Here is a 72,089-nt window from a genome sequence, read left to right on the forward strand (position 1 = left end):
CTGGTTGGGGCGGTGAAATGTCTAGAGCCGCCCCTGTGCCTAGCCAAAGGGAGGTGTTATGATAACATGGAAAGCAAAGATACAATAACCACATACACTACGACTCTTACAATAGCAATGCAGACTGAAGGAGTCAACAGGCAATTTTACAACTGTGAAAATTCATAAAGCAGTTTGGTTAATCAAGGTGTTGAAATTAAATCAAGCAGGTTGTGAGAGTGGTTCTTAGAGAGCTAATAGGCAGACAGAGAGATACTAGTGTGTGAGTTAAAGAGACAGCTCTCAGACGATTAAAGGTAATACCGTACACCAAAAAAAGAGGAGTACTTGTGGCATCTTCAAGACTAACAAATTTATTTTGGAATAAGCTTTTATGGGCTAAAACCCACTTCATCAGATGCATGCAGTGGAAAATACAGTAGGAAGATATATAGAGAGAGAGAGAGAACATGAAAAAATTGGGCTTCCCATCCCAGCTCTAACGAGACTAATCAATTAAGGTGGGCTATTATCATCAGGAGAAAAAAAAACTTTTGAAGTGATAATCAGGATGGCCCATTTCAAACAGTTGACAAGAAGGTGTGAGTAACAGTGGTGCCACAAGGAGTTCTCATTTTTTTTCCGCTGATACAGACTACCATGGCTACCACTCTGAAACTTGTCACCATACACCGATAGTTTTCAACCTTTTTTTTCATTTGTGGACGCCTACAAAATTTCAAATGTCAATGTGGACTCCTTTGGAAATCTTAGATATAGTCTGCTGACTCCCAGGGGTCCGTGGACCACCCGTTGAAAACCACTGCAATACAGCAATGGGTAAACGTTCTAATGTTCAAATACAGAAAGAGAAATGTAACAAAGTTCACTGCTTTTGGTATTTAAAACAGACAAAGGAAAGGAGTGACTATTAATGAGGATAGATTTGGGAAGTGTAACGTGTTAACACAGAAAGGTAACTGTGCAGTTAGAAACATGCAATGCAATTAAAGCCAGTGTAAAAGTATTCTAAAGTTCATAACACACACCAATATAGATTGAGGTGAGGTTTTGAAATTAGAAGATAGCTTGTCGCCTCTCACACTGACTATAATGTTACAAGGGAGAGCTGAGGATGCTTATCTCACCAGCAGGTACTTCTCACTCTCACATGCAAAGACAGCACAGCAGCAGGGGGTATATGTGTAAAATACAGGGCAAAGCAGAACAATGATATAAGGAAGCTGGTAGTTCTTAGTAACTATGGTAGTTCTGAGGAACTGAGGGTATGGCTACACTTGCAGCTGTACAGCACTGTGAGTTAAACCTGCCTTCATACAGCTGAGTAGGGAAAGTGGTGCAGTCTGTCCACACTGACAGCTGACAGAGCACTGTCGTGGCCACATTTGCGGCACTTGCAGCGGCATTGGGAGCAGTGCATTATGGGCAGCTATCCCACAGCTATCCCACATAGCACCTCTTCCCATTCTGGAGCTGTGGGCGTGGGTGCGGGGCATTCTGGGTCCTGTTCCAACACCCCGTGATGCATCACTTCGCATCCCAGAAATTCCTGTGTTTCTGTTGACATTTTGCACCATCTTTCAATGGTTTCTGTGCAGCGCGATCTGTGTTCCTTTTCAGTCTGCGGGAAATGGAGCCCGAACTGCTGAGGAGTATGCTGAGAAGTTTCGTCAGCACATCACGTTTGTCAGTCAAGCTATTCCTTAAGATCCAAACTGACAGTGAGGACTCCAACAATTAGGTCGACTCGTATAATGCATACGACACGAGATTGCTTGTGGCATTCCTGGACATGCTCAGCACCATGGAACGCCACTTTTGGGCTCGGGAAACAAGCACTGAGTGGTGGGATCACATCGTCCTGCAAGTCTGGGATGACGAGCAGTGGCTGCAGAACTTTCGGATGAGAAAAGCCACTTTCATGGACTGTGTGAGGAGCTCGCACCCCCCGTGCGGCACAAGCACACGAGATTGAGAGCTGCCCTGCCAGTGGAGAAGCGACTGGCTATTGCAATCTGGAAGCTGGCAACTCCAAACAGCTACCGATCAGTCGCAAACCAGTTTGGAGTGGGAAAATCAACCGTTGGAATCGTGTTAATGCAAGTTTGCAAGGCCATTAATCGTATCCTGCTGAGAAGAAATGTGACTCTGGGTAATGTGCATGACATTGTGGCTGGCTTTGCACAAATGGGTTTCCCTAACTGTGTAGAAGCGATAGATGGGATGCATATTCCTATTCTGGCACTACCCCACCTAGCATCTGAGTACATTAATCAGAAGGGCTATTTACCTATGGTTCTCCAGGCCCTTGTGGATCATTGTGGGCATTTCATTGACATTAACATAGACTGGCCTGGAAAGGTGCATGATGCACGAATCTTTGGAACACTGCCCTGTTCAGGAATCTGCAGGCTGGGACTTTTTTCCCAGAGTGGAAGATCACCGTAGGGGAAGTCGAAATGCCCATTGTGATCCTTGGAAACCCCGCTTACTCGTTAATGCCGTGGCTCATGAAACCCTACACACGGAGCCTTGACAACAGCAAAGAATGGTTCAACTACAGGCTGAGCCAGTGCCAAATGACTGTGGAGTGTGCTTTTGGCCATTTAAAGGGCTGCTGGAGATTTCTGTATGGGAAGCTGGACTTGGCCGAACACAGCATCCCCATGGTTATATCCATGTGCTGTATCCTCCATAATATTTGTAAAGGGAAGGGTGAAAGCTTCACTTAGGCATGGACCTCTGAGGTTCAACACCTGGATGCTGAATTTGCACAGCCAGAGAGCAGAGCTATCAGAGGGGTCCAGCACAGGGCTACAAGAATTAGGGATGCCTTGAGGGAGCAATTTGAGGCTGAAAACCAGCAGTAATGTCTGATGCCCTGCACGGGAGTGAAGTGCAGTGGTTCCAATGTTAGTAGGAATCTGTATTTGCTAAGCTGACTTTCAGTGGCTGTTTCTTTCCTGGGCTAAGGTATCTTTCAAAGCCAAAAAATCCATTTATTGGAAAGAAACACAACTGCTTGGGAATCAGAAAGGGCAAGGGGGTGGAGTGGCGAACGGTACAATCACAGATTTGCGTATGTACTGTCTGGAGTGCTGTGCAATGAGTGCTGCATTCAGGATGGCTGTAGTGTGGCCCGGCCGCGCTTTGTCCCTCAGTGGGGCTATGTCCCACCGCCTCGCTACCAATAGTCTCCCGCCCAGCCCTCGGTCAGGGTGGGGCAGCAAACACAGTCAGTATGCTCAGGCCCTCAGGCAGGGCTGAGCAGCAATAGCAAGTTTTGGCCTCCTCAGGCCAGGGAAAGGGGGAGTCTGCCACCCCTGCAAGGGCGGCAGGGGGATCGCAGGCCCTCCCACTCCACTGCATCCCAGCCTGGGGCCCTAGCAGCGGCAAAGACTCGCTGCTGTAAGTGGGGATCCTGGCCACAACACACTGACATTGGTTCTGGCAGTGCTGCAGCCAGACAGGCGTCGGCTGCCCCCGGGCTACTTCCACTCTCCCCCTCGTCAGGTACCTGAGTCGTCAAGGCATCTCAAACACCATCGGCTCCTTTGGGTAAGGATGTGAGGGTGGGTTCAGCAGCTCCTCGGGGTAGTGGGCGCGAGGCAGGCTCGGCCAGTCGTCCTCGGGGTAGCGGGCGCGAGACAGGCTCGGCCAGTCGTCGTCGGGATAGTGAGTGCGAGGCAGGCTCGGCTAGCTGGGTGTGAGCTCCAGCTGGCAGCAGCCGCAGACGTCTGGTCCCGGCGGTGGCTGGGCTCCTACTGAGCTCTGCTGGTCTGCTTTTATACTTCCGGGTCTGCGCCGTGACCTCTGCGCCGTGACCCAGTGGCTCCGCCCACAGCAGGGTTGGGAAAGGGCTGTCCATCAGCGGGGCTGTGGGGGATCCCACCGCCTCTCTACACAGACTATACTGCATGGTTATGGGGGTTGAGTGCAGAGGGTAAGGGTCGTAGTATTCATGGCTGGGTGGTGAAGATACATGTGTTGGAGGCAGCTAGTGGCAGTAAGAACCCGGATGTTGGGGAAAGTGGGTTGGAGGTGACATGGGGGCACAATGGAAAGAGTTTTGGGACAAGGACTGCTACACAATAACATAATTTTCCCGTCTCAAAGCAAGCGCACATAACCCATGGGAGCCCCAGAAATGGTGAGTAAGCACAGGGTCGATGGGGACTGATTGTTTCACGGCTGTACTGTCCTCTGGATTTCTGTGCCTTGGGGAGAGCCAATAGCTGCAGGGGGCACCTGCACTGAACACTGTCCCAACATTTTCCTCATGAGTTTGTCCTGGAAGATATCTCGCTGCTGAGGGTGACCTGGGAAGCAAGGGAGGCTCTTCTACTGCAAGGCGGCTTCTGCCCTGGCCCATATGCAGCTTGCTTATGTGCAGCAATGATCCCCCCACCTCTTGTGGCACAGTGACACAGACACATTAGCCTGACTGGGGCAAGGACCACGGTGGCTCTCCCAAAAAATCTGCACAAGCGCATTGCCAACATTCTGGATGAGACTTTCGAAGAGATCACCGAGGCCAATTACCATGATGTGATAGACCACATCAGTGTGATATTCCGCATCTAGGCATGCATGCAGCCCTATGCCTCCTCTCCCAAAGAGCCCACACTGAAAAAATTCTGTCCCAAAAAAGAGCCGCTTACCAGGAACCTGCTCTTCTCTTTGTCCTCCACCAAGTACTGTCCACTGCGACTGGCTACCTTCCTCCTGGCTCAAGAAGAGCTCCTGGCTGCATGCCTCCAGGGATTCCAGGGTGTCTCCCTCTGCCCCAGCACCCTCACTCCCACTTTCCTCCTCCTCCTCCTCCCCCCCCAACTCTGAAATGTCCATGGTGGTGCTCGGAGTGGAGGTGAGGTCACCCACAACTATTGCGTCCAGCTCTTTGTAGAATCAGCAGGTCGCAGGGGGAGCACTTGAGTGGCCATTTGCCTTGCGGGCATTGCGGTAGGCATTCCACAGCTCCTTCACTTTAATCCTGCACTGTAATGTGTCCTGGTCAAGGCCCCTTTCCATCATGTCTCTTGATATCTGCCTGAATGTATCATAATTCCTATATCTGGAGCACAGCTGGGATTGGACAGTTTCTTCCCCCCAAACACTGATGAGGTCCAGCAACTCGCCATTGCTCCATACTGGGGATCACTTGGTGCATGGAGACATGGTCACCTGGAAAGATTCACTGATTGCATTCCACTCCTGGCTGAGCAAACAGGAAAGGGATTTTTAAAATTCCTGGGGAATATAAAGGGCGGGTCTGATGGTTGGTCACCTGAGGCCAGGGCAGTAGAGTTCAAATTAATGACCAGAGTGGCTAGAACAGGCATTGTGGGATACTGCCAAGTACTTCTGGAGGCCAATCAGAGCACATTGGGCAGCCACACTGGCACCACAGCGCAGCAGCAGCGGCACAATAAACTTTATTCCTCTTGGGGAAGTGGAGTACCAGCAGTGCTGAGGCCGTGGAGAAACAGCGCTATACGTGCCTTGCAAGTGTGGACGGGGAGTGAGGTACAGCGCTGAAGGCGGCTTTATTGCGCTGTAAGTCGCAAGTGTAGCCAAGGCCTGAGCTGAAACAAGATTACAAAGTTAGGCATCAAACAATGAATTTTCACAAAGATAACACAATAAATCCAGCTGAGTTTAAGACTACATCCACACTGCATGCCACTTTCACCAGTGTGTACAGTAGGTGTAGTTACAGGGCACAGTGAAAAAGCAGGTTGCAGCCACAATGTGATGTGCAGTTACTCCTTTCTCTGCTAGCACTGCCTTTCCCTGCTGCTGGGGTCTTGCACTGTGATGGTGAAAGGCTCCAGGACAGCTTCTCACTGCTGGAGCCTTTTTCCACTGAAGTGAGTTGCTGGAGCCTTTTGCTGCCTCACCTAAAAATAGCATTATAGATGTGGGGGAGGCACTGATTGGTCAAGGAGAGACAACATAGGATATATACAATAAGGTTCTGGCATGTTTTTACTCTGCTTGCCTAAGGTGTGCCTCACTAGCTTCACTCTATTTCTACGTGTGTTGGGGTGTGCAGTGTATGTAGTCTACATGCTGCCAAAAGGACTGTGCAGTGTAGACATACATTTAGTCATGTACTGAAACCAAAGATTTTAAGGTTAGTTCTTTTAGGCCAGTGGTGGGCAACCTGCAGCCTGCGGGCCGCACGCAGCCTATTAGGGTAATCCATTGGTGGGCCACGAGACAGTGGTTACATTGACTGTCCACAGGCAAGGCTACCCACAGATCCCAGTGGCCATGGATCACCATTCCCAGACAATGGGAGCTTCAGGAAGTGGCGCGGGCTGCAGGGACGTATTGGCTGTTGCTTCTCGCAGCTCCCATTCGCCAGGAATGGCTAGCTGTGGACACTGGGAGCTGCGAGTGGCTGTGCCTGCAGACGGTCAGCATAAACACTGTCTTGCAGCCCGCCAGCAGATTACCCTGACAGGCTATGTGCGGCCTCCAGGTCGCAGGGTGCTCAACACTGTTTTAAACAGTGAGCCATATAATTTAGTAAGCCAAGTGAAGTGAGCTCACACAAGATATGAACAATAATTCTGACAGTTGCAGTTTGAAAATATGATATTTAAATCAGCACCAAATCAGTTTGTTGCAGTCTGTTGCAATCCTAGAATTTAGTCCAGTTATGGTTTTTAGGAGAACTGTCCCCAATCTTTGGTTAAAGGTTCTATTTCTTTCCTACGTCTAGTATAATATTTCTTGGGATTTATTTGGACTCAAGATATCTTAAATAGTTTCTCTAGAAGTTAAGTTTCTTAATCTGAAATTTTAATTCAAAGATTCAGAACTATGGTTTGGATTTATGGAGCAACTGTTATGTCTTCCAAAATCTAGAAGGCCTGAAATGATAGAAAAAGCTTTTGTATCATGGCCACTCATGCTCCAATCCCATGTAGTTCTGCAATTTTTAGAGTAAAAAAAAGAGTTTTCAAATTTCAATTTACCACCGTCTCTGCAACTCTTTCCCTGTAAATAACCAGGCGGTATCCAAGGAACTTCTGTGGTCTGAAGCATCCCTCTCACAATATACTGAAGTTCAATATGGAAATGTAACATTTTATGTCCTCAAAATTCCACAAGGATTTTTTTCTGTGCTCCAGCACTAAACTATTTGAAATAACCACCCTCTGTGTCTTGTCCTATTCCAGGTCCCTCGACCTCTGCAGCTTGCAGTACTTCTACAGCTCACCCACACTGCAGCAGAAGCCGTGACCAATGTACCTTTGTGGACTGTTCTTAAAGGAAGCGTTTCCATGATGATCTTGTGTTTGAAGTTCTGGATAAGGTCAACAAGCAGGTCCATTACCAAATGCAGAGGGACTTACAGCTAGAGGAAAGGCCTGGGGAGAGGCAAGAGTAAAGGCTAAGGCTGGCTGCACAGCTTGAGGACAGGGTTTCAGAACCAGATCAGGCATTTGATTCACAGTTCCTGAAACAAGAATAGTGGCTAAGGGAGGATGATAGAGCTCAGCAGAAAGAACAGTTTGAGTGGCTTATATCACTAATGGTCGCCAAAGTACCAGTTCCTGCTGCATCACCCACACCATGGCCTGAGTTCCATGTGCATAGGATGACCAGATAGCAAGGGTGAAAAATCGGGACAGGAGGTGGTGGAGTAATAGGCACCTATATAAGAAAAAGCCCCAAATATCAGGACTGTCCCTGTAAAATCGGGACATCTGGTCACCCTGCCTGTGCAGTACCCTAGGATTCAGTCCAGAAATAGCTTTGAAAACTCCATGGCTGGGTAACCCATGCAACTGGGCCCCAGAAGAGGCTGGGCGGGTCAACTTTGCCTCATGCTGCCCTCCAGATTGACCCCTTCCCTATGGATGCCTCCACATCCCTCCACCTGCACCAAATGTGTGGCAAAGTGCAAAGGAGAACAGGTGAAAGTGCGCTTTATTTTCATTTATGGTTCTGTTGTTACTGGTGTGGCGAGCCTGGCAATGGGTTAATCTTGTACTTCTCTAATATATGTTTATAAATCAAGCTTTTTATTTTATCAAGTTCATTGGTATCACTGCATCACATCATACAATGTGTATTTAAAATAATAAAGGTGAACACATGATCCGGTACCATTAGAAATCAGTATCCAAACACCGTACCTCAGCACAGGTAGCTACATTGATCCATACTGTGAATCAACCCAACCCACCAATTGATAAGTGATCATGTCATTCATGAGAACATTGCATAGCACTGAAAACCACCATAATCAATGAAACCAACAAGCACGCTGATAAAGGTATCAATCACCCTTTTGGGGGGGAGCATGCAAGTCATAAAGTAGAAGCACAAAGCCTCCCTGTGTTCTGCTGCCTGGGTGCATCCAGCTCCAGCTGTGGTAGAGGCACATTCTGGCTGAATATATTGATTCAGTGGCCCCTTGCTGTCATACATCCATTCAGGGGGAAATGGCTCACCTCTGCCTTCACAATGATTCTGAAGAGCACAGCAAGCCACAGTAACGCAAACAGCACTGATGACTCTGGCATCCAAATGAGTCTATAGACATCTCCAGTAGTATTCCAGTCTGCCAATCAGAGCTGGCCTCACCATGAGGCGAACTGAGGCGGCCGTCTCGGGTGCCAGACTGGTGGGGAGGGCGGTGCCACTAGGACCCAGAATGTACCTTGCACTGCATGGGCCACAGAAAGTGAAACACTTCATGTTCCCCAAAGACAATGAAAATAGAACTTTCTATCCAACACATTACTGGCCTGAAATCCCCAATGGTGACAAAGTGGAGAGGCAGGGCCATCCCTAGCTATTTTGGTTCCCTATGCAGCCCCCCATGGGGGGGGCTGTGTGGGGCCCCAGGCCTCTGTGGGGGAACTGGGGGGGCAGTCCCAGGCCTCTGTGGGGGACAGGGGGGAGGGGGACTGGCCACTTCTGCAGGAAGTGGAGTGACCCGGCCCCAGCCTGCTCTGCTCCCCTGGCTCCCAGGCTTGGGGGGAGGGGGGAACCGCCCCCCAGGACTCGTCGGCAGTACGGCTGGGAGCTAGGAGAGCAGAGCAGGCTGGAGCCAGGTTACTCTACTTACCGGTAAGTACACTGCTTCTGGAGTACACAGGAGTACTCAGGGGAGTGGGGGTGGGGCTGGGGCAGGGAAGAGGCAGGGTGGACCAGAGGCGGGGTCCTGAGGAAGAGCCAGAGCAGGGGCTGGAGCAGCATGCAGCTGCACAGGGCATCAGGAAATTTGGTTCTCCAAATTTCCTGGTGCCCTACACAGCTGCATACTTTGCATATGGGTAAGGACGGCCCTGTGGAAAGGCCATGGCTTATGTGCTCAAAAACCCAGAATCCTGCCTACTGTTTTTTTGCAAACTTTTCCAGTCTAATGTTCCAGCCACACTGGGTTCTGCAGGAACAAAGGACTGGAAAAATCTGGCTAGAAATCTGGCATACCATGAGAAGGAGGCAAATCACCAGAGAGCATTCCATCGGTGGAAAGAGCTTAAGATGAGACTAAGGTTAAAGGCCACCATAGATGATCAGCATCAAGAGAAGATTACATCAGAGTCCCTTTACTGGCAATATGTTCTGAAAAGGCTCATTACTATTGTGAGAATGCTTGCTACCCAAAACCTAGCACTGCATGGGACTTCAGATCAGCTGTACGTGCCAAACAATGGAAACGTCCTTAAAACTGTGGAGCTGATGGCTGACTTTGATGCTGTACTCCAGGAGCATCTAAGAAAATCACCACCCAAGAAATGTACACACACCACAATCTTCGAAAAACAATTCAGAATGAGATCATATAGCTACTGGCAACAAAAGTCAAACAGAAGATTGTGGCAGATCTGAAGTCATCAAGATATTACTCAGTTATTCTGGACGGCACACCTGACATCAGCCTACGGAACAAATGACTTTAATGGTGCGTTTTGTAACAACAAGAGAACCTAGTGAAAATGTCCCTGCAATGGTGACTGTCAGAGAGCATTTTCTAGAACAGGGGTCGGCAACCTTTCAGAAGTGGTGCGCCAGGTCTTCACTTATTCACTCTAATTTAAGGTTTTGCGTGCAGTAAAACATTTTAACATTTTTAGAAGATCTCTTTCTATAAATCTATAGAGAGAGGAAGAACAGAGGAGTGCAGACACAGATCCGAGAGTTAAACCCTCGAGCTTTTTTTGTCCCATGCAGTTCTCATTCATTGAACTTGGTGGTCAGTGATGCAGCATCAGCTTCTAGTGAGGCTGCTGAATTTTTTAATGTAATTCAAAGCATCTATGTATTTTTCTCTGCATCAACTCATCGATGGCAAATTTTGAAGCAACATCTGGGAACATCCTCTCTGACACTGAAACCACTGAGTGCCACACGATGGGAAAGTCAGTGGAGGGAATAAAGCCTATCAAACACCAAATTGGGAAGATAGATGCCATAGTTGCCATTATGGAGGATAATGCTATGACAGGAACTGTTTTGGGAGAACAGTGGCAGAGGGAAATGGAATCACCAGAAACATACATAACTTCAAATTTCTGTGTGGCTTAGTGTTTGTGGCATGACATACTGTTTGAAATAAATGTTGTAAGCAAGAGACTCCAAGGTGTTGACCTTGATATATCTGGTGCAATGGAACAACTGGACAAAGCAAAGTCAGACCGATAGCCTTACTGGTCAAATGAGGGATTTCAAAATGTTCTGAGGAATGCACAGAAGTTGGCAGAGGAACTTCACACTGAAGCTATTTTCCCACCCATTCAAGAATACAAGAATCACCAAAGAAGTCGATATTTTGATTACAAGGCACTGGATAATCCCATAAAAGACCTCAAACAACAACTCAAAGTTGAATTCTTTAACCAGGGACTAGATTGTGCAATACAGTCAGTTGAAGAACATTTCATGAGGCTCAAAGAACACAGCAGTATATTTGAGATATTGTATGATATTCCAAAACTCCTCACTATACCTGAAGAAGACCTACACCAGTAATGCACCAGTAATGCAGGTCACAATGATGACATGTGCGATATTGATGCGAGTGATTTAGGTGATGAACTTAAAGCCCTTTCAAGATACATTTCAGCAGGATCAACTCCAATGGCTGTTCTGGAATATACGTGTACAAATAAGATGACCACCCTCTTTCCAAATGCTTTTGTTGCTCTGTGCATACTTCTAACACTTCCTGTAACAGTTGCCAGTGGACAAAGCAGCTTCTCCAAGCTGAAGTTAATAAAAACACATCTACGTTCCACAATGACACTGGAGAGGCTGGTCAGCCTTGCAACCAACTTAACAGAACATGAGCTGGCCCAGACTCTGGACCTTCCGGAAGCCATTCAGATCTTTGCAACCATGAAGGCAGAGAAAGCACCACTTTGATTATTCAAACAGATCAAAATGCCAGTGTTTACTATGCAGACAAGAAAAGTTACATTTGCTTAAGTTACTTAAATTTTTGAACAAGGCATTTTAAGTTGTTAGTTCTCCTTTATTGGGGTAGGTAGCAGAGCAGTACCATGAGAGAAGCAGAACAGGAAGAAGACAGAATTAAGACCTTTCAAAGTTTTGGCCCAAGCGAGGGGGAATGGGGGCATCATTTGAGCTCCCTGCCTCAGGTGCCAAAATGTTGTGGGCCAGCCCTGCTGCCAATAGCACATTCAGCAACCATTCTGCACCTGCTGATAGTGTAATTAAGCAGTCTTTTTCCAGGGCCTCCTAAATCAGGGTATGGTTTCATAAGCCAAAGCAAAGGAGCTACATGGGGTCCCCAGAATAATGTCATTTGATAGGAATAGTGTTCCAGCCTGTACACGAATGTAGACTCCCGCTCAGCACAAAGCACTGGCATCATGAATTTTCCAAGCACAGCCCATGTTGAAATTTATAAATTGACCTCTGTGGTTCACAAGGGCCTGCATAACAATGGATTATTGCCCTTTGCAGTTTATGTGCCCATGTGCTCCTTGAAGAGGGCAAACTAGAGGCACATGAGTTCCATCAATGGTCCTGGTACAGTCTGAAAACCCCATTCTCTCCAAGTCAGCAATTACTGCATGAATATATTGTATGCATGCCTTCCTGGTAGTAAACCAGTACTTGATTGGCTCAGAAACCTCTGCCACCACTTTTTAGCAGGGTGCTAGGGAGCCTGGTATATGGTTGGTTTGACTCAGGTGTGTGTGCTGCAGTGTTAGAGGCCCAAGCCCTGGGTTCAAGCCTGAGTTGGAAAATTCTTAACATAAGATTAACAATCAATATAGATGCTCAAGCCCCGGGTTCTCTAACCCAGGATCAGCTGACTTGAGTCCCACTAACCCTGGACTTACATTGCGTATCTACACAACAACTAAATGCCTGTGTCAGTGGACTCAGGATCATAGGGCTTAAGATGCAGCGCTGTAAACCTGCAGTGTAGACATTGGGCTGGAGCATGGGCTCTGGGACCCTCCCTCATTGTGGGGTTCCAGACCCTGGGCTCCAGTCTGAGCCCAGATGTCTATACCACAATTTTATAGCTCCCTGAGTGGGAGCCCAAGTCAGCTTACACGGGCCAGCTATGGGTGTTTAATTGCTGTATAGACATACTCATAGGTCTGGAATGTGTGAGGACATTAAAAAGATTGTGTTTATTCCTTCTCTTACAACAACATAGTTCTCTTGAAGGTGACAAGAGAACATTCATAGAGATTGTCATGGTATCACCCCAACTCTGAACCTTAGTGTCCAAAAGATGGGGTACCAGCATGAATCCCCCTAAGCTTAATTACCAGCTTAGATCTTGTAGTGCTGCCACCAGCCAGGACTTCCAGTGCCTGGTACACTCTGGTCCCCCCAAAACCTTCCCTGGGGACCTCCAAGACCCAAACCCCTTGAGTCTCACAACAAAGGGAAATAAACCATTCCCCCCTCCTTTCTTTCTCCCAGATTCTCCCCTCCCTGGGTAACACTAGGAGATCCCTGTGATTCAAACTCCTTGAATCTTAAAACAGAGAGGAATTCACCCTTCCCCCCTCTCTTCCCCTCACCAGGACTCTCCTGAGAGAGAGACGTAATCTAAAAACACAGAGGAAATCAGGCTTTTCCTCCCCCTTTCCCCCTCCTTTCTCCCCCATCCTGGTGTAGTGCAGACTCCCTCCCCCTTGAGCCTTACACAGGGAAGAAATCAATCAGGTCTTAAAAAGAAAAGCTTTTAATAAAAGAAAGAAAAAAGTAAAAGTTGTCTCTGTAAATCAAGATGGTAAATGTTACAGGGTCTTTCAGCTTATAGACACTAGAGAGAATCCTCCCCCAGCAAATACATACCAACAGAGATAAAATCCTTCCAGCAAATACACATTACGTTGCAAAAAAAAAAACAATCAAAAGACTAAACCGCCTTTCTACTGTACTTACTACTTGAACCAGAAAATTCGAGAGCCCTGAAAAGGTCAAGAGTCCCGGTCACTCTCGGTCCCTCCCAGAGAGAACACCCAGACAAAGAAAAACAACACCACAAAAAGACAACTTCACCCTGCCCACTAGAGATTTGAAAGTATTCTTGTCCTCCTGATTGATCCTCTTGTCAGGTGTTCCAGGTTCAGCCGTGTTTTGTTCAAAACGCCTTTACAGGTTGAAAAGAGACATTAACCAGAAGGCCTTAAACCTAATCTGTATTATGACAAGAGCTGAAAGATCTCTTTAGCTCCAGGGATGTAAAAAAAGGATAACAACACCATTTAAAACATCCTCAGGAATTATCCCTGTAGATATAGTGGCTAAAATCAGGCCTCTGGTTAGAGGTTAATGGTCAAGGATAACACATATCAACATGTGGAGCCTAATTTCAGACTGTATCAATTGTGGTAATTAGCCTTCCCTGTCCCCCATCTGGACTTTAAGCGGGGTCCAAAAATCTGGGGGTTAACCTAAACTCACCCCAAGCTCACTACCAGCTTGGATATCTCTCAAGCTGCCACCCAGGGTCAGGAATTATAGGGCCTGACCCCCCTTTTCTCTCTCTGGTGTCCCAACCCTTCTTTTGGGGACCAAAGACCCATGAGCCCTGTGATGGGTCTCGTACTCTCTCTCTCCTCTCCTCAGCTTCCCCTGTCCCTTTCCTGGGTTAGCCGGTGCGAGAGACTAGACTTCACTCTTTGAATGCAACCGAGAAGCAATCTAGCGTCCCCGAGGCTATGCATCACAGCTAATCACAGCTAGCCACACAAGGAAATTCCCCCTCCCTGATCTTGTAGGTCATAACTAGAGAAAAACTTGCAACCACAAGAAGAACAGAAGATTGATTCTTTTTCTCTTTTCCCCCGTAGCCTGCTCTTTACCTGGAAACAATAGAAAATAGCCCAGCAGCTGGCTTTTTCCCTTCCCTTTGCCTCACTAGGAAAAGAAACTCCACCATTTTCACGAAAAGAACTTTATCATAAACAGAAGAAAGTACAAAACAACTACTCTTGCATTAGAAAACAATACACGGCTCTTGCTTAAATAAGAAATATGAATAAACACTGGTCGGTGATTTAAAAGATGAGCCGCGAATACGACAACGGGCAGGTCCACATAAGGTCAACTATACATGTAAAATCAACACAACGCTCATGCATAGCCGAGAATTACTTTGCTTTCCTTTGTACACACAGATGTGTTAGGCACAAACTACTTTGAGATGAGAGAGGGAGGTAGAAGAGAGACTGTGTTTACGGAAACTGTGTTTACTCATAGCCGAGAAAACAACAAAGACCCCGAGTATGCAAATTCGCGCCCCTGACTTTTAAACAATCCAGTTCTCTGATTGGTCCTCTGGTCAGGTGTTTGGTTATCCTTTCCAGGTAAAAGAAACTTAACCCTTACCTTACCTATCTACTTATGACATCATTACCTTAGCTTAGTGGTCCCCAACCTTTCTGTTGCAATAGCATATTCATGTTCCCAGAAGAGTGTGGGGGGCGCCAGATGACCAGCTGCCAAAATGCCGCCAAGAACCGGCGTCATTGAGAAGCATCACTGCCGAAATGCTACCAAGAAGCTGCGGCATTTCAGTAGCGCTTCTTGGCATTGCTGCTTCTAGGCGGCATTTTGACAGCTGGTTGTCCTTGCCAGTAGGCGGGCGCACATAAATGCCCCAGTGGTCACCATGGTGCCCACGGACACCGCGTTGGAGACCACTGCTTTAGCTTCTAAGTAAAAAAATATCAAAATTGCATATTCAGGAGCCAAAATCAGACCCGTTAGGCACCACACATCTAATTTTGAAAATGTTGGTCTTACAATATAAGAGCTTTTGCTGGTGAAGCACTATATAGATCTTGGGCAGGGAAGGAAGCAAAGAAGGATGAAGGGAAATGCTGAGAATTTTCAAAGATAAATGACTCCTAAATGTTAAGATTGGGGTAAGATTTGAAAGTCTGAGACTTTTTTTCCTCTCAATCATAATTCTTTCTGGAAAGGTTACATTTGCAAGATATTAGATGGAAATAGTTCTCTCTATATTTTTTTATTTTAATTTTGTTTACTTTGTATATTTGACAGCACTTGGTGTACAACATATTTCATTCTTTCCTATCTAGTCAGTTTCCTCTGTATAGCTCTTTCACTCAGTAACAGGGGAGATAAATGTTTTTAACAACTAGGGAAATATAAAACCATACAACTGTGAGAGAAACTCCAGGATAGGTGTAACACCTGAAATCACTTTTAGCTCATTTGTTAAACAATTCACTAGATTTAAAGTTGAATAACACCCCACACTCCACCTCTGTATTCAGAACTCTGCTTATAGACCTAACCAGTTTTAAAATATTTTTTTCTTTGCTGTTGACTTTGTAACGAATTGTATGTTATAACAGCAGACAATCAAGGTCATCCCCCAATGTAACATCTGCCGACCAATCCACAGGATGATGAGGGAAAAAATGGAAAGAAAATTAACCTCAAATGAAAGCTGGTAACAGCCTTGACTTCTGAATCTTGATGCACTCAACAAAGTGGCAATGTTTTTTCTCTTTAAAATAGGAATTCCCAGACAGAAGGCAAAAATATGAAACAGGTTTTCTGAGATGACAGTGCCATCTACAGTCATTCCAGGAACTGAGTTTGGCTTGCTGTTCAATTGTTTGTTTTCATTTGTGGCACGTCAGAAAATGGCTGTTTAAAAGCAGAACCTTTTCAGAAGAGTGTGTTTAGAGTGTGTTTGTTTTTCAATAAAAAACAAATCCTTTGAATTAACCCTACCCCTAAGCTTTGGTGAAATACAGATCCAGCTTCAGATCTGAACAGAAAGGAAGTTCAATTTCAAATCTGGATTTTGCAGCATGGGCCCACTTTCTTTTTGAATTGAACTCTGTTATTCCCTGTTTAGATTTTCTCAATGTACAGCTTGCAAATAACTCAAATTGCAAAATTATGTAATGTACCCAAAAATTGCACTATTGTAACTTTTTGAATATGTCTGTATACAGGGGTGCAGGAATGGGGGGGCAGAGGAAGGGTCTGCCGCTCACAACCCACTCTTGCTTTTGGCTTGGCTGGGGGCAGGCCCTCAGGAGGGAAGAGGAGGGGTAGGGGCATGGAGGGGGCAGGTCTGAATATACATATTTGGGTAAAATTTTCAAAAGTACCTGTCACATTTTCAGGAATGACTTAGAAATTTAGGCCCAGATCCACAAACAGACTTGGGCATTGCAATATTCAGCATCTCAACACCTAACTTTTAAGCCCAGGAACAACAGTGCAGCAAACAAAGCCTACGTTAGGCACTGAGGCTCCCTATACAACAAATGGGGAGAGAGAGATTCTTTGGAATGTGATCCACAAAAGCCAAGCATGCTAAATGGCGTCCCACATTAGCTAGCCAATGGAAGATGCTGAGAGCCTCACCCCTCTTACAGATATAGGCACCTGTCTTTGCTAGTGATCCACAAATGGGAACTGCTCTCCTGGATTCAGGTAGCTTCAGTGCCTAAGTGAGAATATGTTATGCAGCTGCCTCACTCTGAACAGAACTGAAAGTTGGGGAAGGAATGGGAGGAGGTGATGGTGGGGTAATCTTATAAGTTTTAGTCCAGTGGTTAGAGCACTCATTTGATATGTGGGAGTCCCCAAGTTCAATTCCCCCATCAGGAGGAAGGGGAGAAAGGATTTGAATAAGGGTCTCCCACTTCCCAGGACAGTACTCTAATCACTGAGCTATGGGATATGGCTCCCTCAGTAACCTCCTCTTCTGATCTATATAAGTTGTTATACCACACTCATCACTGTAGTATCTGAACATCTTCCAGTAGTGGATTAGGCTACACATTTGTTCCCTCTCTCCCAAGAGGGAAAAGTACATTAAGTGTCTTGTTTTGGTAGGTTTGTGCGGAAGTTGTTGTTGTTGTTCTTAAATATACCTGTTGCTATGTGTTTATATTAGACAAGGCAAGGTCAAAGAAATGTACTTTGCAGTTGGAGTGGAAAGTGGTGAGGTTTGTGATGGTCCTTAGTTCCTGGGTTAGTTCATTCCACAGTCTCAGACTACCTTAGAGAGGGCCCTATCTCTTGCACAGATGAGCTTTACTCCTTTTATTGAGAGCTCCATTGTGCCAGAGGAGTGAAGCTGTCAACCACAGTCTTTAAAAAAAATTAAATAGTCTTTTTAGGTAGTCTGTCCCAGGCCATAGAGTGCTTTGAAGATCAAGACCTTAAACATGATTCAAAATTCTATGGGAAGCCAGTGTAGCGAGCAGAGGACAGGTGTGATATGCTCCTGGTAGACTCTATTACTGAGGAAATGCACTGCAGTATTTTGTACTAGTTGGAGTTTCCTAAGTGCTGAAGGTTTCATGCTCAGGTATATCATATTGCTGTAGTTCATCCGAGAGGTGGCAAAGGCATGAAAAACCGAGGTCAGGTCTTCTTCTGCCAGGATGTGATGGAGTCTCCTAGCCACCCAGAGATTGCAGAAAGCCTTACACATGGCCTTTGCAATGTGAGAGTGCAGTGTCAGCAAGCAATCCAAGAGTACAACTATACTGAGACAGTAAACTGACTGATCAATTCTGGATGCAAACCTTCAATCAAAGGAAACAACCCTGTGGCTTCAAACTCCTTAAAAATACTTTCCTCTGCCCACCAGCATCTCCTTTGTTCTTTTTTGCTCAAGTTCAGCATCAGCCAGAAGATCTCATCCAAGCCATCTTCGGGGTAGTGGTGTGGTCGTATGTGGTGAACTTTTGAAACTATATCTGGGGTACAGATGAAGCCCTAGATATTCCTTCAGTCTGTGAAGACAAGCTGCCAGCGGGCTTGATTATATGAGATGAGATCGCAACCAAACTCGTTGAAAATGCTAGGGAAAAAACTTGGGATAAGCTATCTTGTAGTACATAGGAAGATGCCTTGTCAGTTAAATTTACACTTTATTGGTTCAATTTTTGTTCTCTGATAATTTTTTTGGTTTTCACTACATATGTTTAAATGCTGTGTGTTAAGCAAAGTAGTGATCCTGAGCTGAATCTTATAGGCTGGTGTATTTCTTTGGGAATAGTGGATCTCAGAGTTCTGAGAGTATTCAGTGAATAGGGTCTGAGCATTCCAGAAGGACGCCCGGAAGACTTGAGTTGGTGAGTGCTTATTGCTAACCTGCACAGAGAGACAAGGCCTGGAAGGTAGTGCTTGTGTTGTCAAAGACTGGTGGTTTTAGGGAGCTGTTTCACATCAGGAATAGACAAGGCTCCCTTATGCTAAGGGCAGGTGGTGGTGAGGTGCCTCGTAACAGTGGCATACCAGAGGTACAAGAGGATGAGAATGGATGTCTCTTCTGTATCTATTCACAGGAAGTGATCAAATATCAGTGCCACTGAAGCAGTTTCAATCCCGTGTCCTGACCTAAATCCAGATTGTGGTACTTCTAGAATGTTTTGTTCAGTTGGATGAGCTTGTAGTCTGCCTTTAGCTAGCTTCTCTACAACCTTGCTCAGAAATGCCAGGTTTGACACTGGGAGACAGTTGGGTAGAAGTGAAGTATCCTGGATGTGTTTCTTCAGTGTTTGTTGGACTACTGCATGTTTGAAGGCAGAAGGGAAGATTCCTTCTCGGAATGAGACGTGGCTATTTTGATCAGGAGTGGCACCAGTTGTTCATGACTCTCTTTCACAAGCCAGGAAGGGTATGGGTTGGATTCACAAGTCTTGGGTGTCTTTAGATTGTCCAGAACTTCTTAATGAGTGAATGAACTGAACTCTGGGAATGCAGGTGCACTGTTGGTTAGTGGGAACAGGCGGAGTGGATCTATGATGTTTGAGAAAGCTTCCTGAATGTATTATCTTTTCAGCAAAGTAGGATCATAGTTCTTCTCTGTGCTTGGTTGTGATGCAGGTTGTAGGCACTCAGGATTGTGAAGCAATTTACCTCCCTGGATCACTCCTGCAGGCAGGATTTGACACCCTCAGAGGAACCTGATAGGAATGTTCTCTGGGCTTGTAATACAGCCTCAGCATAGGCTTTGAAGAAGCTATTGTATGGTGTAGAGATAACTAAAGAGTCACTGGATCAAGAGTACTGGACACTGGATCTTCCACCACCTCGGTGGGTGCTCTAATCACTGAACTGTAGAATCATTCTCTCTCTCTGGCTCAATGACTCTTAAATGTGAAAAGGTGAGTATCAGAACCACCAGCAGCAGCAGCTTTTAAATAACACCCAATGCAGTAGGCACTCCAGTTTGGCCCTGCACATGAGTTAGGAAGATGAGCACCTATCTTCCCCTGGTTTATTTATCACTCTGGGCTTCAGCAGGAGATTGGTGTCCAGACAGGCAGAGGTATGCAGCAGTGTGTATGCCAGGGGAAAAAACTTGGGAACCTGGAGAACTTTTGTTCAAAAATGTAGGCCCGGGTGAGTTTAGATATCTAAAGCCCAGGGAATTCTTTGGATTTCAGTGGCTTCTAAACCACAGATTTAGGTGCCTAAGTCTATTAGTGGATCTGGGCCTTCATCTCATTGACTTCAGTTGGGATTATTCATGGTAGTAAAACCAAATACATGCTTAAGTGTTTGCACAATTAGGATCTATGTGCCTACAACATATTTGAAAATGAGATGTAAGCACTTTTGAAAATTGTACCCATTAATATGTAGTGTCATATAAAGGGTTTATCAGCATAAATCTGAGATGGATGCTTTATTCATTAATAACAAAGTCATGAGTGAATTACTCATCTAATACAGATAACTATTTTAGAAATGTTTTAGACTTTGATTATGCAAACATTCTTGCGTGTGTTTAACTTAATTCTGGCCCTGCTCACCTTTGTAAAGTTGAGCATTTGTGTAAATGTCTGCATGATCTTATGCTTAATGTCTTTTATTGGAACTATTTTACTGGCTCTATTTTTTTATCCTTTCACCTATACATTCAGGTGTCTAAGTTATTGTAGAGTGATTCCACCGTACGGAGCTTAGAGGGATCGATAAACTTATAAAAATGACGTTTCATAGCTTTCCCATAAACAAAAGTGTTTTGATTTTAAAGTATGTTAACTCATCACTGCCAGGACTAGAAGCAAGTACCAGATCCCATTAAGAAGCTGGAACCTAGATCCTGTTCCTAGCCCTGTGAGGCCTTGAGATATCATACTTTACAACTATTTATGTAGAGAAAAATCTGTGTCTGATCCAGGAATGAATCTTCCCCATCTTAGGCTTCAGGCAGGGGTAAATTTGAGGTTGCAGGAGTCTTCCACAGTTTGGAGAAGAAGGAAAGACTTATCTGGCAGGCTGATTAAAAACATTAAATGGTCAATGTTTGAAGTTGCTCTGGGGTCTGGAGTGTTAGGATGAAGACCCACAAGTGATGGAAGTGTGGACAAAGAAAAGGGGAGGAGAAAAGGTGCATGATAAAGTAATTTATCAAATGGTTCTGCAATTTATCACATGGATATAACTTCCACGTGAGGTAAGTGTGTGATATATTATGACAATATTAACGGTATTAATAAAACCATTTTCTGTTGGGACAATCTTGGTGGCTTATACAACTGTGGAACACTTTCATAGATATACAGACAGATTTTCTGCATTCAGAATTTGTGAGAGGCAACCAGTCCTCTGAAAAACACTGGATATATGGGTGCAATCTGGAAACATTTTAATGCCAAAAGTAAAGACCACTTCCATCTTTCTCTCTTCTTTTTTATTTTCACTTGTCCTCCATTTGGTCAGGTGATTTATTTCACTCTGTATTATTCTTGCACTTTCAGATGCCTGTACTGGCCCAACTCAAGACATTTCCTCTCTGCAACCAATAACAGGCAGTTTCTTGAAAGATCTATTTTTGTCATGTATTTCCCTCTAGATCTCTCTGATGTTTCTTCCTGTTATTTCTTCAGTATTGTGGTTTTGGGTTGTTGTGTTTTTTGTTTGTTTTAGCCCCCTTTTCGCTTCTCTTCTTTCCAGCCCTTTTTTTTCCCTTTTCTCCAATGGTCCTTGTCTTCCCAACCTTGCCTCCAGTACTAGAACTGTCCGCACAACAGCACATTCCTATCTATCTATTTATCTAGGGTGCCAGTCCAGCAAAGCACTTAAGCATGTGCTGAACTTTGAGTATATATGTAAGCAGAGTCAGAATTAGCTCTACCCTGACATCTGGTGGTGAATTATGGCGAGTGTGGAAAAGAATTTCAGAGGCTGATCGTGTTTGCATAGGCACACCCACTCTGCCTAGCATAGTCCATGGCAGCCTAAAATGGTTACTTTCACAGCTGTGGGATCCCCAATTTCTTTGTTATTGGGGCAGGACGAATAAAGTGTTGTCATGCTGATTAAGTAAATGAGGAACTACAAAACTGTTTTATGATAAAGGGTTTCACTATCAACTAAATAGCACTTGCTAGACAAGGGACATGGGTTCCAAAACCTGGTGAATTGAGAGAAGCTGGGGATAGGTACCTGTGCCTGGTGGTGTAGGTGCCTTGTGTGAGCCAGAAGCACCAGTTCCACCTACTCCGCTCTCCACTGTGGAATATCAGAGTTGATTTTTGATCCCCTTAAGAATCTAGATACAGATTACTGAGTTGAACTCACTATGGGCTAATGGTGCACTAGCACTGGGGCTCCCCTACTGTGAGCTGAAATCACTAAAGAGCTGGAATTGCTGAGCTGAGAGCACTGGCTACTGTGCTAACTAGTGGGGGAGCCTGAAGCTATACCATGGAGCAGAGCAGCTGGCAGAGCGGAGTGGAGCAGTTTGTGGAGCCACAGAGTGAGTGGAGCAGAGCAATTTGTGGGGATGGCTGGGGCATATCACGGGACAGCTGGTAGAGCAGAGCAGCTGGCAGAGCGAAGCAGCTGTGGGACGGGTGGAGCGGCCCACGGAGCGAGCGAAGCTGAGCAGTTTGCAGGGACAGCTGGAGCAGATCACAGGATGGCTGGTGGAGCAGAGCAGCTGGCGGAGCGGAGCAGATCGGAGCAGTTTGTGAGGACGGCTGGAGGAGCAGAATGGAGTGACTGGTAGAGCGGAGCAATTCGTGGAGAAGGCGGAAGCAGAACACCATGGAGAGGCAGGGCAGTTGGCCCCGGACTACGTAAGGTGCCCCTTTCTATCCAGGCTGCGGGGGGACCTCTGCAGATAGACTCTCAAACTCTGGGGCTGCACTGACCCAGGATAGAGACTTTTGGATTGTGGGATTTTGGGGACTGTAGGTGATCTTTGGGTTGCTGAACTCTAGGGACATTTGAGGTATTGGACTTTGGAGTCTTGGGGTGATTTGGGGGTCGCTGGACTCAAGAGCCCAGGGAAAAGGACACGGCCCAATTTCCTGGGGTGGGTCTTTGCTCATGGTTTGGTCTATGAACTCTAGTTGAGGTGTTTTCCCAATTTAATGCTTGTTGTTTATCTCATGTAATTAAACCTTTTCTGCTACACCGAGACTCTGTGCTTGCGAGACGGGAAGTATTGCCTCTTCGAGGCGCTCAGCGGTGCATGTAAGATTTTCCCAGGTCGCTGGGTGGGGGCTCGAGCTGGTTTTGCATTACGTTGTAGGGAAGGGACCCCTATGTATTGAACCCGGCCCGACTGCTATCAGTTCGGCCTGGCAGAAGGGTTACATATACATAAACACATTGACTTCAGTGCAACTTCTTACATATATAATATTAAGGTGTTTAAGTCCTTTACTGGGTCAGGTCTCCTATCAAGCGTCTAGCAACAGGATATGAGTATTCCCTCTCATCATGCATTGTCGCTCTGGTCTGCTAGTTCAGACACTAAATACGAATATAAAAGAGTATGTGAATAAGGTCAGTGTAACGGGGTTTATGCTATGTCCCTGGGTATTCAGCCCCGGGGCCTCCCTCGTCAGTGAGTCAGGGACACTTCAGTCTGGTGCAACATCCATGCTTTTTATTCTCAAAAGGTTTCCCACCACCACTTCCCAACTGTATACAGACTTCACAGGTACTTTGTCTACAACAGGCCTGGTCAGCAACAGACTCAGTGGCTCCCACTTCCTTCTGTGCTTGAGCTTTCTCTTTCCTACCCCCTCCCACTAGCCTTTATAGCTCCAGGCTAATAAGACTAGCAGGTCAATCAGGCACAGGACTACTCACCCAACCCCAATCCATTCCCTGTGATTGGTGCTGGAGTGGCAGGAGCTGATTAAGGGCTTCTCAACCAGCACCCTGCCACAGTCAGCAAAATCATATTTCCCACAGTGCAGATCATGGTAGTTGTGCTATTAAGTCCTCTAAGCCAGGTACAGATGCCATATTTGCTGTGTGTTCTTTATACAGTCCTTGGTTTCCTGCTGGGGCAGAAACAAGGATGCACAGGCCAGGACAGTGGCAGGCTGTTGTTACATAGAGTAGTAGGCAATTTGATTACCTCATTTCTGTATGTAGTTTCTGTCCATAATAAAGGGTTTTTCTGGTCGCTGGTCTGCTTGTAAGTGACATGGTGCCAGGAGCGGAAGGCATTGTATGCTGGCGGACCTAGTGAGAGGTAACATTGAAATGGCTGCTGCAGAGCCTGTACGATTGCAAGTAACTTCCCCACTAGCCCTGAGAATCAGGGGAAATGCTTCAAACGGTAATGTGAGCTGTATACATAAGTCACTGGGGCAAATAACATGAAAGGTGAGCAAAAAAAATTGCTCTGCCACAGTAATCTTAGATGTGTATATGCATTCCAGCTAGATGCTGCTGAAGAGAAAGGAAAGATTTGCGGATATAATAAAAAGGTTTGAAAATCACTGGGTCCTTGGGAAAAAGCATTACTTATGAAAGATGTGTGTTCAGGATGAGAACACAGAATGAAGGGGAGACAATAGAGGAGTTTTCCATAGATTTAAAGCTAAAAATAGTCAGTCCTGTGAATATGGAATATTAAAGACCCTCTCATTAAAGACCAGATTGTCCTGGGGTATAACAATAAAAAAGTCCATGAACAGTTACTAAAAATGGCAATAGGTTGTGCCAAGCAGCAGAACAAACAGAAACAAATAAAAAGCTTAAAGAGAGGCAAACAGCTTATGACTGTGAATGCCACAGCTAAACAGCAAGGGAAAAGTTCACCAAAATTAAATTAAATACAGAAACATAGAAAACAAGAAACAGTGCTAGCAACATGGCAACCAGTATGAATGTCGGAAATGCCCAGCATTCAAGCAATTATCTAGAAACTGTATTAACACAACCATTATGCGAAAATGTGCAGAGAAAAGGGAAAAAACATGTATTAAGTGTAGAAATGGATTCCTCACATAAAGAGCAAGAGATGTCAAACACAGTAATGGAGGAGGCTGAAAACTCAAAAGACTGGCTAATTAAAATTAAATATTCACAAATGGCACATGTGACATACAAAATAGACACAGGGCAGAAGTAAATGTAATAACAGAAACTGAAAGAGATGTAAAGAGCACACAAAGATGAATGAGTAAAAAGTGTCTGCAAAATACTATGACAGAGAAACAATTCCAGTGTTAAGAGAGTGCACACTGACACCTAAATACAAAGGGGAAATGATAAAACAAGAGTTTGTGGTGGTACATGATGCAAGCAACCAGTTTTAGACCTACACATTGATAGAAGGAGCATATGTTCTTGAAAGTGTGTCTAGTGTCTAGTGCTATGACACAGCAAAACTTATGCACAAATTGAAAAAGAGACCTTAGGTCTGGTGTATGGATGTACAAGATTTCATAACTTTCTCTACAGTTGTAGCTTCAAAGCAGAAACTGATCACAAACCGTTGATTGCAATATACAAAAAGAGATTTGGAGAAGCACCACAAGGGATACAGTGACTACTTTGAAAATACAGAAATATGTTTTGACCTGGAAATTCTGACCTGGACGTCACTTAGTAATGGCTGACCCACTGCCAATACTCTGACTGATGATCTGGAACAAGCAGTAAACATACACGTGATCATAATAAAAGCAGCATGTGCTATATCTCTCTGTGTGTATAGGAGGAGCTTAAATAACTGTTGGAACAGCAATATAAGTTAATACTGGTTTTTGGTTAAATTCTGCTCTAAAGAACTGATATGGAAACTGGACAGAATATTTTGGTGGTGATTGTAATTCTGTAGCTGTAATTCTCACTTGTGTTCAACAATGCTTAGTATTACAGTAGCATTACTGAGTGTCTTCCCCTGGCTATCATTTTCAATAACACTCACGAGCCAGCCATTGAAAATGGATTGGCATCATATTAAAGCCAGTTATGAAGCTTTATTTGATGTGATAATCTTTTTTTTTGTTTGAAGCAGGGCCGGCGCTTCCATTTAGGCGGCCTAGGCAATTGCCTAGAGCGACAGGATTATTGGAGGGCGGCATTTTGCTGAGGGGGGGTGGCAGGCGGCTTCGGTGGACATGCCGCAGTCATGCCTGCGGAGGGGTCCCCTGGTCCTGAGGCTCCAGTGGAGCTGCCGCAGGCATTCCCGTGGACGGTCCGCTGCTCCCGCAGCTCCGGTGGACTTCCTGCAGGCACGACTGCGGCAGGTCCACCGGAGCCGCGGGACCAGGGCGCGGGGCGGCGAAATGGCCGTGCGCCTAGGGCGCTAAAAACACTAGCACTGGTCCTGCTTTGAAGGAATGATTCTTACAGTCACTATTAAACTGCATCTTTCATATTTTCTTAGGTTACAGTAACTTTCACTTCCCCCATGGTGAATCTGTAACTGCTACTTCTTTGCCCTCCTTTCTATGACCTTCATGATTTGCATGCTCAAGCATCATGCAGTCTCATTAATATTTCTTTTAAAAGCACTCTTCTCTACTTTAGTCCAATTTCCTGTCCCTATGTGTGATGGGGCAGCTGCCCCTTACTGGCAGAAAAGGGGTGAAAAGCAGCCCTACGGAGGCTGCGCCAGAGGCAGCCAATTAGAAAGGGGCTGAGAGGAGCAGCCAATCATGACCCAGCAGGCTCATATAAGAAGGGCTGCAGAGCAGATAGCAGTAGCTGACTGGAGCTTGAGAGGAGAGACCAGCCTCCTAGCAGAAGGAAGGCGTGCCAGCATCTGGGACACAGCAGTGCTGAAAGCAGGGAGCAGGAGAGCTATACAGAGCTCCTGGCTGGCTGCTAGGGCCTGCAGGCTGAGGAAAGGGCAGAAGACGCTGCTGGAGCTGCGTGGGAAGCAGTCCTGGGAAAAATGGACTGTAGTTGCCACTGAGGTTATGGCTGGACAGAAATTGCAGGTCCCCCAGAAGTAGGGAGAACAGAGTGTAACACAGCCAGAGGGCTGTGTCCTGAAGAGGATGCTGCAGTCCCTGGAGTGACACAGGTCCAGGAGCAGAGGTGACAACGTGAAGATGCCACCAGCAGAGGGGACAGAGCTAACTCTCATGACAGCTAGTAGGAGATGCCACAGTGGTGAGTTGCACCTCATCACATCATGCCACAGGGGCTTTCACCCCTGAAATGGAACCATGCACATACTTCAAGACATGTTTAATTACCTTGCTGAATTGGAGCCATAGTGCCCAATCCAGAAAAGCATTTAAGAACATCCTTAACTTTAAACCTGAATCTAGTCTCATTGGTTCCAATGAAACCACTAATGGGCTTAAAATTAAGCATATACTTAAATGTTTTGATGGCCCTGGGCCTTAGACGGGATGTGTTAGGGACCCAGATGTGGTTTGTCAAAGCTGTGCTGGTCAGCACCGTGATAGTCAGTGCTAAAGGGCAAGCCAGGGTCAGACCCAGGAATCAGAGCCAAGGGTCAGAACCAGGGTACCTGGAGTCAAGGAAGGCAGGAGCAGGGTTAGGCCTCAGGTAGGAGTGAGGCTGGAACAAGGCAGGAGTAGAAGCTAATGAAACCACAGGCAAATGTTTTGAGCAACTAGTGCCCTAATGCTGGTTTTAAGAGCAAGTCTGCTGATCCTCGCCCCCACTCCCCATCTAACTCGGTGGTTGGTCCAATCAGGGGGCTCGGTTGGGGCCCAGCGGTGCTCATTAGACTGCCAGGCAGTCTAGCTAGCAGATAAGCAGGATAGCAGCAGGTCCTTATTCCTGACAGGATGGTCAAAATTGCTAAAGAGAGCAAAAAGGCCTTTTGAATTGACTTCTGAAAACTACAAAGTCTAGTTTGCCTTTTATTTTTTCTTTGTCAGCATTATTTGTGAACTGTGTGAAACTCAACATCTTTCATGGGATTTCACACAGAGATGTTTGCCATTGCAGTTTGCAGAATTTGCATTCCCACCAATATGGTTTATGCAAAAATTTTGACACTCATTTTTTGTATTGAAAACTTGGGAAAATGTGAAATTTTTCATTTTTCCTCACTGTAAATCCATCTTCACTTGAAAATAGGTTAAAAATTCAAGGTATTAAGCTGGTTTATACCAGCTGAGGATCTGGTCCTATGATTTCAAAGCTTCCTTCACAAAAGTGGTGGGAACTTCTTTTTTTTTAATGAAAATTGAAATTCTCTTTTACAATTTTAATTCCCTCAAATCAGAAAGGGTCCTGTTGTATTGGTTCAGGTGGAATAAATGGGACCAAAGAGTCAAAGGTGTTAACATGATCCTGAAAGTATCCAACAATAAATGGTGTTAAGCAAATTTTGGGATTTGGTATATATAGATTTTCGCCTGTGTAGTACCATGGCAAACACCCTATTAAAAATCAGTTTAACCCTTTTATTAAAGATACAGAAAAGGAAGAGAAACAATTAAAGCATTTGCAATGTAAAGTATGATATAAGGCTTTTATTTTAACAGCATCCCTTGTTCCATTTCTCTTTAGCTGTAGAGAGTCTTTAGAAGTGGGGGGAAAAACCTCCCTGCCTGAGTCTCTTAGATGGTATTAAAGATAGTAATAAAGGTCTTTTTGAGGAAAAGAGGAGTTAAGATGCGCTGGAGCTATTATTGCTACTATTGTTAAAGTCTGATCCTGTTGTTTGGAAGGCTAAATGAGACAAACACACACAAAAGAACAGAAAAGAAAGAAGGAAAGAAAATGACGGCAAAGATAGAAAATGCAGCTTCTGTCTCTGGTGTTGAGTCAGAAGACAGATGCTCATACCAGCATCAGGCTGATTAGGGCATTGTATTTAGCTGCCTTTCTGGTCAGTGGCTTACAGCAGAGTTCCAAAATATGCAGCCTTGGCTAGCTGAGAGACTCTCATTGGATGGAAGGAAAAAGGAGAGAGATGGGAAGGAGAAGAAATAAGGTAGGGAAAGTAAAGAACATACGGAGGGGGAGACAAAGTCTCACATTCCAAGTAGTGTTCAGGATTTACCAGCGCCAGAAGAAACGCTGATGTCATCTAGGTCCCTCTCTCTAGCGTGGTATGGTCATGTAACTTTAGCACCCCCGTGGCCAAGATGGAGTCTGCTCTGCAGGCAGCTCTGGCCAAGAGACAGCACACACAGGAATGCAGCAGGAGAAATCCCTTCCGCCTCAGGGGCACCTGCTCCAACTCCCCCAGAGTGAACACACACACCACAGGAAAAGTACAATGGATATGACAAATGGAAGTATTTATTTACAGAGAGATGAGAGGAGAAATACAACAAAGGGAAATATAAGGGGAGCTGTAAAACAGAGCTGCATCCAAGCCAAGGCCCCACAGGCCCAGTGGTAGCACAGTCTGGAGGGGCAGGCACCAAGCAATGTGTCTGCACACAGAGCTCAGGAGTCCTGAGCAAAATTCCAGTCCAGTGGTGAGTCTTGGGGGCTCCTGGTTGTCTTCAGCGCCAGTGAACTTTCCCCAGCAAACCCCTCCGGTCCCCTCTTCCGCCTCTCTCTGCAAAGCCACACAGAGCGACCACCTCCCCACTTAACTAGCTACAACCTCCCTCCTTGCTCCCAATGCAGAGTCACAAGCCCCAGTGCTCACAGCCCCATGCAGCTCTGGGCAGCCATGATACTGGGTCCAGCTCCGGCCTGTGCTTTTTGGGGGAGATCCCCCGGCACAGGGCTCCTCCTGGCTCCTGTCCTGGGCTGTCCCCGACCGGGCCTGTCCTCCTCAGGCATGTTCTCCCTGCTTCCTTCTCCAGGGCCTGCCGGCTCTCCTCTCCCGCCCTAGAGCTCCAGACCCGCCCCCTGGAGTTTCCCTCCTTTTTTCTTACTCTCCCCCTCCCCCCCCGGGAAAAAGATTTAAAGGGGCCATGCTCTCTAGACCCCAAAGGGGTTACAGTCAGGACATCTCTCAGGATCAGAATGACAAAGGCGCACAGTCCCAGGAGATGGTGGGCATGGCAGACATGATAGTGAAGTTCACACCAGTAGCCAGTTTTAGTCCAAAAGTCTGCTTCTTTAAGGACCCCAGAAGGGAGTTATGGATGGAATAGCTCATCCCCTCATTATCTTCTCCACCAATTAGGCCTAATTTCCAACGCACCAATTTTGGTTCATTGATTTCCTATCCAATATGGTTTTGTTTACCAGGCATGATCTTAATACAGACCTTGAATTGTATCAATGAGCCTTTTAGTTTGGACTAAATCAATCTGTCTCTGCTTTTCCACTTTTCCTCATCAGCATAGAATCATAAAATCATAGGGCTAAAAGGGTCTTCTAGTCCAAGCCCCTGACAAGATGCAGGATTTGTTGTGTCTAAACCATTCAAGACAGATGGCTATCCAACTTTCTTTTGAAAACCTCCAGTGAAGAAGCTTCCACATCCTCCCTAGGCAGTCTGTTCCACTGACCTACTGTTTTCACAGTTAGGAAGTTTTTCCTGAGATTTAATCTAAAACGTGCTATGCTTTAGTTTGAACCCATTGCCTCTTGTCCTGCCCTCTGTGGCAGGAGAAAACAACTTTTCTCCATCTTTTTTATGACAGCCTTTTAAGTATTTGAAAACTGTTATCATGTCCCCCCACCTAATCTCATCTTTTCCAACCTAAACATACTCAGTTCTTTCAGCCTTTGCTCATATGGCTTTCATTCTGACCCTTTGATCATCTTTGTAGCTCATCTCTGGATCCTTTCCAGTTTCTCTACATCCTTTCTATACATTGGTGACCAAAACTGAACACAATACTCCAGCTGAAGCAAACCAGTGCTGAGCAGACTCCCATGACTTGCATGCTATGCCTCTGTTAATGCAACCTAAAATTGTATTTGCTTTTTTTTTTTTTTGCAACAGCATCACATTGGTGATTTGTTATCTTAGGTTATTATGACATTTTCTAAACTTTCTCAGTTCCACAGCTCAGCTCACAATTAAGGAAATTTGTAGGCCCAATTATTACAACAGGCCAAGGACCCTAATTTTGTGCTTTTAGCCACTGGAGCTCAAAATATGATTCTAATATTTTATATGTTACTAGACCTATTTAGAGTAAACTGTCAGGAGAATGAGTAGAGCTAGTTTGATATTGATAAGCAAATGGCAAGGAAAATATAGCTATGAAATGTGGCCAATGTAGAGGTTAAGAAATTCAGAAAATAGGATCTTAAATTCCCCCCATGTCAAAATATTTATTTATTTATTTATTTATTTAATGGATTTTGTTTCCTATTATCCCTTATTTTCAATTGTCTGTACTCTTTACTGTGATTGCAAAATTAGACTTCCAGACAAAAGAAACGACACCTACCCATTTGTTGTCTTGTCTTGTTCTCAAGCTATGCATAATGCACTTAGTACCAGGAGTAATTGCACTTCCACAGGGAAGTTTGAAGCTGTAACACTACTTCTCTGACCTTTGACCAAAGCTCAGAAGCCTGTGGGGGCCATTTTAAAGTGGGTTTTCACTTTATGTCTTTATTTCTTTTTGTTGAACTTAAATTCAGCAAAAGATATTTGGGAAAGGGAAGAGACTAATGTTGATGACTATGAGCCTAATGAATGAGTGACAATGGATGTCTTATGCGGGATATAAAATTGCATTCTTGACCTTAGCAACTGCAATACATCCTTGCAAAACTAAAAGCTTTTTTTGAGTACTTTTTTATTATATCCTTGCTTCAGAAATTAGTTGTATGAACACAGACTCTAGTAGAAAATGAGTGGGTTTTTTTCTGAAGAAGTAAAATCATAAATTTATTTTTCCATGAAATACAGGTTACCTTCTTTCCTTTGTCCTTGAAGAGTGATAATTTAATTTAAAGTTCCTTAGGTATATTATCTCATATTTAAGTTCATAGTAAATAGACAGAAATTGCTTAGAGCAGTTTCCACAACCTCATCATAATCACTGAGCTTGAATGACTATGCTCAGAAATTGTGTATATTGGTTCCCTCTCCTGGACATAAAGCAACACTGCACATCCTTGCCTAGCCAGTATTTGTAAAGTCATCCTGAGTCAGACTTAGGATGACAGCAGCTCTGTTGATCCACATAACTAATATGGCCTAGATAGCAGTAGTGGCAGTTCACCCACATTGCCTTAATAAAGTGTCTAACTCCTAACTGAGACAACCCTTCAGGAGTCCTATTCAAACTTTGACAGTCTGCTGAGACTGTCAAATTGTGTTGGTGGTATTTGATTTGGACACCACCAGGAACCATAATGAAATCTCTACATTCATTTCACACAGGCTACAGAACATATTACTTAGGTTTTGGAAATATCCCAATAAAGGTACTTGAAACTAAAATACTATAGTGAGGGGAATTTTATAAACACCATGCAGTTGATAAAATCTTCCTCATCTGTGAATCAACTCTTCAAGAAACATCACTTCAAATCCAACCCAAGTTAGATTTAAAATAGTGACTTAAACTGATAGCAGAGAGAGAAAGGGCTGTTTCTATATCATTTCCAATCACCTGAGCTACCCACTACCTCAAAATGGTATATTTAAATAAAACTGTTAATTTAATTAGGCCTCAGTTTTCCATTCTTAAAAAAAGATGAAATTCACTTAATTTTTTTTTCCAAAAAGCCATTGTTCATGTCCTTCAGTAATACCATGGTCATACTAGCATGCATGGACACTCTAGAAATGCATGAAATAAACATGATGATATAAATTTCTGTCACCATGCTAGCCCTTCACTAGCAGCCAGAGACACATTGATTTTCACAAGGGTAGTCTAGACTTATAAAAAGTGCTAGCACCACAAGTTATATTTTCATTCTTTTCCATTACCGAATCAATAGGTATATCATATTGTTTAAATGTTCTGTTACCTGAATTTCCCGAAGAGTTGATTTACATATGATAGAGATTTTATTGACTGCATGATGTTTATCAAATTCTCCTCACTATAGTATTTTACTTTCAAATCTCTTTATTGGGATGGCTCCACAAACTAAGTAATATGTAACTGTTAGAGATGAGCTGGGCCTGAAAAGTTTGGATTCACTCTGGTTGTAAAATTCTGTAAATTTCAGGAATTTGCAAATGCAAGGTTTTGGTTGTTGTAATACAAAGAATGGCCTGCTGCAAAATTCAGATCCAACTTAACTCATTTGTGAGGTGGTCATAAACTGTAGTGGTTAGTGACATAGATATGCCTAAAAATAATCCAGATCCAAATTTCACTCAAGACTTGAGTATTACAATCCTGAGTTTGAGCCCATCTCTAACGTCATTTGACATTTCTGAACCGTTTCATATATTTATGCCAGATGAACATTTGAGGGACATAAACCACATTATTTTCTTGTTAAATATTCACTATCACTTGTAACTTATTTATTTTGATTCTTAGCTGGTTTCTTAATCATTCCCTGAAGTAAAGGGGCAGCAGGCTTTTGCAGGCTCCTTACAATTTGGGGTTTCCATTCTCTATTATTTTTATAGGGGAAAAAAGATTATGTTGTGATATCTGATGGGACAACTATTTACAAGAATGTGAAGTCAGTCATGGTATTTAAAAGGCAGAATTTAATATACCTTGTTTTGTTATGGCTGGGTTGATTTTTTTTTTAATTGTAATTCACTTTCAGCTTGATACTGAAGGTGGCACTATATGTCTACTAATGAAATCTGTCATCAGTAATGAAGTAGTAGGAATTCAGCTTACAGACAGTTCTCTTCCCACTGTGGTAACATCATGTAACCTGTTGAAAAAATAAAATGGACAAATTAGTAAACAATGCAGTTTATCCACAACAAAGAAAATAATCCATCATATCCTTTCCACAAAAAGCACTATATTGTACAATTTACTAATCTGCAGTAATGCACTCCATACTGCATGACAAGGCTATTCATCTGGAGTCAGATCAGTAAAACACTAACTTCTATATTTGAAACTGTCTGGGAAGCAGCCCTAAATCCCTCCATAAACATACTGATCCTTGAATATTTTTCCACATGTGTATTATTATTTCACCTTTCCTATACTGTGGGAAGAAAGTGTGTCTTATGTGTTATATCCCTTTCCCTACCCTCTGTTCATCTTGTCTATTGGATTGTAAACTCATTGGGCCAGGGACTATGTTTGTTTGTGCAGCATCTAGTCCAATGTGGCCCCATTCTCAGTTGGTCCCTAAACACTTGTGACATTGCACTCCATATGATTACGGAAAATATGAAAGTATACTAATGCGTGTGAATATAACGTAACTGGAATATGCTTCATGTAAAAAGTCTCTTGTAAGGTATCATTACAAAGCTTATAATCTACTGAGTGTGGTCATCCTATTTGTATAAATGTATCTTTCTTGTATCTGAAACTCTGAGGTCCTATTGTAATTATGCAAAGTGTGGGCCATTAATGGTGGTTTGGAACCTTGATGGCTCCCATCAACTAGGGCAATTGGTTGTAAATGGCTCTGTTTACTTGCAAGCCTTCCTATGAGTCAGGCCGGGAAGAATGAAGGCTTGAGGTCTCACATCCATGTGACCATGTCACCTGGTACTGGAATCCATCTTAAACCTGGTGCTTTCCCATTTAGAAGGAGGGGTGGGTACCAGAGGCAAAAGATTCCAACCTTGTGCCAAAGCTATATAAGGGGATGGGACAGAACAAAGGAGGTTCCAGTCATAAAAAATCCCCTTGTTACCACCTGAGCTGAAGTGAACAAGAACTGTACCAGGAGAAAGGATTGGGCCCAGACCAGAAAGGCGTCCAGTCCTTTTGGAACATTTCTGAGGGGGAGATTTTATCTGTAATCAGTTTCTTAATGTATTAGGTTTAGAATTGCATGTTTTGTTTTATTTTGCTTGGTAACTTACTTTGTTCTGACTGTTATTACTTGAAACCACTTAAATCCTGCTTTTTATATTTAATAAAATCACTTTCTTATTAATTAACCCAGAGTAAGTAAGTAATACCTGGGGGAGCAAACAGCTGTGCATATCTCTCTAACAGTGTTATAGACAGCTTTATACAGAGTAAAACAGATTTATTTGGGGTTTGGATCCCATTGGGAGCTGGGTGTCTGGGTGCTGGAGACAGGAGCACTTCTTAAGCTGTTTTCAGTTAAGACTGCGGTCAGCCCCTGGGTCTGTGTTGCAGCAGATTAGCGTATCTGGCTCAACAAGACAGGGTTCTGAAGTCCCAAGCTGGCAGAGAAAATGGGCTCAGAGGTACATCAAATGACTGTCCCAAGGGGGTCTCTGTGACCAAACCCGTCACAACACTATCATAATAAACATGATTATTAATAACAGAAGTGGACAGTCTATGTAATATTGCCATTCTGAATGTGGCCCCTGGAAAAACCAAAAGGAGTGGCTGATTCATAATTAGCTGTGTCCACTTTTATCAGCAGACTGTTTTGTTGTTTATGGATGAAATGAACCTAAGTAAAGCTAAGCCCTGATGAGAGAGAAAGAAAGTTTAAAAAGGGGGGAAACACTTTCAGGAAGTAGAAGATTGTCTGGTGGGCTGCTTCTCTTCCCACTGATGATCAAATAACACCTACAGAATCCAAGGAGGTCATCTAGTCCAACCCCCTGCTCAATGCAGGACTGATCCCCGGACAGATTTTTGCTACAGATCCCTAAACGTCCCCCTCAAGGATTGAGCACACAACCTTGGGTTTAGCAGACCACTATGCAAACCACTGAGCTCTCCCTTCCTCTGCAGTAGCTACACCAATTGCATACATAGAAAAGTATGTTCAGCTACTTTTACTCTAGTTTAGCAACAGGAAATCAGCAGGGCAGCCATCACCATCTAGCTCTCCATAGGCCATCCACAAGTGCTTTGTGAGCCACCAATGGTCTATGGACCACAGTCTGGGAATCTCAGGCTTAGTGTACTCCACAGTATAAGAGATCTGTGTGCAGAATAAACACTACAAGTAGCTTTTATTTGCGGAACATTACCCAATCTGTGTGGCTTTCATATGACACTGTTGAACTCTTGTGCAGAATAGGAACAGATGATATAAGAAGTTTATAGGTTGTCAACCCAATGGGTGTGAGGTCCCATCACTTTTTTTTAAGTCAGACATGGACATATTAAGGACACACCTGATTCTCAACATCTTAATGAAAAATTCATCTAGAAGACATGCTTGAGGGAAAATATGTGAAGGAGTCTGCATCTGATTGTCTTACTATATAAAAGTGCCATAAAAGATAATGGTCAGTATCACCACGGTGGACTTGAAGCCACTGGAGATTTGCCTTTACTGTAAAATGTACATGAGCCGCAGTCCTTAAAAAGGTGATATAAACTCAAATTGAGGTCTAGGGACAAAAGAGCATATGGTTACAGCTTTCAAATATTTTGGGGGGAATCTGAAAATGTAAATGTAAATAAACTTAAGCAGCACTGAGTAAACAACATGATCATTTCTGGCAATATCTTCATGATTCTTTCCTTAAAATGTTAAAGTATTGGCCCATGTGCCAGTAGTACCCCCTTGAACTTATGTTAGATTATTTTCCTTGTACAGTATTTACTTAGCAACAATTTCCCCCTAAATTTAGAGAAATATAATAAGAGTAAAAGAAATGAAGAAGTTAAAATGGCAGGATTGTGCATCCATTCCAAGCAGGATAGTAGGTAGCTAAGCAAAGAGACAGACTGTAATTTATTTCTCCTTAGTAACCAATATTTTATGGTGATGGAGGTCATTAAGGTTAGCAGCTCACCAGTTCAGCATACAGTGCTGCTGCCTCCCCTGTAGGTCTCTGCTGATTACCGAGAAAGTTACATGTGACATCGTGCCACCTTGTAAACCCTGCAGTTATCAAACAGGGATCTGACTAGAGAGACACGGAGACAGGCTAAGTTTAGGGATTTGCTGAATAAAATACTGAATCCAGTTTCATCCACCTTGTTAATGTAATTGTTAACTACAAGCATTTCATTGAAATCTGAGACTCCTTGCTCCTTGAGAATACAACATTAAAGCTCTTATACCACATGTAACCAACTTCTATATTTATTCTTACTCCTATGTAGATTTAGCTCAGTCATGCAGTGCTCAAAGTTAGGTAGAAGGGGACCGTCAGTGATCACAGACCTGGAAAAAATATTTTTTTAATTGAGCTGGGTCACCAAAAGGCACAGTTTAAGCACTGTCCTTACCAAACCTGCTACTCTCAGATTATGAAAATCCCCTCCCCTTTTTTTCCAGACTGCTTTAAGCACAGTAACCATGAGGTAGATATTTGAAAAATTATAGATATCTACAGGCTATTTGCATAATATCCCTAGACAAAAAGATGGAAAAGCTTTTCCTAGGTTTCAAATTTCAAAGACCATAATAAAACCATTTTCAGCTCACATAGGGGAGGGGAAGGAGTGAGCAACTGTAAAGTTATAGAATACAACTAATAATGCAAATGTACTCAACCTGTGCCAAGAACTGGCTAATCATTTGATCTTAAGTTTTTGTTCCTAAGGGAGTAGGGCAGGAAAGAAAATGTTGTAAATTGATTTTTACATCAATTTAATTGGAACTGGTTGAAAAATGAAATTGCTTGTTCCCACTTGCAAAGAATGGAGACTTAAGACAAAACGGAAACATTAAAATACAGGCAAAGCAGATGAATGTTAAACTTGTATAAAAATGCCAAAGTATGGAAAAAGGTAGTAAAGCAAATGTTGGTTTTCCTCATTACATTTCTTGTGGTTTATGACTGTTGGGTTTCAACTAATTAATATATCCTAGGAGAGATGTAACGTGAATACACTAGTAATACTTCAGGTAATGTGTCCATATTACGTTAAGATGTAAATAAAATACTAATTTTTTGTAGCTATGTTTATTTTACCCAACACATATACATTTACTGTAGACTTACACATTGAGTTCCATAAGTTCAGGTGCTTCTAATGGTACTAAATTGCCAATAACATGAGTAGTTGTAATTCTTTGGCAATTACATGCCAGAACTCCAAATTCCATTAGGATATGTCTAGGCTAGAATTTTTGGTCCAGTTTTAACTCAAGTTAATTTATTAACTATTCATCTGAATTAACCAACATGACTGTAAATGCTAGTCTGTGTTAGTATGTGCTCCAATATACATGTTTGTGGTTTACACTAGGCCTCAGCCTGTCCTGGAACAAATGTATGTGGAGTATCTGGACTGGTATTTACAGTTCTGTTAGTTTGAGTTAATTGGCAAGCAGTTACCTCTAGGTAAAACAAGACCACAAACTCAAGTCTGGACATATTCATAGTAAAGAGACAAGGTAGGTGAGGTAATATATTTTATTGGACCAATTTCTGTTGGTGCAGGATACTAGCTTTTGAGCTACACAGAACTCTTCTTTAGGTCTCAAGCAGGAAACAGAATAGCTACAACATCACTGCAAAGTATATTCATAATAGTCACACAAGAGCAGCATTGGAGTGCTGTCATCTGACTGAGAGCCCCATATATTTTGCATTCAAATAATGAGAACAATAGGAGAAATTAGCAACTGGGGATCAGTAGCAGGAACATTGAATAGAACAGTCCTACAACTGTCCCTAAGTGAAAATGCATTTTTAGTAGCTACTTGCCCAATTTATAATGTTCTCAGCTGTAACAAACAGAAGTTACTCTGTGCTGGGTCTGCAGCAGACCTATGATCAGCATGCAGATAAGTAACACTATACAAATGAGTGATATTCAAATTATCTGCATCTTTATGAAAGAGTGAATTGTACCATATCTAATGCTTTACAATAGCAACAATCTTTGTGATCTTGGCTGCTTCATGTTTTGTGTCAGTTTGTCAGTGTCTTGGGCCAATACTTGGTGAATAAAGAGAAAAGAAAACTCAATAGAAATGGTTCTTAAATTGTAATGTATTTTCAGTTTTCATTTATGCAAGAGTGAAAAAAGTGTTCCCCAGTAGTTATAGTCACACTGTGCTGACAGTGTGCTGGAGCAATTTTTATAGCAGGAGTGCTGAGAGCCATTAAACCAACCTGTAAACCCTATATATAATGGAATCTACTTCAAGCCAGGGGATGCGGCAGTGCCCCTAGTTCTAACACCTATGCCTGCTGATATTGTCTGACAGAGTGTGCATCTGTTATATCAGTTTTCTCTTTTTGTGACTGCTTCTTTTAAAGCTCCCTAAAGAACTTTCAGTTGTTCACTCAACCATTGTGCAATGTTGTATGATTAGAGTTTTTATGTTTCACTCCAAAGCTGGCTACATTTCAGTGGTGAATAAAGTGTTCTCTGTAAAGTTTTTGTATGCAATTTATATTTACAATGTGCATTGGGATCCCAAAGTATAAGCAAATCATAATTATTATTGTAGTTATTACTCCAAGAAGGCAGGATGCTAATTCTTATTTGCAAGAGGACATCTGGTGACACATGCAAAAAGTTACTGGTGTCTGAGGGCTTGTCTAAACACAAAAGTTGTTTCATTTAAACTATACTGGTTACCCCTACTGTGACTGCATTTTTATTGATATAAAGGCACTTTACACTGGTAGCTATTCTTGTATGAGAAAGGGAATAACTATGCCAGTATAAATCACCTTTATATCAACATACCTGTGGCCACAAAAATCACATCTTTACCCAAAATAGTTTTACTAATAAAACTTTTAAATATAGACAAGGCCTAATTTATTTTAGGTATTAAAATCTATTCCACAATCTGTTTTCTGAACATTTTAACCTTTAGTTTCCAATAGAATAAAGTAAAGTTAACAATGAAGGACAAAAATATCTGTCCATTATAAAAAAAAAAAAAAAAATCCCCAAGATTCTCCTCATTCAAGCTGAGCCTCAAATACACTCTTATAACTTAAACGTGACTCAACCAATTAAAGTAAGTTGTTAAGAAGCACGTCTTTTGAATCCTGGGATGCCAGATTTTAGCTTGGCATCAATTTTAATTGCCAAATTATAACTCATTAGTTTTTCTAATGCTTCAATTATTTATCTGTCAAGTCTGAATTATTATTTTGTTGATCATATTCAGTTCTAGCTTTCTCTGTCTACAGATGGAACTGAGTTGTCTTGCTGTTAGTGTCCTGTCTCCTAGAGGTCCAGAAATGGATTTCAAATATCTAAGTTGTAATGATTGAGTTCATAACAGTTGATTCCCAGGCCAAGATTTTCAAAAACAAAAGCCTCAAGTTATGCTTCTAAATCCATATTTAGCACCTTATAGGTGGTGTGATTTTCAAAAATGCTGAGCACCCAGTAGCTCCCAATGAGTTCCCTAAATATTGAAGTCAGCTGGAGCTGTTGGGTGCTCCGGACTTTTGAAACTCACACCAACTAATGAGTTGTCTAAATATGGACTTAGGAACATAACTTCTGGCTCCTGATTATTTTTAATTTTTTTTGAGGGGGGGAGGCAGGGGGAAGAAGGGATTGTTTGTTCTGTGTTTTATTTGGGAATGGGGGTGGGTGCCTCATTGCTAATACAGTATCAATTTTATTCCAGGTACTCATTATTTATTTTTGAAAAAAATCTGTTGGTTGTTATGCTTGATCGTTTTTTTTTCTCCTACAAGTGTCAGTCTCGTCTAATCAGATCCTGCATTTACCATCTGAGGAATATAAGCAGGCGTTTGGCCTTTGTTTCTAACAAATAAAGAGATGATAAGTTCTAAGCTATTTTCTTGTAATTCATTGTTGATGGAATAGCAGATAATATACTTGATAGGCTACAGTTTGGGCACATTGTTACTGCCAAGTAGAGTTGTCCAGAGGATAAAAATCTGTGTGAGGTAATATCTTTTATTGGACCAACTTCTGTTGGTGAGTGAGACAAGCTTTTGAGCTACACAGAGCTTGTGTCTCTCACCAATAGAAGTTGGTCCAATAAAATATATTACCTCACTCACCTTGTCTCTCTAATATCCTGGGACCGACACGTTTACAACCACACTGCATACAGAAAACAACAATTCCGTTTTGTGACAACTTTTGAGGTTTTGAATATTTGTTTGTTCCATATTGCAACAGAAACAAAAGATATAGAGAGTTTTCAGAAAAAGGAAGTGTCTAAATATCCTTTTTCTAATCAAAATTGTCAGTCTCACCCTCTCTGGAAAATCCTCCCTAGACCTGACAAACCGTCCCTTTGAAACCTTGGTTGAAATGGATATATTTTTGTGAAATGTTTGTCAATAAAATGCAATATGTTGTTGAAAAAATGTGTGGAAAAGTTTCCAACCAGCTCTACTCCCAGGATTCTTGAACATTCAAATAATTTCTCTTATTTTATGGTCTTCACATTGCTGTCCTATTGAATTCCATATTACATATACAATTGCTTTGTTGATACTTAAGACTGTCACTGAAAACTCTCAGTCTGATGCATCTTGTGAATCTTCTGATTCCTTAAGTATCAACGCAGGCCATAAATTCTTGCAGTCTGTTAAATCTGGTGACTCCTAGACACGAGCTAAATACTGTCATACCCTTGGCTCTGGAACTCTTCCTTGTTTAGTCTACATACAGATATGACTGATAGGCCTGATCCTGTAAAAAGTGGAAAAGTCCGGAAAAAAAAGGCTTTTCTGTGACAAGATTATGTGAAAGGGATCTTCAACCCATCATGTGCTTCAGGGCCATGTCTGTCTGGCAACTGGGCATGAAGTAAGTCTCCTCCTATGGTGATTTTGCCCTTTACACATTGTGTGTGACCCCTGCCACTCATATTCCCCCCCCCCCCTCGTATTACAGTCCAAATGCCCACTCCTCTGCAATATGCAGGAGTGATACCAGCCCTTGGCATAAGCAGACTTCTGCTTTGTCCTGTGCTACTGAAAAAAACACAGTATTTTCACTGCACTTATTTTAACACCTCATATAAGGAGGTTTAGGATTAGGCCCTTTGATTATAATACCAGGGTTAAAACCAATTAGTTTTTTGTTGTTAATCCAGATCAATACAGGATTAACATTTTGTGGTGTCTTTTATTAACTGTAAAGCACCTTAGGCTATATTGCTTGCCATGTAATTTTACAACTACTACAATGGCACTCACTGATTATGAACTCAGATATAGAGCAACTCTTTATAATTAAACCCAATGGATGTACCAAATTGTTTCAGTATGTTGTGTTTTATGCCATAGTTTTAAATGCAGTCGAACATAAAAGATATTTAGTTTCTCTCTGTCATGGGAATTACCAGCTGCTGATTTTTAGCTAAAATTTTACTTTTAAGAAATAGCAGATGGTGCTAGCATGTGAATAAAAATGCAACTTGTAAATTATGAACATAGTACTCTGTCTCAGAAAAAAAATCAGTGTGCACTCACATTCGATGCTTCCTTTCTACACAATTATAGCCCAGAGCCCTATGAATCCCGGCCGCGGCTGAGATTTAAAGGGCTCTGGGCTCCCCGTCGCTGCAGGCCACTCAGAGCCTTTTGAATCCCCGCCACGGCTGAGATTTAAAGGGCTCTGGGCTCCCCGCTGCTGCGGGCAGCCCAGAGCCCTTTGATTCCCCATCGCAGGCTGCACAGTGAGCCTCTGCCTGCTGCATGCAGCCCTCAGGCCATATGTTGTGCAGGCCTGATCTAGACCATTCCTGAAAGGTGTTTGTCTAACCTGCTCTTAAGAATCTCCAGTGATGGAGATTCCACAAGCTCTCTAGGCAATTTATTCCAGTGCTTAACTACCCTGACAGGAAGTTTTTCCTAATATCCAGCCTAAACCGCTCTTGCTGCAATTTAAGCCCATTGCTTCTTGCCCTATCCTCAGAGGTCAAGGAGAACAATTTTTCTCCATCCTTGTAACAACCTTTTATGTACTTGAAAACTGTTATGTCCCCTCTCAGTCTTCTCTTTTCCAGACTAAACAAATCCAATTTTTTCAATCTTCCCTCATAGGTCATGTTTTCTAGACCTTTAATAATTTTTGTTGCTCTTCTCTGGACTTTCTCCAATCTGCCACGTCTTTTCTGAAATGTGGCACCCAGAACTGGACACAATACTCCATTTGAGGTCTAATCAGAATGGGGTGGATCTCATCTCTTAGTGAAATTTATATCTCCACATATTTTACCAAGGCACTGTATTGGACCCACATCCCCCTATTTGGCCTGGAGAAGAGAATGCATGTCTCTTTGATTATAGCCCCTTCTGGTCAAGGGGTAGCCCCAGAGAAGCACTGGAAGAAAGAAACAGAGAGAAAGCTGTAGGATGTGTGTGTTGACTGAGGCATCATATAATAAAAGAATAGCATTAGAGTAATATACCTTTATGCAGTCTTGTGCAGTGAGCTGAACAAAATCATCAATCAGGCTGCAATTCAAGCCTTTGAATACCAGATGGTCCTTATCAATCATCTGACCCATCCAGTACTTTGCCTTAGGACAATGTAGTCATTCATTTTAGACCTGTACATTGTAGAAGGGTCATATTTCCACCAGCTGGAGTAGTACAGCAAGGGCAACCAACACTACCCTTCCAGAACAAGCAGGGCCAGGTAAGACAGTGCTGACACCACTGCAAGCTACATACGCCATGTGGGTCATTGTGAATAAAGTAATGCCACTGTCTCTAGCCTTGCTCCAGCCCCAGCCTGTACCTACTCTTGCTCCTGCTCCAGCTGCTTCCTGACTTCTGATTCCCAGCTCAGACCCTCAGCTATGCCCTCTGATTGAAATTCTGGTTAACCACCTGTCTTAGGCTTTGGTTTCTGGCATTCAGCTATGAGCCTTGGCTTCACTCCTGGACCCATCCTGTCTGTATTCAACTGTAGCTGGTAGGCTGGTCACTTGCTCCAACCATTAGGCAAAACTACCCATGACTTGGTTGCTGACAGGAACTCATTGCAAGTTTCATCATCTTCCTCTGTAACAGCAAAATTCTTTCCATTATTCTCTTCCATAATCAAATGTCCCAGTCTCTACAATTACTTATTTCACCTTAAATCCCAGCAGAACCCAACATCCCCACCACACAATTTACATGTGGTTGGAGTTTGAAGCAGGGGTTAGGAGAAGGTCATGCACTGAATCTTGATCAAATGGTTTTGCTGGGGCCCCCAGATTTGTTTGAACTGACCTTGAAGATAAATCCACTTTGCCTAATTTCACCAGTCAGGTACTGATTACCTATTCTCCTCCAGTACTGGACACCAGTGAGGAAAACAAAACAAGCACACAACTTTTCATGTAGATAATAACAAGAGGTAGCTTTGTTGTACAATCTGGGTCTAACTAGTAGAGGGCAGCATGCTGATACAAACAACATTCTGGTCGAAAACTATTTTTAAAAAAATCAATAAAGGCTCTGTGTCCTTTCACCAGGAAAGAGGAAAACTCTCACTGAATCATTCTAAATTATTATCAGATTATTTCTGTAGCTTGTCTTAGAACTCATGCTGAATTGATTCTTGTAGTTAGGTATAGCTCAACAGAATTGTAAATAGAACTTTCTGACTGCTTTTGTTTTGTAAATTGGGAAGGAGGAAACAGCATCAAACTGGAAAAGGATGATAGGGCCTCTTGATCTAATAACTCAATGGCCATTTCTATGTATTATTATTCCATCCTATACCCAGAGTTATTTCTAGGACTCCTACAATATTTACAATGTTTCTACAAGAATTCTTCTTTGAGGGTTTGATTCTCCTTGGTTAAACTGCTACTGCAGTAGAATAATCACTAGCTGTTTCTTCCAAAACTGAGAACTTTTCTGGTGTGGATGAATATTGTATGGCCAACATCTTATATTTATTATTTCTTGAGGTCACTTTTTCTTGTTAGGAGACAAATCTTGGAATCATTAAAGCCCAATCTGCAAACATTTATCCACATGCTTAGCACATGGTGGTCCCATTAAAGTCAATGGGACTTCTGATGTGAACAAAATGTCTGCAGTGTAGGTTTGGGGCCCAGATCATTGCTTTGTGAGCATATCACAAAGCTTTTTGACGTTGTATCTGGGCTCAGGATTGAGAAAGTAGTGAAGTTGACCTTATGCAGTTTTCTGCTACAGGTAAAAGATGAAAAATGTATTGGTTCAGAACAGCCCATTTGTTCTGTCCCTCTGGCACTGTAGGAGTTTTAGAAGAAAGAAGGGGAGATATGAAAACTTTTTCTTCCTTTTCTTTCATCTGATAAAGTTCAAGGGGAGCAACAGGAATATTTCTATGCAGGGTGTGTACTGATTCCTCCTTCAGCACCAAATCTAAAGGGCCACAGTGAATCAAAGATCAGCTTCATGATCAGCAAGCTGAGAAGTAAATCGGCATAGCTCCAAGGATCAGACCCAAAGACTACAACAAGTGAAACAGGCTGCTTCACACAAGCAACATTCATAGAGCCCTTGGAGTGTCTCTTTTCTGCTTTGCCCAAAGGAAAAGAAAAAAGGAAGTCTTCTGAGAGCTCAAGCACTCACTGGGATACCCAGAAATGTAACCCAATTTCAATACATAAAGAATCAATTATGTGGAGAGAGCAAAGGAAAAGAACTGGTTGGCCCAAAGACAAAAGGACTGTCATGCCACTCAGCTCTGGAGTCTGAGATTTCAACCATGAGTCCTAATGAGGACTGCTCAGAAGGTCGCCAAAATTCAAAACAGCCTCCTGGAGCCCAGCAGAGAGACATCTTTACTGCTCCCACAAGCATAATTATATCCAAATTCCTGTTTTGCCTATGCATGCAGGTATTTGAGATAGGATTTATATCTATATTGATTTACACAAGAGAGATGATGTAAGTTGTCTCTCAGATGATTTATACAGAAACACTGCATATTTGAAATTATCAGCAGTGGATTAGAGGAATCAGTGTGCATCTGTTGTATTTACTTCCTGGATTCTGAATTAACTGTATGAGCTCAGGAAAAAGATCTTGGAGTTATTGTGGACAGCTAACTGGGACCTCTGCTCCATATACATCAGTGGTCCAAAACGCAAACAAAATGTGAGGATGCATAAGGGATAGGATGGAGAATAATACAGAAAATATTACAAAGGCATTCTGTACAAGACATGTATGCCCTCATCTGTGCCTGGTTTTGACAGTCCTTCCATCTCAAAAAAAAAAAAAAAACACAGCGTTATTTTTGTTCCCTGGGGAGGAGCCTCCGGCTGAGGTACAAATTGGGGTGCTCCTCCTCCCCTACCATCTGGGAAAGGACGGCACGAGTCCACCTCCGAGGTGTCCCGTCTGGCCAGATGAATTCCTTCTCGAAGTCTGGGGCCATGAGTAACCGGATGGCAGCAAAGGGCTGTCCGCAATCTGCAAATGCTGCTTCCGCCGCATCTGTCCACTTCACTATCTCGGGTCCCCGAGCTTTTATCACCATCCGTCAATGGCCCGGCCTGTGGCGCAAATGAGGGAGAATCTCCGATAGTACCAACTATACCAAAAAATGCTCTACCTGCCTTCTTGCGGATTGGTCGAGGCAATCTGTGGTTATTGCTCCACCTTGTTCCATTGGGGCTTTCACCACCCCCTCTCCCTACGAATGCCCGAGGTATTTGGCCTCAAGTTACTCCTATCACGCATTCAGAGGATTAGCGGTGAGACCAGCCTTTTCGCAAAGCGTCCAGCACTGCTTCCCTTTGTCAGGTGTGTCTCCATCAAGGGCTATTATAACTATGTCGTCTAGAATAGGCGCGGCATAGTTGGCATGGGGTTCGTAATAATTATACACAGTCCTTTGGAATGTGGCAGGGCCCCCTGGGTCCGAAAGGGAGGAAGTGTACTGGAACAGGCCATCGGGTGTAGAAAAGCAGTCTTTCCCTGGCATCCTTGGCCAGGGGTATTGCCAATATCCTTTGTCAGAGTCTAGGGTGGTAGGTATTGGCCTTGCCTAACTGATCAACACAGCTCGTCAATGCGTGGTATCGGGTAGGCATCGAAGTGGGATTACCTCATTTAATTTCCGGAAGTCGTTACAAAACCTCAGGGTGCATCAGGCTTGGACTAGTACAGATCGGACTGGACCACTGGCTGTGGGGATTCTTCAATACCCTCGAGTTCCAGCATCTTTCGTACTTCCCCATCCTAATTCTTCCCTTTTAGCTTCCGGTATTCGATATGGTCCTCATAAGGATTTGTTACACTAAACGACCATTCTCTAATAACATACTAAACTTCACAGCACACGGGGGGAGACTGAATCTAGCACACTAGGGAAAAAGTTGAGAAGTGACAACAGTCGTAAGTGTTCTCAATGCTTGCCTTGTTGTTATCACCTAGGTGGCGTATCAGTTAAAGGTAGCGTCCTCGTTACTGTGGTTGCATTTTTATACTCATATATAGTTACTGCGCTATCTCTGTTTTTCTTTTCTGTGGTGGTAGAGTCAGGAGATATCTTTACCTGCCCCATGCGAGGGGCAGCTTCGAGTTAGCTTGTAGATTAAAGCTTCAGCTTCGACACCTAGAATCATGGTACCTCTTCGTACACTGTTACCAAGAGGCTTCAGTAAAGTTGATCTTTCAATTACGTTGAAGCTATAGTGTTTCTTTCTTAGACAGTAGCTGCCACTTACCAGCTGGAATCGGTCTCTGAGTATCTCATCACGCGTTCATTATGTAAAAATTCCACGTTCATCCATGATTGACGGTCTCCACTTACGTGCTATTCAGTGCGGACTCTCGTATGGCTCAGAGCGTTCTGGCCAAGCGAGAGCATGCTTCCTTCTAGCGTTATGAGGATCGAGGTTCAAACACGTATCACGCTATTCATCTGGTGTTTCTGAACCAGATGCAAAATTCAAATTTGTGAATGACTAAATTCTCCTAAAAGTGCGCTGCTTGATTAACCTTTGGTAAAGAAGTGGAGGACACCCTTGGCAACGTCACTGCCGCGCTCTGAATGACATCCATATCGCATGTGTTCGCCCGAACATTCGTAGATAAGAAGAACCTGCCTAGAGGACACTCTGTGGCTTTTCTAAATGCTTCCACATATACAGTACTATCGGGGAGAATTTTCAGCGAGAGGTTCTTTATTTGAAATCTCGACTTGCTCTCGCCATCTGTGTTAAGCATGCCCAATAGCTCACGATAGAGACTATCTGCCGATATTCTTTTCCTCTCTCGCGATAATTGATAGAAAACACAGCTCTTTGGAAGTAGTGCACTCACCTACAGGCTCTTCTCTTTTCTGTGACCGATAATAACACTAGATGACACCCGCGTTTCCGGGAAGTAAGCTCCACATAGATAATGATTTTCTCGTAAAAGCGGACGAAAAACCCGTGGACGCCTCGCGCGTGGCGCATACTTCAGAGCATCTCGTATCTTACCTTAGTCCATAGCGGTTGAGAGATACAGCATAAGAGAGAGTGTGACCTCAGGAATCCTGTGTCTTCCACACTTGCGTGCTTTGGAGCCGGCCACCTACACACAGATCATACTTTTAAGAGTTCGATTGAATCTTAATGGTCGCGGAGCGTCCACTCGCCCTGTCTGGCTTTGAGTCGAGATAGGCGTAGGTAGGCGCGCGAAGTGTTCCGATGACTTAGGCGTATAAGTGAAGAGTTTGGGTACGTGAAGCTGTACAGAGAGGCTGACAGATAGGTACTATGTAAGGATCGCACGTTAGTAGGTTTACGAACAAGAGACGGTCGGTCCCGTGTCGGTTAGGGAGAGGTCTCCAGGCAAATGGCCTACAAGTCACGAGCGGCTGGCGAGACAAGACCATGAGAGTACTGCTGCATGTGAGCGATGATGTATTGCCACCGTGGAGAGCACATATTGGGGACTCTTATTCGGTAGAGCACGTAATCGGCCATCTCGTCCCAAACAACAAAAAAAGCCTGCGAATATGTGAGGAGGAAATAGAGAAGAAGGAGATCTCATACAGCCCTTTGAAGGTATTAGAGCTTCACTCTCTTTACAGTACTAAAGGCCAAAGCGTTAGAGAGAGAGATAAATACAGGCGCATTTGGACGAGCGCAATTAAGTCTGGGCATCCCTAAGGAGATCCTGACAGACCAGGGAACCACACGTTTACGTCAACTAATGAAAGACTTATGTGGCCCTGGTCCGTATACAAGCCATTCGCCTCCGTTACATCCACAAACAGACGGGGCTAGTCGAAAGATTAATCGAACTTAAAAGTATGATCTGGAAGTGGTGGCACAGATGGAAAGGACTGGGGACCATCCTTTTTCCGTATCTAATGTCGCTAATGAACGGCTAGTTCCACGGCGTACACGGGTTTTCTCTTTGAACTCTTATATGGACGCCACCCTCTCCACGCGGATATTGGATATCGCCAAGGAAGCGGGAGGAACAACCCAACCCCAGGAAAGAATATATTGAGCATGTAACCAGATGCGAGAGCGAGATAACTCGAGTAACCCCGATAGTACGGAAGCATTTAGAAAAAAGCACAAGAGGCACAGGGACATACTACAACCGTCGGGCGAAAATGCGAAGATTTCAGCCGGGGGACGGGTGATGGTGTTAGTGCGACCACAGAAAGCAAACTCCTAGCCAGTTGGCACGGACCATATGAGATAGTGGAAAGCCATTGGAGAAGTGAATTATAAGTAGACAACCAGACCGCCGGAAGCCAGAGCCAATATATACCACATCAACTTACTGAAGCCCTGGCATGACAGAGAGACGTGTCTGGTCACTCGAGAGCTCATACCTCGGCAGACGCCCGCAGGACAGCGTAAAGATATCTCCTGACTTAACCCCAGACAACAGATGGAAGTCATTGAAATGATCCACCGGAACCAGGACGTATTTTGTACCCAAACCAGGTCAAACGGCACTAGTCCAACATCATATTGTCACCAGCCCGGAGTAAGGGTGACGATAAGACCATATCAATACCGGAAGCTAAAAGGGAAGAAATTAGGATGGAAAGTACGAAAGATGCTGGAACTCGAGGTCATTGAAGAATCCCACAGCCAGTGGTCAGTCCGATCGTACTGTCCCCAAGCCTGATGGCACCCTGGTTTTGTAACGACTTCCGGAAATTAAATGAGGTATCCCACTTCGATGCCTACCCGATACCCACGCATTGACGAGCTGGTTGATCAGTTAGGCAAGGCAAATACCTAACCACCCTAGATCTGACCAAAGGATATTGGCAAATACCCCTGGCAAGGATGCCAGGGAAAAGATGCTTTTTCTACAACCCGATGCCTGTTCCCAGTACACTGTCCTCCCTTTCGGACTCCATGGGGCCCTGCCACATCCAAAGACTGATGTATAAGTTATTACGACCCCATGCCAATCTATGCGCGCCGCCTATCTAGAGACATAGTTATACATAGCCCTGATTGGGAGACACACCTGGACAAAGTGGAAGCAGTGCTGGACGCTTTGCGAAAGGCTGGTCCATCCGCTAATCCTCTGAAATGCCGTGATAGGAGTAACTGAGGCCAAATACCTCGGGCATGTCGTAGGAGAGGGGTGGTGAGCCCCAATGGAACAAGGGGAGGCATAGCAAGATTGGCTCTTGACCAAATCCGCAAGAAACGAGAGTCAGTCAGAGCATTTTTGGGTTATAGTTGGATACTATCGAGTATTCATCCCTCATTTTGCCACAAGAGCGGGCCATTGACGGATGTGATAAAAGCGTCGGGGCCCCGAGATAGTGAAGTGGACAGATGCGGCGGAAGCAGCATTTGCAGATTTGCGGGACAGCCCTATGCTGCGATCCGGTACTCATGGCCCAGACTTCGAGAAGGAATTCATCCTGCAGAACGGAACACCGTCGGAGGTGGGACCGGTGCCGTCCTTTCCCAGATGGTAGGGGAGAGGAGCACCCCATCTTGTACCCTCAGTCCGGAAAGCCTCCCCAAGGGAACAAAAATACGCTGTTGTTGAAAAGGAATGTCTGGCGCATAAAAATGGGCTCTATGGAGACTCTCCGCTACTATGCTCCTGGGCGGCGGTTTAACCCTTGTGACTAGATCACGCCCCGCGCTCCATGGATTGCATAGGAACAAGGAAAGAGAAACGCTAGATGTGACGCGGGGTTCTCTCTTTGCAACCTTTCCATTTTCGGGTTCCAGCCAATAGGGCTGGAAGCCAACACGGCAACGGCTGCTGCCTCTCGTCCGCGAGTAGCCCAACCCCTTGGTGTTGACGGGGGGGGGGATATGTATACAGCATGGCCAGAGGGCAGCATAAAGTGTTAGAGGGGGCCTTATTCCTGCCAAGGGAGGAAGTTTCCTTTTAGATTAGCTAAGAGCACCTGACCCAGTTAAGCACCTGACTCCAATTAGAGCACCTGACTCCAGTCATGGGATATAAACCCCTGCTTCAGTCAGACAGGGGGGTAGTTGAAGGAGAAAGGTTGGATGGAGCAGAGTGCAGATTGCAGAAGAGAAGAGTTTGTTCAGAGAGAAATAGAAGATTGGAGGAGTGCTGCGGTGGATTGGGAAGCCCAACAGAAACCCTAGGTAAGGGGCACCAGGCTTTGTATAGAAGAGAGCGAGAAGCCCTTCACAAGCTGACGGGTATGAGAGGGAAGTAACCCAGGGGAAGAAACCGCTGATCAAGTGGTTCACCCAACCCAGGCCCCTGGCTTTGGGAAGTCAAGTGGTTCACCACAACCCAGGGGCCCCTGGGTTGGGACCTGGCCTGGAGTAGAGGGCGGCCAGGTCCTCCCTCTCCATCCCTCCTCCGAAGGACATTAGGGCAGTGATTAAGAACAGGTTCAGCAGGCAAGCAATAGCGCCCTGAACCTACCCAGAGAAGAGCAAGCGGAGACCCAGCAGAACAGTACCGGCAATTTTGGCCACAAAACATATTTGTTTCTAGACTACAAGACATTTTTTTTTACTCCAGTCTGAAACAAACATGCTTGGATGGTTTCCACACTAGCTTTTTAAAAACATGTTAATACTTTGTGTAATGCAGACAATTCACTTGAGCACAACAGTCTTAGGAAAACAAGCCCAATAAAGTCTGTTCGACAAGAAAGCTCATTAGTCATGACGAGTGTAATTAAAACAAATTGTTTAACCCTCTGCTCCTTCCACCTCCCTCCATAGATAAAGGTTCATCAAGTTTTGAAAATGCTTTATTTTAAACTGCATATTTTTGAGCTCATTTTGCACATGAGTATTATAATACAATGCAAAGTGGAAATCCATTATCACATTACAAGGTTTTTATCTCTTCCGCAGTGAAGTTGAAAATAACATGTCACTGAAGGGAACAGTTCAAATTATTATGGCTTGTTGTTTCAAGGTAATCATGTAATATGAAAGCAAGGTTTTTATTAATTCCTAGTAGTTTCTTACTTTGGTGAAAATATAAATTAGAGAGAATTTCCACATACTTGAATTGTCACACCAAAGCTAGCTATCTCACAAGGAAACGGCTTGTTCATAGTAAAATATACTTTAAATACATAAATTGTTATTAATAATTGTAACCAATGCCTCTGTGGTGCAACAACCGAGGATGCAATTCCATGGACAAACTGAATGATTAATTATCCTTCTTATGATATATAAACCAGCAACAAAAGTAAGACGTCCTGTTTCACCGCACTGGCCAACAAGACTTCATAAAAAGCAGTTTCGCCCTTGGATGTGTCTTCCAGTTTCTTATATTCACCACCACAAAAACACTGAATTCAAAGAATAGTGCTTCTTTACAACTAGTCTCATTAAATGAAAAGGTTCTTCTGATCTAAGGACCACGCCACACACCCAGGCTCAATATATAACTTAATCTAACCAAAATCATGCTGATGTCCGTTTCTCTAGTGCTAAAATCTAAAGAGTCTTATTTCAATTGAAAAGAAGTGAAGAGTAAATTGGTTAAAAAAAATTCAAATACATACAGTAATGCAAAGTTCCTTTGTTCAGGCTTGTAGCAGGATGGACTATAAACTGCTGGCTTTAAGTCAAGTATTTGGAATACATCCATAACAGCCTGGAATGCGGCCATTCAGTCCTTAGTTCAGAGCTTCATTTGTAGCAACGTCTTTCCCAGATGAAAAGCAGGATTGCGAAGACAAAAGGAGGTGTTTTCCAGGGCCCTTTTATAGCTTCTGAACACTTGTAAGAAAATTCCATTGTTCCTTATCTGTGGAAAATTACAAGATACACAAGATGGGTTTGGAGTACCATGACGGCACTAGTCCACATAACCAATGCATCTTCACCTAGTCACAGCAGAAATTTCCATTAAGTGATATCACTATTAGCGTCTCCCATGGTCCACTGTCAGTTAAATGTTCTTTGATGGGCCAACTCATTGAATAGTCCCTCCAGCTGCGCTGGCTAACTAATCTCATCTTGTTAGTTCTCCCAGAGCAAACATTTTGAAAATTACAGGTATACTGAAGCCAATACTCATAACTTCAAATGAGCAAAAATGATACATGCATACAATAGCAATAATCATAACCAGCAAATCATAATATTTTCATAGATATCTTACATGCACATTTTATATTAGATATTGTTGCCTAAATATATAGCTACAGTGTTTGCACAATGATCTACATGTGTCCCTATGAGATTTTAATCAGTAACATCACATTAACACTGCAGATCAGGATGGTGCATGCCCCTGCAATCCTAACCTCTTGGGAGGCTGAGAGATGATGCAGTCGCTCAGGAGTACTTCTGGGCTGCCAGTGCTGCCTATGCGAATCAGGTGTCTGGTACCACTGCAGCTGGCCAGTGGGGTGACTGAGAAAAGACTCTGCCTACGAACAACACAAATGACGAGTTGTGATCAGTGTTCCCTCTGTGAGGGCTGAAGGACCAATTGAATCAAGGTGGACAATATTGCAGATTTCTTGTCTAGGGGACATACCAGGAAATAGGTACCACATTCCCAGTGTTTTTTAGCCTACTCCTTTCCTTTGTGCAATTGGCCCCTATTTTATTATGTTTGAACCAGAGAAGGTCAAAGTAACTGTAGTTAACAACATTTTTAGATGTGTTATTTACTTTCATTCTATTTAAACATCCTGTTGTTAGCTTCTTTAACGATTTGGAAACTTTCTGCACAAAGCAGTGTGAAGAGCACAAGACCTTTGCTGCTTACAACAAAAAAGATTTTAAAGAAAAGTTAAAACAGACTGGGCCAAATTTCTTCTGAAAAATATCAATTTAGGGGAAATACAGGAAAACCTTCATCTAATTCTCTATCACTATTATGCACAGTAACAGAAATGATGTTGTCTTAAACTAAAACTGGCATCACTTTCATATTCCACGGCATTCGTCATAGACCCGAGGCACATCGAGGTCCTCATATTAGCAAGACTTTTACAAAATATACTTAATTGCATCCTAGGATGTTTGAAAATATTCTGAAATAATTGCCATTAAAGTGCAAATGTCAAAATAAAAAGAATAAGCAATTTGCCAACCATGCATACTTCTTGGTTTGACGTTAGTTGATAATTCACACAACTGGTCACTTACTTTGGAATACAGAGAAGTATTTACTGCATAGAATATTCATTCAAAAAAAGCATCGTGGTGACATTAATTTAATTCGCACTAATTCCTTGAGCCTCTAGACACTCTAACTGCTGAGGTTACAACTTCAGATCTGATTCTGCTTGCAACTAACTGCTGGTGCTGACAAAGTAACTGATATTTTTTTGAATACATCATATATTTGCCATATCAAATCAGACAATTGTCCTCTTTTCCTACTTATCATTTGCCTCTATAAATGGCTCAATACGCAGTGTTTCAACAAAGATAGAAAAGCCCTGCCTAATTGACTTGCACCTTAAATTGTTACAGTTCTACATGATATATGCCTCTAAATATCTTTTGATAAAAATCCTATGTTACAACTAATTATTTAATTTTTATATTTTATTTTATTATGTTTTTTAATGACGAGATCTTCAGATGTCAGATTTTTGGTCCAAGAATCAAAAACTGTGTTTCCTTCCATCTTCTTGTATTATCACCCCACGCGCAAAATAGAGACTGACTGATGCCCATTCAACCCCCTGGTTTCCAAATTTGCCCTCAGAGTTACCTGTAGCGACTCTCATTCACTGCAGTAGGTTTCAATAGATGTAATTAATGGAATTGAACAAAAAAATTCGCTGATATTAAGAATAAACTAGAAATTCACAGTTCCTACTACTCAGCCTTAGTTGACACTGGCCTCTGTACAGGCGTAACTGGAAGTAAATTGAAATGAAAACCGTTTTGTCCCCTCACTAAACATCACAGAAATGTCCTCTAAGGCAAGGTTCCCAATTGATTCATGGCTTGTTTCAAGGGTAAGCCCATGTGGGACACGAGCACACTTTAGTTACTGAGTATCCACAGATAACTGCTGCTCTCAGCTCTCTAAGGACAAAAGAATGGCATAACGGTCAGACTAGTGGTCCATCTTACCTCAGTATCCTGTTTTCCAACAGAGGCTGTTGCCAATGGCTTTCTGACTAGGGAATGTGAATAGAGCAGGCATTAATTTATGAGCATTCATTCCCTTCATTTCCCCATTTCTGGCAGTGATAAGAGGGTTCAGGGACACCCAGACCACAAGGGTTTGCAATTCTGACCATCTTGAGATTATAGCTATCCTGATGGACCCATCTCCATTATTTTTTAACTATTATATCTTTTGGCTTGCAATCCACACAACATCCCTCATGGCAATGAGTTCGCTACGGTTGAGTGTGCATTGGCCTGCTTACAATTCACTAGAGAATGAATTGCTAGGGCATAATAGAAGTGGGTGGAAACCTAGGCAGCAGTGACCATGAGATGGTTGAGTCTTCAGTATCCTCAAAAAGGAAGAAAGGAGTGTGAACAAATACAGACCCTGTACTTCAGAAAAGCGACTAGACTGCCTTAGGGAAATGATGGACAGGAATGCCTAATATGAGGGGGCAGAGTCCAGTCTGTATGACTTAAAGATACCTCTTTTGAGGCACAGGAACAAACCATCCCGAAGTGCAGAAAGAATAGCAAATATAGCAGGAGACCAGCTTCGCTGCTTAACAGTGAAATCTTTGTGAGCTTAAACTCCCAAAAGGAAGCTACAGAGTGGAAATTTGGACAGATGACTATGGAGAAGTATAAATATGCTCAGAGCAAAATGCGAAGTGTAATCAGGAAGGCCAAGGCCACAAACTTTGGAGTTGCCATAACAAGGGATTGAAGGGTTTTATCACTTCAGGTAGTTAGCACAAGAAGAAGGTCAGGGGGTCCAGAGTGTGGGACCTCTTACTGAATGGGGGGCAACCACAGAGACATGATGTGGAAAAAGCTGAAGTACTCAATGCTTTCTTTTGCCTCAGTCTTCACATGACAAACGTTCCAGCTCCAGACTGCTGCACTGAGCAACACAGTATGGGGTGTAGGTGTCAGCCCTCGTGGTGGACAGAGAACAGGTTAGGATTATTTTAGAAAAGCTGGACATGCACAAGTCCATGGTCGCAGATCTAAGTCCCAAGGGTAACTGAGGGAGTTGGCTGGATGTGATGCAGAGCCATTGGACATTATCTTGTGAAAAATTCGTGGTGATCAATGGGGGGCAGAGGGTCCCAGACATAATGGAAAAAAGGCCAAATAGAGTCCCCATATTTTAAAAAGAGAAGAACGAGAACCCCTAGCGCTAACTACAAACCAGTCAGCCGTCACACTTCCAGTCCCCTTCGCAAAATCATCGAGCTAGGCAGGTCCTCAAGGAATCCATTTTGAAACACATTGGAGAGAGGAAGGTGATCAAGGAACTGTCATCAGGAATTCACCAAAGGCAAGTCCATGCCTGACCAAACCTGATTGCGTACTTCTATCAGGAGATAACTGGCTCTGTGGATATGGGGATTGGGTGTGATATTATACTCTTCTTGGACTTTAGCAAGGACTTATTGAGGACTTACCTACGTGTCTCCTCTGATGTCACACAGTATTTCTCCATTTTTTGCCCTTTTAAAGATGGATTGAGCATGAAATCGGATTATAGGGGGGTGAATAAAGCTGATAGATGTCGTGTCTCTTATGGGTGTGATCCTACCCTAGCTCTTTATTAGTTGTCACTTATTTTATCAATCGGAGTGAGCCGGCTTCCTAGAACTACTATCTCTAGTACTCTTTGGCGTGCTCTGGGTCTATACTCATGGGGGAATCTCCCTTCTCCTGGAGTAGAGGGCGGGCCCAGGTCCCTCCCTCTCCACTCCCCTCCTCCAAGGACACTAGGGGAGTGATTAAGAACTGGTTCAGAGGCAAGCAATAGCGCCCTGAACCTACCCCAGAGAAGAGCAAGCGCGAGACCCAGCAGAACAGTACCGGCAATTTGCCACAAAACATATTTGTTCTAGACTACAAACATTTATTTTTTACTCCAGTCTGAAACAAACATGTTGGATGTTTCCACACTAGCTTTTAAAAACATGTTAAGTACTTTGTGTTAATTGGCAGACAATTAACTTGAGGCACAACAGTCTAGTGAAAACAAGCCCTAAATGTTCACAGAAACTCATTCAGTCATGACGAGTGTAATTAAAACCAATGTTTAACCCTCTTTCTTCCACTCCCCTCCATAAATAGGTATCAGTTTGAAAATGTTTATTTTAACTGGCATATTTTTGAGCTCAATTTGCACATGAGTATTATATACAATGCAAAGTGGAAATCCATTATCACATTACAAGGTTTTTATCTCTTCCGCAGTGAAGTTGAAAATACATGTCACTAAGGGAAAGTTCAATATTATTATGGCTTGTTGTTTCAAGGTAATAATGTAATATGAAAGCAAGGTTTATTAATTCAGTAGGTTACTTTTGGTGGAAAATATAAATTAGAGAGAATTTCACATACTTGAATTTCACACCAAAGCTAGCTATCTTCACAAGGAAAGGCTTGTTCATAGTAAAATATACTTTAAATACAAAATTTGTTATTAATAATTGTAACCATGCCTCTGTGGGTCACAACTGAGGATGGCAAATTCAGGACAAACTGATGATTATTCTTTCTTATGATATATCAAACCAGCAACAAAAGTAAACTCCTGTTTCACCGCACTGGCCAACAAGACTTCATAAAAGCAGTTTCCCTGGGTGTTCCAGTTCTTATATCACCACCAAAAACACTGAATTCAAAGATGAGTGCTTCTTTACAACTAGTCTCATCAAATGAAAGGTTCTTCTGATCCTAAAGGACCAGCCACACACCCAGTTCAATATATAACTTAATCTTACCCAAAAATCATGCTGATGCCAGTTCTCTAGTATCTAAAATCTAAAGGTTTATTCAATGAAAAAGAAAGGTGAGAGTTAAAATTGGTTAAAAAAATTCAAATACATACAGTAATTGCAAAGTTCTTGGTTCAGGCTTGTAGCAGTGATGGAATAAACTGCTGGCTTAAGTCAAGTATTTGGAATACATCCACAGCCTGGATGGGCCATTCAGTCCTTAGTTCAGAGCTTCAGTTTGTAGCAAAGTCTTTCCAGAGATAAGAAGCAGGATTGAAGACAAAATGGAGGTGTTTCCAGGGCCTTTTATAGCTTCTGACATGTAAGGAAATTCCATTGTTCCTACTGTGGAAAATTACAGCAACAAGATGGAGTTTGGAGTCACATGGGCAAGTCACATATCCATGCATTTCACCTAGTCACAGCAGAAATTCCATTAAGTGTACATAGGCGTCTCCCATGGTCCACTGTCAGTTAAATGTTCTTTTGATGGGCCACTCAATTTGAATAGTCCCTCCAAGCTGCGCTGGCTAACTAACTCATCTTGTTAGTTCTCCCAGAGCAAACATTTGAAATACAGGTATAGAGCCAATACTCATAACTTCAAATGCAAAAATGATACATGCATACAGATAGCATAATCATAACCAGCAAATCATAATATTTTCATAGATATCTTACATGCCACATTTTATATTAGATTTGTTGCAAATATATAACAGTGTTTGCAACAATGATCTACATGGTCATAATTTAATCAGATAACATCACATTAACATTGCAGAGTCAGGGATGGTGGCATGCCCCTGCAATCCTAACTACTTGGGAGGCTGAGATTAGCAGATCGCTCAGGAGTTCCGGGCTGCAGTGCGCTATGCTGATCAGGTGTCTGGTACCACTGACAGCTTGGCCAGTGGGTGACTGAAAGACTGCCTAGAACAACACAAATGACGAGTTGTGATCAGTGTTCCCTCTGTGAGGGCTGAAGGACCAATTAATCAAGGTGACAATATTGCAGAATTTCTTGTCTAAGGGACATACCAGGAAATAGGTACCACATTCCCAGTGTTTTTTAGCCTACTCCTTTCCTTTGTGCAATTTGGCCCCTATTTCTATTACTGTTTGAACAGAGAAGGTCAAAAAGTAACTGTAGTTAAAACATTTTTAGATGTGTTATTTTACTTTCATTTTATTTAAACATCCTGTTGTTAGCTCTTTAACGATGGAAACTTTCTGCACAAAGCAGTGTGAAGCACAAGCCTTTTGGCTTACAACAAAAAGATTTTAAAGAAAGTTAAAACAGGACTGGGCTAAATTTCTTCTGAAAATATCATTTAGGTGGAGAATACAGGAAAACCTTATTAATTCTCATATCACTATTATGCACATAACAGAAAATGTGTAAACTAAAACTGGCAATCACTTTCCATTTCCCGGGAACATTTGCATAGCCCAGAGGCACAGTGAGGTCTCATATTAGCAAGACTTTTACAAAATATACTTTAATGTGCATCCTAGGATGTTATGAAATATTCTGAAATAATTGGCATTAAAGTGCAAATGTCAAAATAAAAGAATACATGCAATTTGCCAACCATTGTCCATACTTCTTGTGTTTGACTTTAGTTGATAATTCACACAACTGGTCACTTACTTTGGAATACTAGAGAAGTTTTACTGCATAGAATATCATTCAAAAAAGCATGGGTTACATTATTTAATCCACTAATCCTTGAGCCTCAGACTCTACTGCTGAGGTTACAACTTCAGATCTGATTCTGCTTTCAACTAACTGCTGGTGCTGATACAAAGTAAGATATTTTTGAATCATCATATGATTTGCCATATCAAATCAGACAATTGGTCCTTCCTACTTATCATGTTGCCTCTATAAATGGCCAATACGCAGTGTTTCAAACAAAGATAAAAAGCCCTGCAATGACTTGCACCTTAAATTGTACAGTTCTACATATATTGCCTCTAAATATCTTTTGGATAAAAATTCCTATGTTTACAACTAAATATTTTAATTTTTATATTTTATTTTTATTATTTTTTTAATGACGAGATCTTCAGAGTCAATTTTTGGTCCAAGAATCAAACTGTGTTCCTTCCATCTGATGTATTATCACCAGGGCAAAATAGAGACTGACTGATGCCCATTCAACCCCCTGGTTTCCAAATTATGCCCTCAGAGTTACCTGTGCGATCTCATTCACTGCAGTAGGTTTCATAGATGTAATTAAATGGAATTGAACAAAAAAATTCTGCTGATATGTAAGATAAACTAGAATTCACAGTTCACTCAGCTTAGTTGCACTGGCTGTACAGGCTAACTGGAGTAAATTGAAATAAAACCTTTTGTCCTCACTAAAATCAGCAGAAATGTCTCTAAGGCAAGGGTTCCCAAACTTGATTCATGGCTTGTTCAGGGTAAGCCCATGGTGGGACACGAGACACTTTGTTTACCTGAGTATCCACAGATACTGCTGCTCTCAGCTCTAAGGACAAAGAATGGGCATAACGGGTCAGACTAGTGGTCCATCTACCTCAGTATCCTGTTTTCCAACAGAGGCTGTTGCCAGATGCTTCTGAGGGAATGAATAGAGCAGGCTAATTTATTGAATGATTCATCCCTTCATCTAATCCCCATTTCTGGCAGTGAGAGGTTCAGGGACACCCAGACCACAGGGTTGCATTCCTGACCATCTTGGATAATAGCTATCGATGGACCCATCCTCCATTATTTTTTTTAACTATTATACTTTTGGCTTTCACAACATCCCCTGGCAATGAGTTCCACAGGTTGAGTGTGCATTGGCTGCTTACAAACAGAGAAGAATTGCTAGGGGAAATAGAAGTGGGTGGAAACCTAGGCAGCAGTGACCATGAGATGGTTGAGTTCAGTATCCTCACAAAAGGAAGAAAGGAGTGTAACAAAATACAGACCCTGGACTTCAGAAAAGCAGACTTAGACTGCCTTAGGGAAATGATGGACAGGATATGCTAATATGAGGGGGCAAGAAGTCCAGTCTGTATTTTAAAGAAACCTTTTTGAGGGCACAGGAACAAACCATCCCGAAGTGCAGAAAGAATAGCAAATATAGCAGGAGACCAGCTTGGCTTAACAGTGAAATCTTTGGTGAGCTTAAACTCCAAAAGGAAGCCTACAGAAGTGGAAATTTGGACAGATGACTATGGAGAAGTATACAAATATTGCTAGAGCATGCAGCGGTGTAATCAGGAAGGCCAAGGCACAATTGGAGTTGCCACTAGCAAGGGATGTGAAGGGTTTTTACAGGTATGTTAGCAACAAGAAGAAGGTCAGGGGGTCAAGTGTGGGACCCTTACTGAATGGGGGAGGCAACACAGAGACATGATGTGGAAAAAGCTGAAGTACTCAATGCTTTTTTTGCCTCAGTCTTCACAGACAAGGTCAGCTCCCAGACTGCTGCACTGAGCAACACAGTATGGGGTGTAGGTGTGCAGCCCTCAGTGGTGAAAGAACAGGTTAAGGATTATTTAGAAAAGCTGGACATGCACAAGTCCATGGGTCCAGATCTAATGTACCCAAGGGTACTGAGGGAGTTGGCTGATGTGATTGCAGAGCCATTGGACATTATCTTTGAAAATTCGTGGTGATCAGGGGGCAGAGGGTCCCAGACATCTGGAAAAAGGCAAATAGAGTGCCCATATTTTAAAAAGAGAAGAACGAGAACCCAGGGAACTACAAACCAGTCAGCCTCACTTCAGTCCCCAGCAAAATCATGGAGCAGGTCCTCAAGGAATCCATTTTGAAACACTTGGAGGAGAGGAAGGTGATCAGGAACTGTCATCATGGATTCACCAAAGGCAAGTCATGCCTGACCAACCTGATTGCCTTCTATCATGAGATAACTGGCTCTGTGGATATGGGGAAAGTGGTGGATGTGATATATCTTGACTTTAGCAAAGCTTTTGATACGGTCTCCCACAGTATTCTTGCCAGCAAGTTTAAAAGTAATGGACTGGAGGAATGGACTATAAGGTGGATAGAAAGCTGGCTAGATTGTCGGGCTCAATGGGTAGTGATCAACAGCTTTATGTCTAGTTGTCAGCTGGTATCAAACGGAGTGCCCCAGGGGTCAGTCTTGGGGAGAGTTTTGTTCAACATCTTTATCAATGATCCGGATGATGGGATTAATTGCACCCTCAGCAAGTTTGCAGATGACACTAAACTGGGAGTAGAGGTAGATACACTGGAGGGTAGGGATATGGTCCAGAGTGACCTAGACAAATTGGAGTATTGTGCCAAAAGAAATATGATGAGATTCAGCAAGGACAAGTGCAGAGGAAGGAAGAATCCCATGCACTGCTACAGGCTGGGGACCGACTGGCTAAGCAGCAGTTCTGCAGAAAAGAACATAGGGATTACAGTGGACGAGAAGCTGGATATGAGTCAGAAGTGTGCCATTGTTGCCAAGAAGGCCATCTGCATATTGGGCTGTATTAGTAGGAGCATTGCCAGCAGATTGAGGGAAGTGATTATTCCCCTCTATTTGGCACTGGTGAGGCCACACGTGGAGTATTGCATCCAGTTTTGGTCCCCCCACTACAGAAGGGATATGGACAAATTGGAAAGAGTCCAGCGGAGGGCAATGAAAATGATTAGGGGGCTGGGACACATGACTTATGAGGAGAGGCTGAGGGAATTGGGCCTATTTAGTCTGCAGAAGAGAAGAGTGAGGAGGGATTTGATAGCAGCCTTCAACTACCCAAAGGAGAGTTCCAAAGAGGATGGAGCTCGGCTGTTCTCAGTAGTGGCAGATGACAGAATAAGAAGCAATGGTCTCAAACTGTAGTGGGGGTGGTCTAGGTTGGATATTAGGAAACACTATTTCACTAGAAGGGTGCTAAAGCACTGGAATGGGTTACCATGCTTGGGTCTTGCATGGTAAGGGAAGAAACAAGGAGTCTTCTGCCCTTTACACAAGGCTCAGGCCCAATCACAGTGATAGATATTGCTCCTTCCAGTATATCTGCATGATATCCAAACAGCCACCAAAGGAAGCAAGGAGGAGCATAGGTGCTGGAACTAGGGATGCTTCCGCACCCACCCCCTGGCTTGAAGTAGCAATAACAACTCAAATACATGATTTATGCCTTCAGAACCCCCACTATAAAAATTGTTCCTGCACTAATGGGGAGGCTGGTCATATCCATCTCACCTCATTCCTTGCACCAGACATCACTGTTGACCATACCAGTAGGAGGTTTACCTTTAATCTGAGTCTCTATTATGGTGTTTTTAAAAAGTTTCCATGCATCTTGCAGACATTTCACTCTAGTGACTGGCCCTTTTAACTTCCACTTACCTAGCTTCCTCACTTTTGTGTAGTTCCCTTTTGAGGTTAAATGCTACTGTGATGGGCCTCTTTGGTATTCTTCCTACCTTCATCCTTGACATGGGGCTTTGTGGCCACTAGATTTGCATACCCATGGACCCTATGACCACTCCCCTACCCTTTCTGCAAACTTATTCCTAAACTTTCCTGGCTATGTGGAGATGGTGTGTAGCCTAACTCCATGATGCATAGGAACATAGAATCCTGTATGTTGTCTCCACCAATCTGAGTGCATGTTACACTGGGGTTCCTGAAGCCTGAATTGCATCCTTTCCCTAAAGTGTTAAAACTGATCCAGAAGAGTGGATCATATTACCATATTAGAAATGATAGACAGGTCTGGTAGCACTACCTTTTAGTAAAGTTGCCTAGCACTTCTCTGCCTCTGGTGGAATTATTTTGGATGATTTCATCCAAAATGTTTCAGCTGTTTCTGAGAATGAAACTAGGGCACAATATGTTGTTGGCCCATGTTAAAAAATTCTGATTCCCTCTTTTGAAAAAAAACAACAGATCTAATGATTTCATGCCTTGGATCCAGGACTTAAGATCTGGGGCAGGTAGTCTGTGTATCAGGATTGTGCCTTTTGCCATTATCATGAAATGCCGCCCAAATTTGGCCAACTTAGACACTTCAGTTTACAGACATCCATAGCTGCTAAAAATCTATGATGATTCTGTCCTCATGGAGCACGTTCTATCCTCTCACAGCTCATAGTGCTAACAGACTGTATGTGTGTCATCCTCACAGAGCAACTGAGCATGCTCCATCTCAAATCTATGGGTGCTCTGAAACATTTTCCCTGTAATGGCTGCTCTAGGTCATGGTAGAGATGGGCACTGCATCTGTCTCTCTTGTGCATTCAGTGACCCCTGGCTAGTGCCCAAATGGAGAAAGAAGCCATCTGATTTGAATACAGACGTGAATAGGCGCCGACTCTGTGCGGGCTCCTGGGCTGGAGCTCCCATGGGGAAAAATTAGTGGGTGCTCTGCACCCACTGGCAGCTAAGCTGCTCTCACCCTCCGCCCCACCTTCTCTTCCTCCTCCCCCTCACCCCTGTGCACGCTGCATCCCTGCTCCTCTGGCTACCTCACAGCGCTTCCTGCCTGGCCACTGCCAAACAGCTGTTTGGCAGTATGCTGGGAGGGAGGGGGAGGAGTGAGAACAAGGCACGCTCAGGGGAGGAGGCTGGAAAGAGGCGGGGTGGAGATTTCCGGAAGGAGTTGGAATAGGGGCAGGGAGGGGGTAGAGTTGGGGCAAGGATTTTGGGGAAGGGGTTAGAATGGGGGTGGGGCAGGGTGGGAGGGGCCAGGGCAGGGCCAGGGCCACATGGAAGGGGTGGAGTGGGGGCAGGGCCAGGGGCAGAGGGGGATTGAGCACCCAGGGGAAAGTGGGGAAGTCAGCACCTATGCAGAGGGGATAAAAAAATCAGAACTGGGGAAGAAAAAGGAGTTGGGATAAGGAGTCTGGGGAAACTGGGACAGGAGACAGAGAAAGAAATTATAACTAGGAGTTGGAGTGGGAGACTGGTTGGACATGGGGTGATGGGGAAACTGACAGTAGGAGCCACTGAGAGAAACAGGTATGGGGGTGACTGGAGCCAGTTGGCTTGTGGGGGACACTGAAATCAGATAAGGAGCTGGAGACAGGGGCACGACCGGGGCTGGCGGGACAAGGAGACCTCTGGGAATGGGATGAGGATGGGAACTGGTACTGGGTGGGAGAATGGGGCTGGGGCAAGGAGCCTAGGGTGGGGAAGAGACAGGACTGGGACAGGGAGAGGTTCGAGGGAATGGGGCAGAAGAGGTCAAGGTTGGGAGAAACGTTTAGAAGAGTCTGTACCTATTAGAGCCTGGAATGAAATCCAATATTCGTGAGTCTAACTATTCCTCTACTGTCAGCAAATATCTGTGAAACCCACTGGCAAAGTGAGTATCTCATCCCCCTCTAGTGCTGTTTTTTTTTTTTTCAGTTTGCTTTTTTAAAAAGCTTAAGAAATGACACCAAAATAAATTATGTTAAAAGAAAATTAGAAATGTTGCCCCTTGTGAGTATGAATTATGATACAATCCCAAAGTATGTGATCACATGATATTTTTCCACAGGGCTCTTCCTCATTTGGTGCACAGCACAGAACACTTATGGGGACGAATTAGGGTTGTGTAGTTATGGAGTCTCTTGTCTGTTGAACCTCTGCCTCATTTGTTGCAAAACTTGGAAGGTGTATAGTGAATGAGGCAGGAAGAGAAAGAGTGGTCTTCTCAGTTAAGACAGTTGAACGCTACCCTAGGTAATTGTTCTGCTCTACTCAGCTGAGATCTCAGCTGGAGTATTCTGTTCAGTTTAGGGTGCCACACTTTAAGAAAGATGTGGACAAACTGGAGAGAATCCAGGAAAGAGCAACAACAATGATAAAACTTTTAGAAAACCTGACCTATGAACAGGGCCAGCTCCAGGCCACAGCACGCCAAGCACATGCTTGGGGCAGCATGCCATGGGGGGCGCTCTGCCGGTTGCTGGGAGGGCAGCAGGTGGCTCTGGTGGACCTGCCGCAGGCGTTTCTGCGGACAGTCCGCTGGTCCCGCGGCTCCGGTGGACTCCTGCAGACACACCTGCGGCAGCTTCACCGGAGCCGCGTGACCATCGGACCCTCCGCAGAGATGCCTGTGGGAGGTCCACCGGAACTGCAGGACCGGCGAGCGGCAGAGCGCCCCCCGCGGCGTGCCACCGTGCTTGAGGTGGCGAAATTGCTAGAGCCGGCCCTGCCTATGAAGAAAGGATTTTTTTTAAAAAAGGCCCATTTAGTCTTGAGAAAAGAAGATTGGGGGTGGAGGTGTTGAAGAACAGTCTTCAAAGAGGACCATGATCAATTGTTTTCCCTCTCCACTGAAGATAGGACAAGAAGCTGTGGTCTTAATTTACAGCAATGGAGATTTAAGGTTCATATCAGGACAATCTTTCTAACCATAAGGATAATCAAGTACTGGAATTGGTTATTGAGAGTGGTAGTAGAAACCATTGATGACAGGGATTCCAAGAACAGTTTGGACCTGTCAGGGATGGTCTAGCTATACTTGGTCCTCCCTCAGCATGAGGGATGGACTAGATGACCTCTCAAGGTTCCTTCCAGCCCCACATTTCTATGATTCTGTGATTATTCTTGGTCTTGTGGCAGCCAAATTTCACTTACACTCATAGTTGGGAGAGTCTGTTACTTTATTTGCCTGTGCACTGCTGTCACCATCTCTTGGTGTGCTCTCTCGTGACTGACCCTCCTTAGTTTACTCTCACTCAGGTCAGTTCTTAGACCCTCACCTTCACTTAAGACTTTTTGGGCCTTTGGACCTTTGCTTTTTGGGCTTGCTGTCTCTTTCAGTGTCCTGTTTTCTTGGAGGCAGCCTGGTGCAGGGCTGTCACCCTTGCTATTTCATGACTTTCTGCCTCCTTTTCCTTTTCTGTGTTCTCTCCTTTATAGCAGGCCATTTTTCTCTATAGTTTGCAACTGTGGGTGCCTGCCTCCATGACTGGCCTCTCTGGCAACTGTGTGGGGTTGTGGTCAAGCTGCTTGCTTGTAATCAGGAGAAACTCTCCTCCCCCTGCTGTCTATGTTTAGTATGGGGTTTGTAGACCTCATTACAACTCCACATTAACTAGACCATTAAATCATTGTCCTCACTTTACTAAATGAGATTTAAGTTATCTTTTTAATAAAGAATGGATTTTTGTTTTTAGCTATATTAATGTTAAGTAAATAAAACACGGCAGTTTAAGTTGCTTTTGTCCTCCTATAACTAAATTAGCTTCAGGTCAAAAAATTTAATTTCGCATGCAGTTTGTTTTTAATTTGTCCAATTAATTTGTATGAATAAGATAGAGATAAAAAGTTAAAAGAAATGGCCATTTCACATACTTTTATTGTAACTTCATGAGGATTTTTATTAGGCTGACCTTGCATTCTAGATATGGATTGATATAATATACTGGAAAAACTAATATTCCTATGGAGCTATTCCAATTGCTCAGACATCTAATAGCTGTTTTTAAAAAAACTGCTTAAATACATATTTAAGTGGAGTCCGGGTGGTATTTTGATTAAAGAATATGCTTCTAAGTAACTTTCCATCAAATATTTTTTAATAAAAAAGAGGAAATTAAAGACAAAAAACTGTTATTTTAACATTCAGGTTTCAACAATAATGAAATTCAAAGTCAGGTTGACACACCATCCTAACTCACACAATAATGCATTTTTATAAAAATCCACAATGAGATGAGTTAAGAAGAACATATCAGTCTTACATGGAAACTCTTAAATCATTTTTCATTCCTTAAGAACTTAGTAGCTTGAAACAGAGAACTGGATTTTTTTTTGATCATGTGCAAAGTTTGCTATTTTGAGGCTGCTCATGAGTTGGTATTGATTCCATTGCAGGTTCTTAAAAATATTATCACATCTCTCTCATGAGAGGTCTTAAATGGCCTTATTATGACTTGGACAGGAGGTAGAATGTGACAACTTTATGTTTATTTCTGGAATGCCTGGTGTGCTGTTTCCTATTTGTGTTTCCTGATGTAATAAGGGGGTTGCCTAACATTGTGTTCCATAGTTGCCTTTCTTTATAAGAAAAACACTATTTTTCAGTGTCTGCAAATTCAATTGGGATGTGCTACATTTAGATCTCTAACTCTTCATCTCAAAAATCACAACCAATGGTTGGACTTCCTGATGATGGGGTAGGGGGACACACAGTACAGCACTCCTCTCTTAATTTCATTTCCTAATAGTAGGAACAGTCTGAGTGATACTACCATTTAAGCCTTGTAAAAAGGTTTGGCTTCCATGACCTGTTTAAAAATCCCCCCAGGATATCAAAACATCTCTGTATGCTTTATGTAATATGTATATCTTTAATTTAATTCCCTTATTAAATGGAACTACATGGGTGTGGTGTGTAAGGATTATTCACATAACCAGGGGCCCAATCTTGCAAAATCTAACAGTGGCCATAAATTAAAAATAAATATATAATAAGTTTTCACAAAATGCAAGGCTAACAGAACACAAATTAAAAAACTCAGTTTAAATGATGATTAAACAATGACAAAAAATGTGAAAGTGACATGAGTTTTCACTATACTCCATGACAGAAATACACAATGTAAATAAGAATAGAAATAGGAACGAGTAAACTGAATTCTTAACATTCTCTTACATTTTATAATCTATCAGTAGTAAAAGAGATAAAGAAGTATATTTGTTTACATCACATGAACTGTAAGTTGACAGTGTCCCTATGAAGTGATAGTTATGTAGTTTAGTCCTCAAAGTTAGAATCTGTTTAATTAACAATTACTATTTTTTTTACTAATTATGATAGAAATTTTTATGACTTTTAAAATAATTAAAATCAAAACAATTTTTGTTTGCTTGTAAACATTACTCATTGTAGCATCAGAATCAGAAAGCGAGACAGAACAGAGATGGAAATGAAACTAATTAGTCTCTTTTCATTATTAAAGCTGAGTGAAATGCAAGAAGTGAACAAAAACACTTTTAGAATTTTTTCAGTTTTGATAATCTCTGAGTCAGATGCTCCATCCCTAAGCATGTCTTGAAATTGAGTAAACATAAACTAATAATTAAAATTTGGCCTTAGAATCATGGAAGAAATGGAGAAGAACCTATGTGGCATGGTTCTTCTGCCCCTGAGCTGATAGAAGTCCCTAGTAACCACTTTGTGAGGAAAACAGACCCTCCAGGTGAAAATGCTCCTATGGTCTGGATGTCATGCTCACTTGTTAAAACCACATAGTTTCTGGTGGAAAACCTCACACAATCTAATGCTGTTTCTTTCAGCATTACATTACAATGCTTGACTTGTACCCGCAAAAAGTATAGAAGGAAGTGTCATCTGCAGCCATAGTCCACAGCAAAAAGTGTGGCAAGTCCAGCGATGTTGTCAGAGGGGTGCATGGGCTATGACACAGTTTGGAAGGGCAGACAATTCCCAAGACACTGGGGTACTCCATGCTCCAAGAAGTTTTTAGCCATATGTTGTTTAGCTTTCTTGGTGCTGCTTCTGGGCCAGTGATCCCTATCTCGCATATAAGGCTTTTCATCAGTAGATCTCAAAGTGCTTCACAATCATTAAGGTATTTATTGTCACAACACCTGTCTGAGGTCAGGCAGTGCTATTATTCCCATTTTACAGATGAGGAACTGAGTTACAGAGAGGCTATGTGACTTGCCCAAAGTCACACAGGAAGCCTGTGGTGGTGGTCTCATGATAATCATATCAGCTCATGAAGTTTGAAAATAAATTCAGCAACTCATATAGGTTCCTTTGTAAGCACTTGATACAAAGTGTCCAAGCTGAAAAGCTTCACATGTGCAGGCAACTGTAAAAGTCTGCTCCTGACGTCTTGCAGAATAGATACATCTTGGGCCCATTGCTAATGATTTCTACTTCTGCAATGTGCCCTATCCATAATCTCACAGCAGTGGATGTTATTTACCAAGATGCTCTGATAGCAATCAGAGGATCTTTTCTCTTTTGACTTTTTATTTCAGCTATTATTTCCCTTGATAGGGTGACAATCTCGTCAGTTGTTGTCATTCCAACCTGAGTTTCTGATCTTCCAGTTTTGGTCAGGCCATCAGTTACCTCATTCCTGTATACACCATTGTGTGATAGAATCCTTTGAAAAGTCAATTTATTGCCTCACTTTCCAATCCTCTAAGCCTCTTTATGAATTGCATTGTTGATAGCATTCTGCTTTCTTCTGAGAATAACTGCCTGCAAGTCAACAAACACATCTGCCTCTATTTCTGCTCTGTTTATTTCTTGCAGTGCAATGAGGATAGCTTTCAGTTTCACTTGATATATCCTGAATTAGTGCTTTTTAGGGCTGTTGAATAATTGCAGTTAACTCGTGATTAATTCAAAAAAATTAATCACCATGAAAAAATTATTCATGATTAATTGCAGTTTTAATTGCATTATTAAACAATAGAATACCAATTGAAATTTTTAAAATATTTTTGGATGTTTTTCTGCATTTTCAAATAAATTGATTTCAATTACAACATAGTATACAAAGTGTACACTGCTCATTTTATATTATCATTTTTATTAAAAATATTTTCACTGTAAAAATGATAAACTAAAGAAATAGTATTTTTCAATTCACCTCATACATGTACTGTAGTGCAATTTCTTTATTGTGAAAGTGCAACTTACAAATGTAGATTTTGTTTGTTACATAACTGCCCTCAAAAACAGAACAATGCAAAACTTAAAGCCTACAAGTCCACTCAGTCCTTCTTCTTGTTCAGCCAACTGCTAAGACAAAAAAGTTTATTTACATTTACAGGAGATAATGCTGCCCACTTCTTATTTACAATGTCACCAGAAAGTGAGAACAGCCACTTGCATGGGACTTTTCTAGCCGGCATTGCAAGGTATTTACATGCAGATATGCTAAACATTCAGATGCCCCTTCATGCTTTGGCCACCATTCCAGACGACATGCTTCCATGCTGATGACACTTGTTTAAAAAATAATGCGTTAATTAAATTTGTGACTGAACTCAGAGAATTGTGTGTGTCTGGCTCTGTTTTACCCACATTCTGCCATATATTTCATGTTATATAGTCTCAGATAATGACTCACTACATGTTCATTTTAAGAACACTTTCATAGCAGATTTGAAAAAACACAAAATACCAATGTGAGATTTCTAAGGATAGATACAGCACTCAACCCAAGGTTTAAGAATCTGAAGTGCCTTCCAAAATTTCAGAGGGACAAGGTGTGGACTATGCTTTCAGAAGTCATAAAAAAGCAAGAGTCTGATGCGGAAACTACAGAACCCGAACCACCAAAAAAGAAAATCAACCTTCTGCTGGTGGCATCTGACTCATATGATGAAAATCAATATGCATTGGTCTGCAGTGCTTTGGATTGTTATCGAGCAGAACCCATCAGCATGGGATGCATGTCCTCTGGAATGATGGTTAAAGCATGAAGGGACATATAAATCTTTAGTGCATCTGGCATGTAAATATCTTGTGATGTCAGCTAAAACAGTGCCAAGTGAACTCCTGTTCTTACTTTCAGGTGACATTGTGAATAGGAAGCAGGCAGCATTATCTCCTGCAAATGTAAACAAACTTGTTTGTCTGAGCGATTAACTGAACAAGAAATAGGACTGAGCAGACTGGTAGGCTCTAAGGTTTTACATTGTTTTATTTTTGAATGCAGTTATATTTTTTTACATAATTCTGCATTTGTAAGTTCAACTTTCAGGATAAAGAGATTGCACTACAGTACTTATATTAGGTGAATTGAAAAATACTATATCTTTTATTTTTTAATGTGAAAATATTTGTAATAAAAATAAATAAAAAGTGAGCACGGTACTCTTTGTATTGCGTGTTGTAATTTAAATCAATATATTTGAAAATGTAGAAACATCCAAAAATATTTAAATAAATGGTATTCTATTATTGTTTAACGATGCATTTAATCATATGATTAATCACGATTAATTTTTTTAATCACATGACAGCCCTAGTGCTTTTTCTTGTACTCCCTCCATTAGGCCACTGGATGAAGACACCACAACCACCATTCCTCAAGGTTTTGTCTCATGAATCTCAGTGTACATATGAATCTGTTTGCCTTGTGACTGATACTGTTGGATGATCTTTTCTACAGTTTTCCTTAGTGTAGCCAAGTCCATGTGTTCCATCAAACAAGGTTCCAAAAAGGAGAGGCATTTACTAAAGCAAACAGGTTCTTGTGGAAGAATTACTATACATACAAACATCTTCACGCAC

Source organism: Chelonoidis abingdonii, chromosome 2 (genome assembly GCF_003597395.2).
Source record: "Chelonoidis abingdonii isolate Lonesome George chromosome 2, CheloAbing_2.0, whole genome shotgun sequence".
NCBI classification, from domain to species: Eukaryota; Metazoa; Chordata; order Testudines; family Testudinidae; genus Chelonoidis; species Chelonoidis abingdonii.